Raw genomic sequence first — 72,089 nt, forward strand, 5'->3', positions numbered from 1 at the left:
AAAAGCTATAATACGAAGCAGGTGTGTACAAGATAAGTCCACAGCCCTCCCCACACCACGAAACCAGGGATGGGTCTTCTGTCTCTCCCCACACCCCACCTCACTACATGTTCACCCGCAAGAGGGCCAGCACCGGCCTCCAATGCCCTTCGGGTGCATATTAGAAAAGGGAACCCATCTCCAGAAGGCCCAGTACCTTGTCAGGGAACATAGCCTAGAGATCAGAACACAGGCTGAATTTCAGCCCCCACTGGTTCCCTCTGCTGGGGGTCCTTTCTTCGGGGGTGGGAGGGTCAACCGCACAACTGTATGGAAGACTCAGCCCTCAAGCTGCCCTTCTGGGACCTGCCTTCCCCTTGCAGGCCTCCCTTGGGACTCAGATGTAGACACCTGGGGGCCAGAGCTGTAGGATCCCCAGCTCTGCCATGTCTAGCCTGGGTGATTGGGGGCCCATCAGTTCATCTTTCCTGGTTACTTTCCCTTTTATAAAGTGGGAATTAGGTTGCTTCCTTCATAGGACTTTTGTGAGGGAAATGTGATTCCCACTGAGCCATGATCTGGAGAGTGTAGGCCCACCCTTCATGTTTTTAATGACAACCCTATTTTACAAGATTGAGAATTCAGAGATAATTCTGGACCTTGCATTGGAAGGGGCTTTAAGAGTAAGGGATGACCGGACGACACGGAGTCAGGCCTAGGACTGTGGGACTTCTGCATGTACCCAACAGTGCCCTGGTGTTGCCTTGGATCTTTCTGCTGCAGGCTTCCTTGCTACGTCTGCCCCTTAGCTGGCCTCTACCGAGGCCAGTGGCCTCCACTGAAAGCCTCCAAAGCAAGGCCAGGGGCTCGTTCCTCCCAGATTTCCCAACACTCAACACTCTACATGGGCTTGTCACCAAGCAAGCCCCTCAGTAAAGTCTGCTGTGCTGGGCTGAGCTGCACTGGGTCTGTGGCAGTTGCCAATGTTCCTTCGTTCCATTGCAGATCCTGCTGTCAGCTTGGCCAATTTCCCAGAAGATTTATTATGGTGCCTCTTCTTTGACTCCCATGAGTTGTGTGAACAGGGTGACCCTCCTCATGTTTGTCCAGCCCATCCCTCCTGGACCATGATGTGTACATCCAAGAAGACAGTGATCCAGGAGAAGGCGCCAAGGCACACTCAGTTCTGGCAAATTCTTGGACACGCTGAAACTCTCACTTAGCATTCCAACAAGAATGGGGAAAAGATCTGGGATCCGGAAAGGAGTCAAGGGAATGGTTTCATGTGTGATTTGAGGACACAGGCATCTGGGCGGGTGGCCTGGGAGAGTCTTCATGAGCCCCGTTGTGAGGAGTGTCCCAGGGCCACGTCTTCAGCCTTGGCTTTCCAAGGCACCGAGTTCCCCCCCACCCTCCCCAGAAAAGCAAGTTTGTAGAGTAGAACGTTCGAGATGCGGGATTTCCAGTGAGGCTGACTTGGGTTAGCCAGACTGAGGGTAATGCTACCCTGTGCAAGAAAGCAAACACCTCTGACCCTCCATTCTTCCTATAGTCACTTGCCTCCAAAGTCCCAAGAGTACCACAAAAATACCTGTTTTGCCCAGATGATAATAAGACTGAGTGTTTACATAATACTTAACATTCCCCAAAAGACATTTTTAGGTCGTCACACTATCAGAAAGGTTTGCTTTGTTTGTGCCTGTTCCACAGACCTCTCTGCATGGTAAATATCAATAAATCAATACATAAATACTTCTCAAGTCTAAAATAAATAGGTGTAAGTTACCTGGTTTTTCTGTGCTCCATGGATGGCCATCTAGACTCATCAGGGTCACACTTATGAACTCAGATCAGGACCCATGAAGTCGGAGAGCCTGTAGTCTTGATTTCTAAACTACCTTGTTGGGTCAAAGATTTCAAGACATTTATCCGTTTTTGTTTTCTGTCACAGCCCCCTGATATTTTAAACATCTTCCACCAGGGGGCAGGAATCACAAAGACCAAACAAAAGAACTTCCTAAGGAGGAGGCCAGTCTGTGGTTTGGGTCTCCGAGAAGAAAATCAGGAAATCTGAGTATACCTCCTATTTGACCACTGATTCTTTACATGGAAATGGCACATTTTGTACACCAGGGCAAACTTTTTCTGAGAAGGACCAGTTCATAAGTATTTTAGGATGTACAGTCCGTGTCTCAGCTTCTCCACTCCGTTGGTGCAGCGTAAAGGCAGCCATAGAAAATACTGTAGCAATTGGGCACAGCTCTGTTCCAATACAACTGTTTACCAAAACAGTCAGGAGGCCAGATGTGGCCCCTGCTCTATACCATCTGTGACTCTGAGTACAAAATATGGGCTACTAAAATCTTCCTTAGCTGAGGTTGGCTACCACTAAACGGCCACTCTAGTGCCTGCCCAACCCTAAGGTCATGTCTTAGAAAGAGACCTAGGAGGTCGAGGGACAAAGAATGAGACCAAATCAGGCCAAACCCCAGGGTGAGGCTGGGGGTAGGTGGGACCAGTGTGGCTCACTTCCAGCACAATGCCTGGGGCACACAACTGGCACTTTATTTATTTTCTGAATAAACAATGCTTTAATTCTTCAATTACTTCCGGGAATTTGAGTTTGTTATTTCGTTGTCCCAGAGTCTTTGGTCTCCCCGTCAGCCACCAGCTTCACCCTCCTATCCTGCAATCAGCCTTCTTGCCAAAGTCAATAGCGAGAGCGATGATCTGGGGCCATTAAACTGATCATTTCAACCAGCAAACACAAACTACTTTGGGGACCAATGTGCCCCAAACACACACTGAATTCCTCATTTCCCTGCGGTGATTCTGTCCTTTCAGCAGCCCTCCCCCCTCCCCTGGGGCCAGCTGCGTTTGGGGAATTAGAGGCCACGTGATGCTGATGGTTTCGAAGACAGATGGAGGGCCTGCCTGCCCCTGAGCATCTTAGAACATCTTGTTTTAGTTGCCTCCACTGGTCAGTCCTGTTGTAGCTGTACTCGTGGTGCCTGAGCCAGGTTTGGAACTGAGCAGAAAAGGCCCCTGAACAAAAGAAAGAGGCACTTCACCGTCTTCCATGACCCCTTTATCACCTTCGTCTGAAAGGCAAGTCTAGCTCAAGGGCCAGTGGGGCAGACAGACTTCCGGCCCTGCCACATATTTCCAACATTACTTACTGCCATGACTTACCATCTGCAATTTGACATGTTCTACACACATGGGCATGTTGTACACATTAGGACATGTTTCCGGCATTAGGAGACTTTCCCCTGGATCGAGGCTATTTTCCTGGTGCAGGACTGAAGACTGGATTGAGGTATTTCAGATTGACCTCAGCATCCATGGGTCTAGACTAGGTTTGGAATGTTTTCTTCCCTGTAGGGGTCCACCCCTGTTCTAAAGAGCAGCGGGATTGACACTGAGGGCTCAATCCAGCCTGGGACACGCTACAAGGACAGCTTGCTGTCTCCCCAGCGGATGCTTGCTGACTCCCTGATCAGCGCTGGCCTCAAGCCTGCCCTCCTCCTTCCCCTCCCACATGGGCAGAGGCTGTGGGCTGTAGCTGGCCGCTCACCTGGAACGCCTCTGGCTGCTGAAGGGCTGGATGGAGGCTCCGAGACAACCTGATGGATCATCTCATAAACAGAGCCCGCAGGAAGGAAAAGAAAATTATGCCAGCAGAATGCACTTATGAGAAATAGATATGTGCGGTGCAGGGAGAAATGCTTTGATATTAAAATTTTTGTAACTTAAAAAGGCATGAAAAATGATACCGACCACTAACTAATCAACATTCCTTTGCGAATGCAGCTTCAGTTCCTAACCAAAAACACATCCCTGCTATTGTCTTGTCTGGATCCAGATGCAAACATGATTAATTAAGTTTCGGGCGAGGAGTGGAAGGGGGCTGGTCAGGACGGATGGCTTGCCGAGGATCATTTTTATGCACAGGCCCTGGGAGAACCCCCAAGGCTGGGTGCTTTACCCCATATGGCGAGGGTGCAGTGAGAAGGTTGCATTCAGCCCTGCAGGGACTCCTTAGAGCCAGAGAAGCTCTATAGTCAGTAAGGATCCATTGCCACTGCCCAGCACAGCGTGACAGAGTAACAAAACTACATGGGGTGTCTTGTGCCCCATGTGCCCCATTTTGAAATGAAGGGTTGAACGTTCCTTAAAGTCTCTACCTCTCTACCTTTTCTGGCTTTGGATCTGGTGCCCGAGGTCCCTCACTCATAGCGGGTGTTTATCAGTTGGTCACCGTAGGGCAAAATAGCCTGCTGATGGGGGGGGGGGGCTGGGAAGCATCCTCGGTGGGGGTTCTGGTGCAGATGGCTGGCCTGAAGAGACCCAAGCTGCATGGCAGAGGCCAGCAGACTTGCTTTCTGATCACTGCTCTACCAAGCAGAGCCTGGGGATAACGAGTGAGACACCTGATTGCCCTGCATCTCCATACCCCCTTAGAAAAAAGAAACACCGGGCCCTATTTTCCCTGATGTGTCACGAGGCTGAGTGGTGCTCCATGGTCTGAGTATGATGACACGGTGCACAGCTGTGCCTTCTGCAGGAGAGAGCTGTGCCTTCTATAGGTCGATGTGCACTGTAACTGAGTGATTAAGGGGGCAAGATCTAGAAGGAGACCTTCTACATCCAGACAACCTCCCCCAGCATCCTAACCATTAGGCAAATTACAAACCTCCTTTGGGCCGTATTGACCTCATCTAGAAAAGTGGGAAGAGTGATCCTAGAACATACCTCCTAGGATGGTCGTGAATATGAAGTGAGTTAAAACGTATAAAATGCTTATAACCATAACTGCTGCATTCAGCAAGCACTAAGTAAGTGTTAATATTGTTATTGAGGGCTCCTGCCCAGCTTTGGGAAGCCATCAAAGGTCCCTTTAGTATGCACTCTGTTGTGTCATCTCTCGGGGGATAGTAAGTGGATCTGCCCTAACCTTCAGTTGTATAGAGCTGGCACACTCATTCATTCATTCATTCATTCATAGCACTGAGTACCCAAGATGCATCAGACCCTTTAGCTAGACTTGAGGAGACTACATTATGTGGAGCGCCCAGCTTGGCTGAGCCCTGGGCTGACCAGCAGAGCACACAGTGGGTGCATTCCCTGCATGGTGAGCGGGAGCTGTCCTGTGAATGGGGGGAGAGGGTTATGTTGGCCCCCAAGGTGATGCTGCTGCCAAATGTAACAGCAAAAACTTTTCATCAGACTTTAAAGCCCTACTATGGGGATTTGAGCACGAGCCAAGGCTAGGGTGTAGTGAGCTTTTTACTGGGGGCTTTACTGCCTCCTTCCAAGGCCAACTGATTCCACTAGTATTTACCCCTTCTTTGTTTTTTTAAGGTTTTTTTTAATGTTTATTTTTGAGAGAGAGAGAGAGAGAGAGAGAGAGAGAGAGAGAGCATGAGCGGGGGAGGGGCGGAGAGAGAGGGAGACAGAATCCAAAGCGGGCTCCAGGCTCCAAGCTGTCAGCACAGAGCCTGATGCTGGGCTCGAACTCACCAACCTCGAAATCATGACCTGAGCCAAAGCCAGATGCTTAACCGACCGAGCCCCTACCCGTTCTTGATGTTAGCTGGGAATGATCAGTTTGTTAGATTACTAGCCACACCCTCTCAAACATTAGAACAATGAATTGCTCATTTCAAGTTCTACAATTCTTCTCGATTACAGGGGAAAGGAAGTGGCTTTCCCCTGTGTGTGATTTTGTTCCCCGGACCATCGATGAAATATGCAGCATTCTCCTACCTGGCTGAGAACTCGCTTTGAAAATACCGTCTCTAATCCGTCTTCATGTTTTCCAGCGGGAATTTTTTTATTCCCATTTCCCAGATGGACTAACTGAGAGCAGAGTCCGGAGAGAGCTTGCTCAGGGACCGGAACTATAGGCATTGGTGGTGGGGCTGAGGATGAATTCTCATTTCCTGCCTCACAATCCCTGGTAACCCGGGAATGACCTTCCTGGGCAATGTTAGAAACACGAACGTATGAAATGGAGAAGTTAGACTGCAGTCCCCTGGACCGCATCCAGGACACTGAAATGATTGTCCTGCTCCTATGAAATGCATTAGGAAAATTATCTGCTGTTCTGAATGTAATTCGAGGTGAAGCAGGTCTTCCGTGGAGGGTCCGAGAGAATCCCAGCCCCCTGGACCGTGACTTTCAGTCAATGTCAACAAAGTTTCAATCACTGCAATGCGCAGGGATGGAAGCTGTATAAAAGAACCAAGATGAGACGAAATTTCACTTGGAGGAACAGCATGGGGATGGCTCCAGAGATAAAATTTCAGCCCCCAACCTGGCGTGAAGCAGCCCGTGTGCATGTCCCACATTCCAGCTGGCATCTCAGGAAGCCCGAGAGCTGTCCAGTCACCTGCGGCAGCTACGGGAGCCTCCCTGCCTCGTTCTGGAGCTGCTCCCACCCCTCCCCAATTTCAAATGGCTCCTCCTTTCAGGCTGCTTCTTCTGCCCTGGGACCTGGGGTTGGTGTGTGTGGTGTGGTTTCCCTGCTTTTTGTTCTCAAGGATTTGGGTATGGGCTCAACCCCAGGCACATGCATGCTCTCTCTCTGTCTCTCTCTGTCCCTCTCTCTCTCAGGAATCTGCTTCTTCATTTCCCTCTTTCATGACCATGCCCCAGCACTGAGTCCCTTGCCTGGGTGCCTGAGGCATGTGTGGAGCAGGAGAGGGACAAGGGACTCCCAAGCTCTTGGGTGAGTGCAGCGTCCTGGTAAGATGGTGGGTGACTCCCTCCTGGACTCAAGAGGCTCTGTAGAAGTGGCTCCAGCCCTCTAGCTGACCTCTTACTTATCTCCCTGACTCAAGGTCCCACTAGTCCTTGAACATCCCTGAGCCCCCTCAGTGCTCCCCTGGGGGTGGCTGTGCTCCCACCAAGTCCAGATCTGGGCCTGCACAGGCTCTCAGAGCCTCCCAGCCCCAGGCGGAGCCCTGTTCCCTCTCACCAACTATACCGCCTGAGGGTAGATGCGTAACTTTTCTGGGATTGCATTTTGGGGGTGGTAGATCAGCAATCCCTTCTACATGTGGGTGTACTGAGAATCCAGCCATGTGCTGAAGCCTTTCCCACATTCTCTTTCACACTCACGCGAAGCCTGTGTGCTGGGCCCATTTCCTACTTGCTGAATGAGAAAACTGGGTGGCTCATGGAGGTTATGGAAAACTGCACTCATGTAACTAAGTGATGGACTAGCAACTGAGAGACTAGGATGAAAATCCAGAGAAGCTGCAAATCCAGAGGGCGCCGGGGGTGGGGGGGCTCAGTGGGTTGAGTATCTGACTTCAGTTCAGGTCATGATCTCATGGTTCATGAGTTCGAGCCCCGCATCAGGCTCTGGGTTGACAGCTTGGAGCCTGGAGCCTGCTTGGGATTCTGGGTCTCCCTCTCTCTGCCCCTCCCCAGCTCATGCTCTGTCTCTCCCTGTCTCTCAATAATAAATAAATGTTAAAAAAAAATAGAAGCTGCATATCATTCATTCAAAAACAAGGATGATGTTGTTGTCATTTTCAAAGAATTTATGATTTACCAGAGAGGGTGAGAGAACTGATTGGGTTTCTCCAAAAAAGGAGAAAGAAGGAAGAAAGAAAGAAAGAAAGAAAGAAAGAAAGAAAGAAAGAAAGAAAGAAGGAAGGAAGGAAGGAAGGGGGAAGAAAAGAAAAAGAAAAAAACCTCTTTATCATATGCATACTAGAAAATGCAGAAGCTTGCACACGTTCTTTCTATAAAAGACTGTATTGGTTGAAGGTGGATGTAAAGTTGTGGTAAGTTTTGATGGATTTTAGTTCCATGGTGGAGGAAATGAAAATGTATATAGATGAGAATAAATGTTTGCTTGCCTTTCTAATGTAGCAGACAGAAAGCTCTATAAACAGGCTTCGCCTAGGGCAGATGGGAGGGAACCAACCGTGGAGAAACAGAGGATTTATAAGGATATTTGTATTAGTCAGTTCAGGTTGCTATAACAAAATACCACAGACGGGGTGGCTTAAACCACAGAAATTTATTTTCTCACAGTTCTAGAGTCTGGAAGTCTGAGATCGACGTGCCAGCCTGGTCAGTTTCTGGTGAGATCTCTCTTCCTGGCTTATAGATGGCTGCCTTCTCACTGTATCCTCACAAGAGGGAGAGAGAAAGAGAGAGAGAGATTGATTGATTGTAGATGACCTCATCTACACCTAATTGTCTCCCAAAGGCCCCCATCTCCAAATACTATAACACTGAGGGTTAGGGCTTCAACATATGAATTTCGGCAGGATGCAATTAGGTCCATAGCAAGTATATAAAATTATTTTGTCAAATATCAGATCACAGCTAAGTTTCTCCAACTTTGCCTAAGGGTCTGCTATTTGTTATTGAAATCTCATTTGATATAGCTTTACACCCCAGAAACGCACAGGACTATTCTCCTTGTGAATTGCCTATTTATGTTGGCTTCATTACCAGCCATTGTTTCAGTGTCTATAATCACTTGAGAAATCTCATCAGGATGTCTGGAAGGACAGTTAACTTTTCTCTTCCCACTTCATTTGCGTGACCTTCAATAGTAAGATAATTTAACTGTGTGGAGGACTGGGGGGAAATGATAGTTGAGATTTTAATGGGCTTTCCAGATACTAAACCACTTTCAGAAACATTACCTAACAATTTTTGTCACAACCTTGAGAGGGAAGTATTAGGGTCCTGTTCTCTTTTGAAATGGGAAACCTTGGCGCAAAGGGATTAAGTGCTCAAGATCACCTAACAATGAAGAGGCAGTGTCTGGACTCCACCCAGGTCATCTCAGGTCAAAACCAATGCTCTTCTCCTTAATCCACAGTTGCCTTTTAGAGCCAACAAAACTCTTCAGGACTACTGAACAGCATGCTCCCCATTAGAACAAACATCAACCAGACACACGGGCAGTGACAGGAAACTGAGTGTGGGATGGCACGTCTAGTACTAATGGACGTGTTCTCCCATGCATATCCTCCTATACATTGTTCATTTGTACCCTCAGTAGCTTCCATAATCCAAACACTGCGGGAACAGGGAGCAAGGACACCAGACCCCTTGGCTTCAGAGAGAATTATCCAGGCATAAGACAGAAAATATATGAAAGAAGCTGTGAGCAGGCAGCACCCATTTCTTCCACTTCTGAGCCAACAGAGGAGCCTCTAAGCTGAGTAGAAAGAGGAGAGCTGATGACAAAATAGGAGGGCAGGTGCAGCATAGAAGTTGTGCATCCTTCCAATCTGTCCACTCCCATAGCCAAATCACAGGTGTGGCTGTGTCTGGTAGGGACACACAAAAAACCCTTTCTAAATCAGGGATCTGAGAATGGAGAAGACCCGTGTCTTGCTAGCTGCATGAAGTCTAGGGAGACTACAAGCATGATCCATTGTTACGTAGCCAACGGTGGAGTAGAAGTGGTGGCCAAGTACAATGGAGACAAATGCTAACCCTGAGTTTTTTTGTATCCCCAAAGGGCTGTGGAAGGCCATCTGAAAATACCCAAGGCTCCTGTGTGAGACACGAAAGATGGGAGACAACAAGCCTGTGGAGACTTGGGACCAGAGCAAGAGAACACATGAGAAGTGAGCAGCCCATGTACAGGACCGCTGGAGTTCTGGAAGGATGCAGCTGTATCTCAGAGGATGGCTGGTGTGGGGGAGAGTATCTTGGGTGGATACAGGAGAGAGCTCATCTGAAGCAGCAGGTCATAAGGGCGCCAGAGCAAACCACTGAGAATACATAGGTTACCCAGCCCACAACACCAAGTTGGCAAGTGTAACAGTGGCCAGTCAGTGTGACAGCCTTCTCCCTACTGGAACAAAGACCAACCAGGGACAAGAAGAAAGAGGGAGAAGGAACTCTTGACTGTGACTCGCTTATAGCGGATGATAGCTGGGAGATCACTGAATTTAACTGTGTTTACCCCCCAAAATAATTACATTAACTTTTCTGTATCTTTTTGAATGAGGACTCAAGATAGGAAGTCAGGCTAGAAACAGGAAAAGTAAAGAAAGGAATTTTTTTGTCCACCCGAGTCTGTGTTTTATGAAATGAACAGGCGTTAGTTACATTAGCTTTTATTTGTGATTATTGAGTATTAATATTATGCCAACTACTTTACACATATCATCTCATTTAATCGTAACAGCTCTGTGATGTTTGGAATTGGAGGGAAGAATTTATCCAGGATAACATTTGTACCTTTGAATTTTAAGCCCTGTGACTATATTGATACCTATGTAACAATAAATATAATTAAAATAATAAAAACTGAAATTCACATGTTTTTTTCTGACACAACTTTCCAGTCTCTATGTCTTTCCTGCACAAAAGTACACTGATGTTCACCAATCATTGAATTCCTTTCACAGCTCTTTGTTATAATTGTCCATAAGGCACTGACCCCTGAGAACCAGACTCCAGCTGGGCAGAGCTGTCCTTTCCCTTTTCAAACAGGGGTGAGCCGGCAGTGTGGGCTGGGATGGCCTCATGCCCTGGTGAGCAAACAAGACCATTAAACTTTGGATACACGGACCCCATCAAAGGTCTGATGGGCTTGAAATTTTTCCTTGCTGGTTAAAAATGTTGCTCATTAACCTATGTGACCCCAGACTTTGGACAGGGTGGGGCATGGAAGAGGTACCCCGGAAGACCCCATGCACTGGGGAAGGGAGGGCGGTGCAGGCAGAAGAATATCCTTTCCTATCCTTTTCTCCTCTAGACACATAGCCAGCCAGCATCACCGGGTTCCTGTCAGCTTGCTCATGGCCTTGTAGAAAGAACAGAGTCTTCATTTGAACAAGGAGCAGGAAACAAAACCATTGCCCTATTTGAACGAAGACTTCAGGGCTAGATTTTTCATTACATATTTGACTGTGGGCTATCCAGGAGATTATCCTAAAACTGATTTTAGGAAGGGGAGGGAACACAATGATACTTCTAATTTCTCTCATCCACAACACTGATCATTTTCCAAATAGGAATCATGACCCTTTCCTCAATATCTGTAACTATCTATAAACTTTGGAAAATTAGGAAGAAAATAAGAAAGTGCAGGGAGGAAGAGGAGAATGGCAGATGGATAAGGCAGATCCATGTGTGAGTGGTTTTCTTTTGTACATGAAATTATCTGCATCATCAACTCAGTGTACATTCATGGCCATATCTCTATTAATTTTCCAGAAGGTTGCATATTGTGTTACCGGGGAGCCCAGAATATTATTTTTCAATCCTTCCCCCAATAGCTCACCCACAAGAGTTCCAGGTGCTCACACAGTTGCAAAAAGGTTTGTAATTATTTTCTGGGATGAGAACCTGGCATCCACCACAATCACTGGTGGCTCTTCATGACTTGACAGCTACTTGTCCTCTATGTAAAGATTACAACTCTTTTGAGCTCACATTGCCTTGTTCATCCATCAGTCTCCAGATCACAAACATTGGTGCCAGAGCACTGTGTCTGGAGGTGCTCCCAGTATGAACCTTACCAGGATGTGCCCAAATCACCCCCCAACATGGATAGACAGCATCATTGGTCCCAAGTCTCCACCTCTCCCTACATTCATATTCATGTCCTTTGCCATGTATCTTGGGAGTTTTCCTCACTAAAGGGCAGAGTCTATTAAATTTTCCTCTTAAATTTGGATTTGTCCATGTGACTTGCCTTGGCCAATAAATAAAGAGCAAGTGATAGTGTACCAATTCTGAGACTAAGCCATAAGAAACCTCATGCGTTTATGTTTTTGTGGAACTGAGTTGAGCCACGTCATCCAAGACCAGTCTAGGTTAGCTGAGCTCCAACAAACCAGTATATATTTGAACAAGCCTACTGGGGATCAGCAGAACCACACAGCTGAGCCCAGTATAGATCATTAGCCCCTAATCAACCAGCAGACTCCTGACCTAAATGGGGCTTATTGGTTTTTCCACCAATATTTTGTGGTTGTTAGATAGAATTAGTCTTGTCCTTGTTTACTGACCCATGGATCACTGGCTTTATGTTGAGTTCAGGCAATCAACCTCATTCCTCCTTTCCTCAATATAGTTTCATTTTGAGGGACTTCACAGACCTTCCCTATCCCTGGCTCTGGTTATGGCTAATTGGTCCACCTCTGGTAGATCACTATAACTTTGATCCTTGGGACACAGGGTTGAGATCTCAGGCCTTGTTTTCTCAGAAGGCCCCTGAGATCCTTTTGCAAATAATTCTAGACCCTTGCCAGAGTTTCCATTTCCAAGGAGATAGGCAGTTTTATGAAGGCTCAAAAGAGGTCCAATTATATCCTCTCAGAAAATGATAACCTGATCAGCCATCTGTTATGTAACTAACAGAGACATTCCTCAGGATCTGCCTGTACAGAGCCCTGGAAGCTTCTCTGGCTGGAAAAAAAGTCTCTTATTATATAAACATAAGCCTTGGAGTGGCATCCAATTACACATATAATTATGAGGTCATGATTTTATGAGCTGGTTTCACATTCAATAAGACTGAAGCATTGTAAGGTTATAGATCTGCCCAATTTCAAACATGTAAGGAAAGACAGAGCCAGGATCAGAACTAAATGTTCAAGTTCTCATTCATGTTTCTGGACATTTAAGCCATGCTGGGGTATCTGAGGGAGCCCAATATAGAGCACCCTCTTTTCTGTCCATGCTCTGTACAGATTAACTGGCAAATGGAGATAAAAATACCCTTTGTTTCTAATAGGGTCCAGGTCTGCAGGATGTGGCAGATCAAATGGATCTGCCAACACCGGACCCAGTGAGGAAATTAATCCCTCCCCTAGAAGAGCAGAATAAAATGCTTCCTCTGTGTGAACAACTCAGTCCAAGAGGAACATGGGTGGCACTGAGCTGAGCCTGCCCAGATATATCAGGCAGTTAAGAGACTCCATCCCCCCTGGGGGAAGTATGAGTAATGAACTGAAAGAACCCAGGAGTTACACTAAATGATCTCCCTTTAACAAACGGAAACACCATGAGCTGAGCAAAAATGTTCCTCTACATCAGATTTATCTGATATCAGTCTAAGTTAGGTTTCATTAGCAGGGCCCATATCTTACCCCACATCCATAAAGCCAGAATGATATGCCCTCTGTCTCTATGTTAACAAAGACAGTAGTAATATTTCAAACCTAGAACAAACCCTGAGGTATGGTAGAGTGGGGTAAGATGGAGTATCTACTGAACCATCCTGAAATCCCACCACTATATTCAACCATCAGTTCTGCTTCCGTGTAAAGTAGACCTGGCTAACTCTGTCTGACACAGGAAAACCTTCTGTGTTTCATCAATTTGTTAGCTAACAAGACACTATTTTAACTCTAGTAAAGTTGTCACTTTCCGTCCCAACCCCACCTTCAAATGTAGTAATGTTTTGTTTTTAGTTAGCCAACATAGAGTTGGCAATATTGGTTTCAGGAGTAGAAGATGGGTGATGAGTAGTAGCGTTCTTTTAGGCCCAAACTGGTTCATCTTCTTCTAGAAAAACCATCCGTGAGAAGAATCTGGATCTTAAATAACTTGCCATCTCTGCATATTCACAGTACATTACCTATTCTGGCTGCTTATTAGCTCCTTGCATCCAATTCATAATGCACAATGAATGTTGAAAGAATAAGAATTGAGAGATGGATTCCCCAAACCATGGCAGCAAAGATTACCAATTGCCAAAGGCTTTTATAAAGTAGGTGAAGAGCAGGGATGGTTCTCATCATATCCTGTCTCCACCATCTTGATTCATCTGCAGTGAAAAAGGAGGAGGGTATGGTGTGGAAATGTGTGTGTGTGTGTGTGTGTGTGTGTGTGTGTGTGTGAGGGGGGGGAGAGAGAGAGAGGGAAAGAGAGAGAGAGAGAGAAAGAAAGGGATTCAAATTGCATTTTTTGGCTACATCTTGAATAAGATGATTAAAGAACTTTAGCTCTTTGCAACCATCCCAGCCAAAAGTTTGACTATGCTTTGCTTTACAAATATGGTTCTCATTTGCTTTCAACCTCACTCATTTCTTATTTGTCTTTTAGAGAAAAAGCCAGCAAGAAAAATTAACCTTGAGCTTCGTTAATTAAGGCTTGCATTCTTGCTAGTGTATTTCAGAAAAACAATCGGTTCCTTTTGTCCCCACTCTCTGGAGAACCTTATAATGTGGTTCTATTCATTTATCAGGGCTCCGTACAGCTCTGGGGCCTGTCCAGGTTTGGTGGTCCCTAAATTCATTTTCATGTGGAGTTGTAGGCATTGTATCAGTTTGTAAAATTAGTATTTCTCTCTGCAGCACTCCAGCAAACAAACCCTAGGATAACCTCATAAATCTTCATTGGGAAGAAGCAGAAACAAGGATTTTTATCTGACTGTGTGATTTCCATAATTAAGAAAAAGAAGAACGGTATTAGCGCTTTCACTCCCTACCCCTAGCTGGTCCAAATACCAAGCATTCTAGTTCTGATTCCCTGTTTACTTGTTATATGAGGTCCTGGTTCATTGCAAGCTCGGTCTCATTTAAAAAAAATTTTTTTAATGTTTATTTTTGAGAGAGAGAGTGTGAGTGGAATTGGGGCAGAGAGAGAAGGAGACACAGAATCTGAAGCAGGCTCCAGCCTCTGAGCTGTCAGCACAGAGCCTGATGTGGGGCTTGAACTCACGAACCATGAGATCATGACCTGACCTGAAGTTGGACGCTTAACCGACTGAGCCACCCAGGTGCCCCACTCAGTCTCATTTTACATGATAAACAAACCCCCAAAAAGGCAGGGAACTTTGGGGGTATCTTCCAGAATGTGGAACCAGACAGAGTCAGGGAGAGAAGCCATATGTCTACATTCTCAAATCTCTTTTCTCTTCACATTAATGCTTTCTGGAAAGAAGGCTGATGTGGTTCAGTCATTTTACCCAAGCCCCTTTGTCATTTACACCAGAATAAAACTTTCAGCCTGGATTCAGACTAAAGATAAAAATGGGTCCTTAAAGAAAGTTCTGTCTGTTTAATCAACAGACACTATTCTGCTCAAGACAGTGGTATGAGTATTACGGGGAATCAGAGATGAACTCACTGTGCATACTAAGGGGTCCATAAAAAGGACAGATATGGAACAGAGAAAGGAGAAGTCAAAGGGATGAGGGGGAGGGCAGGTGAAACACGCCCCCTTGTGAACTTGAATCTCACTGTCCTTGGTTTAGTTGACTCTGCACACATCATCATAATTCTAAACTGCTTCTCCTCTAGTTCAGAATTCTTCTACACTGCCTCATTGCTTCCTAGGAACAGGGAAGCAAAATCAGCAAGAAAAAAAAAATCACAAACCCAACTGGCTGAAAACAAATGAGCCAAGAAAATCAGTTTTGTAAAATCATTAATTTGTTAAAAGATCAATTTACCAAACTAGTAATTACCAAAAGATGTTTTTATTTTCCATTAGCTTCTCAGAGAGTTTATTGCAATTCACATTGCTTCAACAGGCTTCGTGGACTTTTCCTAAATTTGCTTTCTCAGAGACTTTTCCACAGCCAAGGCCACTAGGTATCATAGAAGATTTCTACATATATGAGAGCTTTGTACATGTGTACCCTTGATGAAGGAGTGGTCCCCCACTTTCTGGGGTGTTTGAGTGCACAGCTGCAAGAAGGATGCCTAGGAAGCAATGAGGGGTGGCCATGTAGCCAAGTAGCAAAGCCAAACCAGCCAGGATCATGCTTCTAGGGACAGATGTGGTGGCCCTCACCGGCAAGTCTGGGCTGGACATGAAGAATCCTAAATGTCAAGTGAGTAAGTGTGAAATTCCCAGGAGGCTCTGATGGATGTCTGAGTACTAGAATGACAAGAATGTAGATGACACCTACAAAACTACAGGCCACACAAAGGCACTCAGGATGCACCTGTTGAATGAACAGCTCACCTTAAGATACTCCATTTTCCTTTGCTTCAGCTTGAGCAACGAGGCTATAAGCAACCCCCTCTTTAAAACAAAAGCCAATGGTACTGGGGCGCCTGGGTGGCTAAGTCAGTTAAGCCTCTGACTTTGTCTCAGGTCATGATCTCACAGCCCGTGAATTCAAGCCCCACATGGGGCTCTGTGCTGACAGCTCAGAGCCCAGAACCTACTTCAAATTCTGTGTCTCCCTCTCTCTCAGCCCCTCCCCTGCTTTCAGTCTGTCTCTGTCTCTCTCTCTCTCAAAAATAAACAAACATTTAAAAAAAAAGCCAGTTGCACTGATAATAGTTCTGCTTTGGTTAGGTAGGGGCATAGCTGTATCTTTCTCATTGGAATATGGGACTGTCAATGGTTGTGATATTGTAATTTAATTAACATCATCATTATCATTTGATAAATAGCCACGCTGTAGAATGGAGCATGGAAGGTGCTGGGCCCATGACTCAGAGGATGACTGCTCAAACTATTCCCTACTACTACTATTTAAAACCTAGGGGGAGGGGAGGGTTCAAGATGGCAATGTAGAAGGATCCTGAACTTACCTCATCCCAAGAACACAACAAATCTAGAGGTACATATGCGACAGTTCCCTCAGAAAAGGACCTGAAATAAAGCTGAACAGTGTCTCCACAACAAAGGATAAAAGGGCTACAATGAGACAGGTAGAAGAGGTGGAGACACGGTTTTGCAAGAAACTCCACCCCAGGAATGGCCACCCTCAGTTGGGAGGGATCTCATAACAAAGAGTTCATCTCTGAGGAGTGAGTGTTTTGTGTCCCACGTGAGGCACCCCAACCCTTGGGAGCCACACGGGAGAGATAAGCCCCCAAAGTGTCTGGCCTTGAAAGCCAGTGGAGCTTACTTTCAGGAGTATAGGAAACAGGAAATCTGCTCTTAAAGGGCTCATGAACAGACTCATTCACCCCAGAAGCTCAGTGCAAAAGAAAGAGTTTGAAAGGCAACTACACCATATGCAAAGGACACTCATTTGCTCATCTGAAAGCATCTGCAAGACAGACAGTAACCTACTGGGACTTTCTCCAAGGACTTAGGCACTGATGGGTGCCAATTTTGCATTCACCTCTGCCTTTTTGATGCTGGCGCTGGTAGGTACCATTTTCATACTCCTCACATGGACCCAGCCTGCCAGCTCCAGTGGTAGTGCCTAGCCCCCCATGCATCACAGCCACTGCTGGTCCCACCGCAGGGACCAGCTGAGATCCCCTCCCCCATGCTGCCACAGCCAGCAAGCACACACAGCCCACCATAAGTCTGGTGGCCAGGGGGATTGCATTTCTGGGCCCCAGGGGTCTGAAACAATCAGAGAGACAATTTTTGGCAGGCTACCGTGCCCTAAGCACTGCACAAACAGCAGACTGAAATACACCCTCATTCTTCATGTGAAAAAGGCCTATTCCTTGTCTTAGTGCTCAGCCTGAGGGGCAGTTTCAGGTTTGCCTTCAGACTACAGAGGTGCTCCCAGGGAATGTAACTAGAAAGACACCATATTAGCACCCTCCCCTGGCCTCACAACAGCTCGCCGATACTTCCCAAAAGGAGCTTAGACATATGTGTAAAGCCATGATTTTTGCAACTGTCACCCAGGGGACACCTTCAGTTATCCTGGTCTGGAGGTCAGCACAGTGTTTAATTGCCAGCCCACAGGGCATACATACTTTAAAAGCTTCTGCCTGAGGATCTGGTTTATGATTAACCTGAAACTAGGCACTGTCTGTGATCCTTCCCTTTGGAACACTGACAGATCTTGGCACATTTTCAACAACTGCAACCTCTCAAGGACAAATAAGGTGACTTAGATAATCACAAAAGTTCAAGAAACAAACAAAAGCTAGGAAATGGTTGAATGGTAAGTTTCATCTCCGACACAAGGCCACTCCTTCAAGACTAGAAGAGACAATTGTTTTGCCTGATATGTGGAAACATAGAGTCAAGCAAAATGAGTAAACAGAAAAATATGTTCCAAATTAAAACAAGACAAAATCTCAGAAAAAAGACAGAAAATAAGAAACAGAAATAAGTAATCTACCTGATAGAGATCAAAGTAATGGTCATAACAATGCTCACTGAACTCAGGGAAAGAAAGAATGAACATAGAACATCAACAAAGAAATAGAAAACATTAAACAAGTACCAAACAGAAATCACAGAACTGAAAACTGTTCTACAGCAGATTGTTGTTGGATGAAGTAGAAGAATGGATAAGTGACCTGGAAAACAGGGCAGTGGAAATCAGCCAAAACAGGACAGCAAAAATAAAAAAGAATTTTAAAAAGTGAAGACACTTAAGGGACCTGTGGGACAATGTCAAGCAGTGTAACATCTGCATTATAAGGGTCCCAAAGGAGAAGAAAGAAAAGGGGTAAGAAACTTATTTGAAGAAATAATGGCTAAGAACTTCCCTAACTTGGGCAAGAAAACAGACATTTTACTCTAGGAAGCACAGAAAGTTCCAAATAAGATGAACCCAAAAGATCTACACCAAGACACATTATAATTAAAATGTCAAAAGTTAAAGAGAGGATACTAAAAGCCCCCCCCCCCCCCCACACACACACAAGACTACCAGTTCATTTTTCAGCAGAAACGTTGCAGGCCAGAAGGTATTGGCCTGACATATTCAAAGGACTGAAAGGAAAAAACTTCCAACTAAGAATATTCTACCTGGTAAGGTCATTCAGAATGATCTCACAGTTTGTGGGATCGAGCCCCATGTTGGGCTCTGGGCTGACAGAGCCTGCTTAGGATTCTTTCCTTCTCTCTCTGCCCCTCCCCCCAAAATAAATAAATAAGCTTTAAAAAAAAACTATTGTATAAGAGTTTTCCAAACAAGAAAAACTAAAGTTATTCATCACTACACCAAACCAGCTTTAGAAATGTTAAAAGGACTTGTTTAAGCTTAAAATACAAGGTACTAACTAATAACAAGAAAACATATGAAAGTAAAAATCTCACTGGTAAAGGTGAATATATAATAAAGGTAGTGGATTAACCACTACAAAGTGACTAAGAAGATTAAAAACAAAAGTGATAAAATTAACTATATTTAAAAGATAAACAAAATAAAACAATGTAAAATATGACATCAAAAATAAAACAAGGGGTGAGGAGAGTAAAAAAAATTTGGAATGCATTCAAACTTAAGGTGCTATCAACTTAAAATGGATACATATATAATATTATATAATGTTATATGTGAACCTCATGGTAACCACAAAACAAAAACCCATAGTAGATACACAAAAGACAATGAGAATGAAATATAAACATAACACTAAAGGAAATCACCAAACCACAAGGGAAGAGAACAAAAGAAGGGAACAGAGAGGAACTACAATAACAACCAGAAAACAAACAAATGACCATAAGTATATATCTATCAAAAATTACTTTAAAATGTAAATGAACTAAATTCTCCAACCAAAAGACATAAAAGTGGCTAAATGGATAAAAACAAACAAACAGGGGCGCCTGCGTGGCTTGGTTGGTCGGTTGGGCATCCAACTTCAGCTCAGGTCATGATCTTGCTCGTGTGTTCGAGCCCTGTGTCAGGTTCTATGCTGATGGTTCAGAGGCTGGAGCCTGCTTCAGATTCTATGTCTCCCTCTCTCTCTGCCCCTCCCCTCCTCACACTCTGTCTCTCTCTGTCTCAAAATACATAAACATTAAAAAAACTTTTTAAAAAACAAACAAACAAAACAAAAAAACAAGACTGATCTATATGTTGCCTGCAAGAGACTCACTTCAGACCCAAGGACACACACAGACTGAAAGAAAAGGGATGAAAAAAGATACTCCATGCAAATGGAAGTGAAAAGAAAGCTACAATTATATCAAACAAAATAAACTTCAAAATAAAGACTGTAAGAATAAATTAAGGACATTATATAATGATAAAACTGTCAATCCAAAAAGTGTATATAACACTTGTAAATATTTATGTACCCAACGTAAAAGCACCTAAATATATAAAGTGAATATTAACAGACCTAAAGGAAGAAACTGAGAGCAATACAGTAATAGTAGGGGACCTTAATACCCTCCTTTCATCAATAGATGGATCATACAGAGAGAAAATCAATAATTAAACATCAGCCATCTGACACATTATACCAGATGGACCTGATAGATATATACAGAAAATCTAATCCCAAAGCAGCAGACTACACATTCTTTTCAAGCTCACATAGAACATTCTCCAGGATAGATCACGTTAGGTCATAAAACACAACTCAATAAATTCAAGAAGATTAAAATCATATCAAGCATCAATTACAGAAAGAAAAACTGGAAAAAATGACAAATATGTGAAGATTAAAGACTATGCTATTGAACAACCATTAGGTCAACAAAAAAAATCAAAGGAGAATTTTTTAAAATATTTATTTTATTTTTGAGTGAGAGACAGAGACAGAGTGCGAGCAGGGAGGGGCAGAGAGAGGGAGACACAGAATCTGAAGCAGGCTCCAAGCTTTGAGCTATTAGCACAGAGACTCATGTGGGGCTCAAACCCATGAACCACAAGATCATGATCTGATCATGATCATGATCATCTAATCATGCTCAACTGACTAAGCCACCCAGGCACCCCTCAAAGGAGATATTTTTAAAACACTCAGAGACAAATGAAAATGGAAATTTAGCAGTACAAAGTTTATCAGATACAGCAAAAGCAGTTTTAAGAGGGAAGTTTATAGCAATATGAGTCTACCTCAAGAAACAGGAAAAATCTCAAATAAACAATCTAACTCTATGCCTAAAGGAACTAAAAAGAGAAGAAAAAACGAAGTCCAAAATTAATAGGAGAAAGAAAATAATAAAGATCAGAGTAGAGATAAATGAAATAGAGACTAAAAGAAAGCGAAACTAAGAGCTGGTTCTCTGAAAAGATAAAGCTTTTCTCTGGAAAGCAAAATTGACCAACTTTTAGCTACACTCACTAAGCAAAAAAGAGAGAGGATTCAAATAAAGAAAATCAGAAATGAAAGAGGAGAAGTTACAATACCAAAGAAATACAAAGGCTACTACAAACAATTATATACCAACAAATTGGACAACTAGAAGAAATGGATACATTCCTAAAAACATACAATCGCCAAGACCGAATCAGAAAGAAATAGAAAATCTGAATAGACTGATTACTAGTAAGGAGATTGAATCAGTAATCAAAAACATCCCAAAAAACCAAAGTCAAGGACCAGATGGCTTCACCGGTGAATTCTAACAAACATTCAAAGAAGATTTAATATCTATCTTTCTCAAGCTCTTCCAAAAATTTAAAGAGGAGGGAATGCTTCCAAAACTCAGTTTACAAGGCCAGCATTACCCTGATATCAAAACCGGACAAGGAGAGCAAAAAAAAAAAAAAATTACAGGCCAATATCCCTGATGAATATAGACTGAAAAATCCTCAACAACAACAAAATACCCCCCACAACATTAAAAAGATATGCCATTATCAAGTGACATTTATTCCAGAAAGGTAAGGATGGTTCAACGCCCACAAACTGATCAACATGATACACCACATTAACAAAATGAAGGATAAAAATCAAATGGTCATCTCAATAGATGCAGAAAATGCATTTGACAAAACTCAACATCCATTCATGATAAAAACTCTCAACAAAGTGCGTATAAAGGGAAATGTTCCTTAATATAATAAAGGCCATATATGACAAACCCACAACTAACATCGTACTCAATGGTGAAAAGCTGAAAGCTTTTCCTCTAAGATCAGGAACAGGACAAGAATGCCCACTCTCACCATTTTTTATTTAACATTTATATTTAAACATATTTAAATATTTAAACATAAATATTTATTTAGTATTGAAGTCCTATCCATAGCAATTAGGCAAGAAAAATAATAAAAGTCATCTAAATCAGAAAAGAAGAAGTAGGGGCGCCTGGGTGGCGCAGTCGGTTAAGCGTCGGACTTCAGCCAGGTCGCGATCTCGCGGTCCGTGAGTTCGAGCCCCGCGTCGGGCTCTGGGCTGATGGCTCAGAGCCTGGAGCCTGTTTCCGATTCTGTGTCTCCCTCTCTCTCTGCCCCTCGCCCGTTCATGCTCTTTCTCTCTCTGTCCCAAAAATACATAAAAAAACGTTGAAAAAAAAATTAAAAAAAAAAAAAGAAAAGAAGTAAAATTGTCACTATTTGCAGATGACATGATACTATACATAGAAAATCTTAAAGACTCCACCAAAAAATGATTAGAACTAGTCAATGAATTCAGTAAAGTTGCAGGATACAAAATCAATATACAGAAATTTGTTGCATTTCTATACACTAATAATGAACTATCAGAAAGAGAAATTAAGAAAATAATCCCATTTACAATTCCATCAAAAAGAATAAAATACCTTGGAACAAATTTAACCAAAGAGGTAAAAGACCTGTCCATTGAAAACTATAAAGCATTGATGAAATTGAAGAAGACATAAATAAGTGGAAAGAGCTCCCATGTTCATGGATTAAAAGAATTAACATTGTTAAAATGTCTGTCCTACCCAAAGCAATCTACATATTCAATGCAACTCCAATCAATATCCCAATGGCATTTTTCAAAAAATTAGAAGAAATAACTCTAAAATTTCTATGGAACAACAGAAGACCCCAAATAGCCAAATCAATCTTAAGAAAGAACAAAGCTAGAAGTATTATGCTCCCAAATTTCCAACATACTATGAAGCTATAGTAATCAAAGCACTGGCACTGGCATAGAAACAGACACATAGATCATGGGAACAGAATAGTGGTCCCAGAAACAAACTCACACAAATACTGTAAATTAATTTACCGAGCCAAGTACTTGCAATGGGGAAAGAACAATCTCTTCAGTAAATGATGTTGAGAAAACTGGACAGCTACATGCAAAAGAATTAAAACAAACCACTACCTATACACCATACATAAAAATTAACTCAAAATGGATTAAAGAGTTGAAGGTAAGACCTCAAACTATAAAAATTGTAGAAGAAAACATAAGTAGTAAGCTCCTTGTCATTGGTCTGAGCAATGTTTTTTGTTTTTTGTTTTTTGGTTTTTTTTTGGATCTGACCCCAAAGACAAAGGAAACAAAAGCAAAAAATTTTTAAATAAGACTATAAAAAAATTTAAAAGCTTCTGCACAGTGAAGGAAAATATCAACAAAACAAAAGGCAGCCTACTGAAAGAAGATATTTGCAAATTATATATCTAATTAGGGGATAGTATCCAAAATATATAAATAACTCATATAGCTCAGTAACAAAAACAAACAACCTGATCTTAAAATGGGTAGAGGATCTGAAGAGACATGTTTCCAAAGAAGACATACAGATGGCCCACAGGCACATGAAAAGATGTTCAACATCACTATCAGGGAAATGTGAATTGAAACTACAATGAGATATTGCCTCAATTTGTTAAAAGGACTATCATCAAAAAGACAAGAAATAAGTGTTGGAGGGGACGTGGACAAAAGGGAACCCTTAGATACCTTTGGTGGGAATGTAAATTGGTACAGCCACCATGGAAAACAGTACAGAGATTCCTCAAAAAATTAGGAATAGGAATACCATATGATCTAATTATCTCACCTCTGGGTATTTATCTGAAGAATATGAAAACATTAATTAAAAAAATATATGCACCCCCATATTCATTGCTGCATTATTTACAATAGCCAAGATATGGAAACAACCTAAGTGTCCCTCAATGGATGAATGGATAAAGAAGTTATGGTATATATACAATGGAATACTACTCAGCCATAAAAAAGAAAGAAATCTTGCCATTTGCAACACTATAGATGTACCTTGAGAGTTTTATGCTAAGCAAAATAAGTCAGAAAGACAAATACTGTATGATTTCACTTATATGTGGAATCTAAAAAACAAAACAAATGAACAAACAAAACAAAACAAAGATAAACTCACAGAGAATAGATTGGTGGTTAGCAGAGGGGAAGGGGATTGAGGGGGAGTGAAACTGGTGAAGGGGCTCAATTATATAGTGACGGATGGTAACTACATTTACGGTGATCACTTGGTAGTGTATACATATATCAAATCATATTTTTGAACACCTGAAACTTATGTTATATACCAACTTTATTTCAATAAAAGTAATTTAAATATAAAACAAAACCTAGGGGGAAAAACTATTTGATATCTAAAAGTTACTCAAGGGGGTTGTAAAAAACAACGTCTATAAACATTGTATGTCAATTACACCTCGATAAACAAACAAAAGAAAAAAAAACCCAATGTCTATAAGATCTTAATTTCATATTCTTCTCCAATCATGTGACTATTTGTTTATTATAAGCAAGAATGTGCAAATGTTTAGAATGTGTTTAATTCCACTGAATGTGAACACTAGACACAAAATACTAAGATCTTGGTATAAAACTGAGGTCTGCTTCTTCCTAGTTGCATGCTCTTGAGTAAGCTTATCTTTTCCGAGCTTCAGTTTCCTCAGCTGTGAAACCCATAACACCCACTACAGAATGTTGTTCTGGAGATCCAATGGCACAATCCATGTGACTTTTGAATGAGGTGCTTCTTCTCTGACCTCACCGATGGATTCCCTCCCAGAGTACCCTGTATATTACTTGGAATCGGTATGGTCCGACTGCCTTTCTTACTCTCCTAATAAGAATTATAAGGAACTTACATGGGAGATGTATTAAACCAGTAGATTTCAATGGTCTTTGAAAATTCCTCTTGCTGCCCAGTTCTGCATGCCTTGAGTCTCACTCAGGTGCTGAAGGAGTGAACACGCAAGCAGCAGCTTCCACTGATGTCTGTCCCAGCTGCCCCCACGGCACCCACCTTCCCACCAGAAGGAGGGCTTCCTTCTTTTTCCTTTCCTGGACTGCCTGCCCCAGCTCTTTTTGCTGTATTTTTGCCCCTCCACTTATCCCTGAAATCCACCATCCTTACGGAGAGGAGGGGCCTTGATAACCTCAGTTGTCTTTCTTTGGTCACCTCCTTTTGTTCCTTCTCTGGCACTTACATCCTGACTTCTCTCTTTCTGGTGGGGAGGGACTCCTTTCAATCTCTGTGTCTTAAGAAACTCCTGGCCCCAACCAGTTGGCTCATCATATTCTTTACGGCAGATTCTCCTTCCCTCGTTGTCAGCCTATCCATTCCCAATGACATTGTGACTTCTAGTTCCAGGTCCAACTTCAACCACCTCTCTGAGGGTCGGGTTCTCACTTACATATATTTAAATTACATGCAAATCACACATATGCGAGTTACGTATGTATTATATAAAATACATACACATAGGCATCTACACATCCAGTATAGCATTTGACACTGTGGAGTCCTGTGATTTTTGCCTTTATCTCATATCTACATGCTCAATACAGTAGCCACCAGTCACAGATGGCTATTTAAATTTTAATTAGTTAATATTGAGTAAAACATAAAATTCAGTTCTCAGTCACACGAGCTACCCTTCAGGTGCCCACTCACCACCTATGGCCGGTGGCTCCTATAGGAGCATCACTAAAGTTCTCTCAGACAGCACTCCTCCATATCATTTGTCCGTGTCCTTCTGGGTCTCTGGGTCATATTATCATCACATCCTTAGGAACCCAGAGGGAGGTATTCTTACTTCTAGAAAGTATTCATCCTTTTTTGATTCCATTCAGCAAAACCCAAGGCCAAGATGGGTCTCGGAACAGACAGAGAGCCTCATCCCAACTTCTGGTTGGGGTCAGGATGCAGAGGACTGCTTTCTAACCATTAGAAGGAACTGCAGGATCACCCTTTCCCCTCGCCGAGCTCCAGCCCTGGCTTGTGCGTGGCGCTCTTGATACTCTGAGTGAATGGCAGTGACGACATGTTTAATGAAAGGTAAATATTTATGGTCAGTCTCCAGCAGATGTACTCTGTGGGTGGGTGAGGGAGCAGGTGGGTCAGCAAGGCCATCGGCATAGACGCTGGGATCCCGTCGGTGGTTACCCTCTGGGTCCCACTTGATGTGTTGCTGTGTGCCTAAGCTTGACCCTGTTGTTCCGGAACCGGAGCAGGTAGGGAACTGGGCAATCGAGATGCTATGAGCAGCCAGCCAGCCAGAGCAACTTTCCTTGTGCTGTTTTGGAAACTCCCAGAGCCTTACGGCACAGCCATCCAGTCTCCTGGGGTGCTGCTGGCATCTAGTGGAAGACCAGGAAGTGGCCGGCATGCAGAAATACTTGGGGCTCACGCAGGGTCCCAACCAGACCTCACCCTGTGCTGTGGGGCTCACATCGGACACCCCTACTCTAACCAGAGCAGTTACCAGAAGCCATAGGCATGGAAAGATATTGCTCCATTTCACCCAGACAACACCCACAGCACTGGTTCTCAACACTGTCAGAACCAATGCCCCCTTTTTGTAATATAGATTTGGTTTTTGCCCCCTTTTCCCATCCCATAATTAACTCCACAGGTAATATACCTACCTGTGCACATTATTATAAAAATCAATATGATGTCCTGACTTTAACGTAACGATGAAAACATGATAGCATGTGACCTGTAAAACTGTGTTTCGATATGTGTGTATCCACAGGCAAACAAACTAGAACACATCATTGGGTCACATGCGTGCACCTACGTAAAGTGATTGTGAATTTAAGAGAAGTAAGAATATCAGAAGCCACTCTCTACAAGAAGGGCAGGAAAATACAAGAGCAAAAATACAGGTGCACGCTGGAATAAAACCTTGTATTCAGATAAATAACAGCAGACCAACCTGGTTATTTGCATGTAATAAGATAGGAGGAAATAACTTTCACGGAAGACAAAAGGAGACGGTAAAATCCCTGCTGGGATCAGTGAAGAATGAAAGTGGGACAGTGTCAGGAGGGGAGACACAAGTGAAGTCTGAGAATTCAGCAGAAGCCACCGAAGAACCTAAGAACCGAAGAACTCGGGAAGAACCAGAAGGAAACGGAAAGGTGCTGAGAACCCACGGAAGCTGAGAGGGGAGGGATGAGAACTCCCCACTCACGGAGATGGGAGCCAAGAGCAAGTTTATCTGCTATTTGAGTTGGAAAGAGGGTGGCGGCATGTGACTCGGGTTACATCACACCCCAGGCACTGTGGCTGTCACCTTGCGAGCCTTCTCAGCAGGACATCGTGCCTAGTTGGACAGTGAGTTGTTGGCTGAGTGGCTGTGCCGTTTGAGAAAGCTGCCTTTTGGTTGAGGGCGCCCGTAGGCGGCTAAATAGGTGCTTTCCATACATCACCTGATTCTTGTAACTACCTTGCCAGGTAGTCACTTGTTATCTTCACTTTACAGAGATTAAAACCCAAATTTGGGAAGTTAAATAAGGAACACAGTCAAGGTTTGGTAGGATGTGGCCACGTCAGGGTTTGAATGCAGCTGTATCTTATTTGAACCTCACACCTGTCCTAGCAGGAAGGTGGGTAGAAATAGGAATCACCGTTCCCACTTTGGTTTTGGGGGACCTGACGCCAGAAGAGACATGACGTGCTAAATGCCATGCAGCTGGCATGCGATGCGTCTCTATCCTGACTGCAAAGTCTGTACCTTCCATTTACCTATCACCTTGTGATCTTTACCCAACATCTTGTTTTAGGCATGTCAGAAATCAGCCGCAAATTAAAGCGACCCTCCAGGCAGGATATGAGCACGGTAAATTATCCACTGTTTCATAACAGACTAGAAATGTAAATGTCATTTAGGGCATTTCGTTAAGATCCGTGCTCAGTATGGGAACAATTAGCTAACGAACTGCAAATAAATTTCTCTGATTACCCAGGAATGGGATAGTGACTTGTTGCAAAGCCACTCTTGAATCTGAGGGTGATCTGGCTTGAACACCTGTCATCAAATTGCTTGTTGGGTTTGATCCTGCATGGTGGGCTAAGCTGTATTGCCTTCCTCCTTTATTGCCCCTTGGATACCCTTCCTAATTTTGCATGCTGCTTCTAAGGTCCAAGAGAGTGGCAAATCCTTTTCCTAACAAGTATGAAGCATCTCTTGGGGACAGAACACTCTGAAATCTGTTTATAAGAACCAATGTTACGGTTCTTTGAACAGTTCCAAGTGGTAACTGTGCACTAGCAGAACAAAGCCTATATGAAGCCGAAGAACTAAAAATTTCATACTGTGGGGTTGGGAATGTGAAATGGTATAACCACTTGGAAGAAGTTTCTGTAACAAAGTCAAAAATATGCCTACTCTGTGATTCAGCAACTTTACTTTTGGGCATCTATGTAAGAGAAGTAAAAACATGTTCACAAAAAGAATTGTATGGGGGGGTGAGGGGGCGCCTGGGTGGCTCAGTCGGTTGAGCATCTGACTTTGGCTCAGGTCATGATCTCACAGCTCTTGAGTTCGAGCCCCGTGTCGGGCTGTGTGCTGACAGCTCAGAGCCTGGAGCCTGCTTTGGATTCTTGTCTCCCTCTCTCTCTGCCCCTCCCTCCCTCCCTCTCTCTCTCTCTGTCTCAAAAATAAACATTAAAAAAACTAAAAAAGAATTGTATAGGTATGTTCATAGCACTTCCATTCATAATAAACCCCCAAACTGGTCACAAACCAAATGCCCACCTACAGGGTCATGGACAGCATATGTGCGGTATGCTAATACAACAGAACAACACTAAGCAACAACACAAAAATAAACTACTCATACAAGCAACAACAGAGGCGAATCTCCAAAGCATTTTGTTGAGTGAAAGAAGCTAAACATACATAAATACTCGTTTCAGGGATTCCAAAAGATTAAAGTTCTAGAACAGGCAAAACTCTCAACCAAAGTGATAGAAATCAGAGCACAGCTCACTGCTGTGGCTGGGAGGGCACTGACTGGGAAGAAATAGGACATCTTCTGTGGTGACAAAAATATCCAACATCTTGAGTGTGTCAGTGGTTACACCAGTTTTGTCGAAACGCACCCAACTGCATGCTTCAAATGAGTTTGTCTTATTATGTGCAAATTATATTAGAGTGTTTAAAAATGAAACCTAAGACTGTTTCAGCAACTGGGAGACCATAGCTGCGTCTACCTCTGCTCCTGCTTCCTCTGGCACTTTTCTCATGCCTCAGGCTTTAAGGGACCAAGAATCACAGTCAATCCTTAGTGGAAATCGTTGGGGTGGGGGCCTGGGGCATTGGGGTACAACTGCAGCTTAATGTTTAAAACGATAACCAACCCATGATTCTACGAAGCAGATCCAGCTTGTGGACCAAAGAGGTTCAAAGCCCAACAAACGTTTGCTGTCACCCCCCCAGCAGAACAGCCAGGTGGCACATTCATGGAGCCTGAATTCCCCTACTTCACAGAGGGAGCCGCGAGCAGGCACAGAACACTTTCAGGGAAAGAGCACTTGCAAATTCAGTGTCGCAGGGTGGAAGCCGAAGGGCAGTCTCAGGCAGCCGCTTTCCAGAGGCACCAAAGACTCCTCTTACCCATAGTGGCGTGGCAGGCCTAATGCGGCTCATTCAGCGTCACCGTGGTGGGCTCCAGTGGGAGTCAGTGGTGCGGTGGTATGTGAGCGAGGGGCCAGGGGGCCGATCAGAACCTTAGGACTTAATAAAGCGACCTCCCAGGAAACTGATTGCATCAACAAAACCTGGTGCGCTCACTTGGAATTTGGCCCCTGGATCTGCCGAGGTTATTGCAAGTTCAGGAATGTGAACATCAGTCAGCAGTCCAGGAGCCAAAGATATCCTGACCTTTGCATTAAACTGGCCACACTCCTCCAGTGGGACCCGTGGTAGAAAGGAGGAAGAGGAGGGCGAAGCGGGTAGGAATGGGCACGAATGATGCTGACTGACTGCATTCTTTGCCTGCGTCTTTGAGAATTCAGGTTGTAATATCTGTTCCCCAATCCTACAACACATAATCGTCATGTGCCTACCGTGTGCCAGGCTCTGTGCTGGGCATTGGGATCCAAGAATGAATACAACATGGTTTCTGGCCTCAAGGGACTCAAAATCTTGCAAATGCCACCACTATAGTGGGCCAACTGGAGTGCAGTGTGATGAGTTGCTCACACACACACACACACACACACACACGCGCGCGCGCGCGCGCACATGCACGCAGCCAGCTCTGCCTGGAAGCACTGGGGAAGGCTTCATGGATAGGTAGGCACATCAATTCAGTCTTTGTTTTTTAATGTTCATTTACTTTTGAGAGAGAGAATGAGAGCGGGAGAGGGGCAGGGAGAGAGAGAGAGACAGGGGATCCAAAGCAGGCTCCAGGCTCTGCGCTGACAGCAGCGAGCCCGATGCAGGGCTGGAACTCACGAACCATGAGATCATGACCTGAGCTGAAGTCGGAGGCTTAACTGACTGAGCCACCCAGGCGCCCCCACCGATTCAGTCTTAAGGACAAATGGGAGTAATGGGAATATTCCAGGAAGAAGGAATAGCAGAGGCGTGTAAACAATGTGTTTTCGTGCAAGTAGAGGCAAACGTTAGCCAGTGAGGCATGACCGTTTTCCTGGTACCGCGGCCAGTCTCTAAGAGGCCCTCACTAGTGGGGACAGCATGAAGCCTGCTTGGGATTCTCTCTCTCTCTGCTCCCCTCCCCCCACTCTCTTTCTCTCTCTCAAAATAAGTAAAAAATGTAAAAAATAAAATAAAATTAAAAATAAAGGGCCAGCTGAAACTCCTGTTTATTCAGATCACTCACTTCCTTGGTCACCCCAGCCAGAACCTCTCTCTTTCTCTTCCGGTCTCTTCTCAGCTACTGTCTTTGGATTAATTAATAGCCAAATAGTTACCAGCGTGAACTCTGAGCCCAGATTGCCTAGCTTTGGATCCTGGTGCTGCTGCTTGTTAGCTATGTGATCTTGGACAACTTATTTTACCTCTATGTGCCTCAGTTTTCTCATCCGTAAAATGGGGATAAAGATGATCCCTACCTCGTGAGTTAATACCTTAGAACACTGTCAGACATATAGCCAATACTCTGTAAATGTTTTATTACTATTATTGGCAATAATACCAACTACCATTTATTGGGCACTTACTAGTACTAAGCACAGTGCCAGGCCCTTTGCACACTGTATCACAGGTCAGCTATGAGGCCCTCTGGTGGTCTCAGCAGGAGGATGTCACAGTACGAGGTGACCGTAGGGAGGATATTGTTGCTTTCTCAATAGAAGAAACTTCCCAGCTCCAACCATCCCTCCCCTGCCACCTAACTCATATGTAAGTTATGGTTGGTCCTTGATCAACATAAACCTTCCCAAGGATGCAAACCCTCTTCAAGATGCCAATGGCTCTCCCCTCAGTGCTCTGCTGGTAGAATCCTGCATCATCTCACATGTGGCCCTCGAGCCCTCCACTGAGATTGATGCTCTTAGGCTAAAGCAGTGAAAGCTGACATGACCATGTGTCACTTTGGAAAAGAGGAGGCTCCTTAGCTCAGTGATCAAATTCAAAATGTCCCCCAAACCCTGTTTTAGGTTCAAACTTGAAAAATCCACTTTCAACTAGACTCAAACTACAAATCTAGTTATGAGACCTATATGTTGTATCTATTAACAGACCCTGAAAAGCAGTAACCCACTTACTTCTTAGTAAAGTGTGGGAGATGTTACGAGGAAACTGAAACACAGAGAAATGAAGGAAGGGATCACCGATTTGAGCTTGGGTATTATTCTCCGGTGTCTGTGTTCTGACCACTACGCTAGTGTCTCCTGGAAGTTAAGGACGTGATTCAAGATTGGAAAACCGCAATGGAAAGTCCGGCTCAGGGGACAATGAGCAGGCCAGGTGTTGGAAGAGCTGACTGTGGGCATGGCCTAGAGGCTGACTGTGGGGGAGTAAAAATTGCTATGGAATTTCCAGATCCCAGGGTATGGGCTCTTTGAAAAGCATTTCTGAGGTAACACTGCCATCTGGTGGTAAGACAACTGATAGCAATTCCTCTCCAAGCAAATCTAGTGTGGAAGAGCCGGTGGGCAAGGTATAGCAAATCAGCAGGGAAGTTATTTTTTTTGCTCTAAAAGAGGTCTAAAAGAGGTCTAAAAGACACTAGAAGACAGACAAATCCCACTGCCCTGGTCCACAGAATTGCCTGCAATTTCCACGTGTCACTGAACAGTGGCTGCAGGCTAGAGTCAAATCCCAACTCTGCTCACTATGGATAACAGGGCAAGTTAAATAGCCTCATTTTCTCTTCTGAAAAAATGGGGAAAAAAACATCTGCCCGTATGACTGTGGTGAGGATCAAGTGAAATAATGCAGGCAACACGTCAAGCAACATTGTAAGCACTTAAATGTTCATTGTTGTTACGGTACTAAGGAGATGGGGACTGGCCCAAAGGGAAGGACCTGGACAATTATTAATTGGACTTAATTACTGACCTTCAGTAAACTTCCCCAACCAGGCCTTTCCTTTACAACACAGAGGCTTTTGTAATTCTCTACCTGAAATCACCTGCTCCCTTTTCTGAACCATCTTTGATGAATTGGGAACATACATGGCTTGGGAGCAAATAGGCAACTATTTTATTTTGCAGTCTAATTTTGTAATGAACTCACTTAAATTGGAAGTGACCTTGCAACGCCCCCAGAGTTCATTTCAAAATTAACCTTGGTCTGGCCTAGTTGCTCATTTACTTCCAAGCTGGAAGATTAACTTGTAGCCTTGAACTCTTAGAGTTATAGGTAGTGACCTACTGCTCCCTACCACATCCAGCAGCAAGCCAGGCTCCCACCAGCTTCCTCTGGACACCACTCTTCCCAAGGACTGGAAGACGCTAATCTCAGGTTTGTTACTGGGTGTCTTCTGTGTGCTTGCAACAGGAGAAGGAGACGAAGTCGCAGGAGATCTAGGAGAGAGGTCAGAGACTATGTGAGCATCATAGGTGCTGACTGTGAGTTTCCAAGGTGAATGATCCAGCAAAAAGGGGCTGTGTAGAGACAGGTAGGTAGAGGGACTCCAGGGAACTATCAAAGGAAGGCTTTGCTTCAAAGACACTACAGAGAAGGATATGTTTAGCAAAGTTAAGTCTTAACTCAATGGAATATTTATGGGTGTCCTTAAGAGGGAAAAGTCTCAGCCCTTGGGCATGTACTTTGTAACTTGACCATTGCTTCCTGACCACCAGCAGAGGAAACCAGTGACATGGCTATCACTTCTAAAAGGCAAAGAAGTTACCTTCTCAAACAACTGGACCAGGGTAGTTTCTTTGAAAAATAAGCTTGCATGGAACTAGATACCAATTCCCTCCAATGCAGAGCCTTCTGGGAGTGTGATTGGGTCAGACGGAATCTATAGATCAATCTGGAGGGAACTGCCCAAGAACAGTGATTAAATCAGCATGGTATTGGTAGAAAGATGGACCAATGGATCAGTGGAACAAATTAGAGAGTCTAGAAATAGCATCAGAGGAGAAATAGCTTTTTGTGATCTTCTACATCCAAACAGGAAGCAAAACTCCCAAAACTTGACTCTTAATCACTAGGCTATTCTGCATTTTATAAGATCCTTTTAGTCATACAAGATCTCTATTACGATAGTCATATCCTCATTTTATGGATAGCCAAGAATTGGAGCTTGTCTAAACTAAATGGTAGTAGAACATCAGCTGTGAGACATTGAGAAATATTATTGAGAAAAAAATGGGAATATTCCTAAATCCCCGGATAGTTACCCTTCCCCCAGAAAAGGACTCCTGTTACCCTCTATGCCATAGCAACTAACTGAGAATGAGCTACTGAAATCTGTCTCCTTCAACTGTAAGCTTCTTGAGAGCAGAGATTGACATCATGTAAGTTTTTCAATCTCTATTGTTCAGCACAACACCTGGATATATTAGGTAGGTTTGTTGTGCTGTCATAGAGAATAAACCCTGAAATCTTAGTGGGTTAGCACATAAATATTTATGTCTTGCTCATATAAAATCAACTGATCTACAGGGATACTCCTGTCCAAATGGTGCTTCAGAGACCCAAGCTGCCTTTATTTTATAGCTATGTCTTCTGGGGAACAGGGCCTCCACATTGTTGTAGCAGAAGAAGAGAAAGATGAAGGGGCACACATCGGTTCTTAAATTCCTGGCCCAAGATTTGACACATGTCACTTCCACCCCAACCCACTGGCCAGAATTAGTCATATAGCCCTGTCTCTCTTTTAGCAACTGGGAAGGAAATGTCAGAGAACATATGATGAGTAGTAAACATCCCTGCCTTCCTGGCTGACAGTGTGTACTCAGTGAATCTTGTTGGATAAACTGATAAGTAAACATGACACAGGGTTTAAATGATGCTGTCACAGAACTGAAGCAACTTTCACCTCCAGAGCCTCAGATGAGAATGCACATGCCGTCAACATGAAGAGTAATGCACTTGGATCTACCATTTATTAATGACTACTCTACGCAAGGCACTTGTGACGGCACAAGAACTTGACACGGACTGTGGTGTTTAGTCCTCATATGGGCCCTATGGGATAGGCCTTAATATTCTTCTTTCACAAATAACTTTGTCATGGAACCACGGTGAGCAAGTAGCAGAGCTGAGGCTTGAGCCCCCGTGGGCCAAGTTTCAAAGCTTATGAGAGTCTATCTTCTCGACTCCATGGACTCCTTCCACTATGAATGCCTTTCGGAACATCATGAGCAACTGAAAGCAATGGCCTTCAGAATTCCAGTCCAGAGTCATTGCCCCAGTGAGAGTGCTAGGAGGAAGGCAAAGAGAGACAGGGCCATTCCATAGCTGGTTTTCCCCATTTCCAATGGCCTTGTCCTTTCTCATCTCTCTCCTGCTGCCTCCTCCCAGGGACTACCACCATCAGACAGAAATGTGCCTCTGACACTTCAAGTCCATGGTGAAAAGAGTAGAGGTCAGAGCTCATTGTAATCATTTGTGTAGTTTCTGAGATCTGTCTGTTTTGCACCCTCCATCCTGTTTGAACAAATGAAAAGGTGAGAGCAGTGATCTCCATCCGGGACACGTTTCCCGATAGCCTAGATTGTGTGGGAACTGTGGCCAAGCCCACTTTATGCACCTCTCCCAACCCTGCAAGACAGAGACCTGAATGTCTCCTAAGGCACCACTAACACTCCACAGCAGCACCACTATAGCCACGGCAAGTCAAAAGGATTCCTGGTCAGACTTTGTTCTTCTCATTGTGTGAGCATAGGTAATTCACCTGGATCCTCTGGGTTTTAACTTTTTCATCTATAAAATGGGATTGTTGTACATCTACTCTCTGATCATGATCTCACTGGGTTATGGTGAGCATCCAATGGAATAGTATATGTAAGAGTGCATTTAGATTGGTAAGACTGCTTAACTGCTTAACTCGTTATTGTTTATGACCAGCTAAATAATGAAATTTTCTTTTCTTTTCTTTTCTTTTTGGAATTTTCTTACTTGAATTGCATCTTGTTGAGGGAAGGGAGCAAAGCTACATATACCCATGGCATTTAAATGCCAACTCTCTCACTCTATAAACCACACTTGGCTGTACACATTTGCTTCTCTTCATGATGTTTAAGCTCCAGGCTATGGAAGTCAGAACATTACCACATGAGTGATGTTGGGCAAAGTATTAACTAAGTAATCTCTCTAAGCTTCTGGTCTCTCATCAATGAAATGGGAATAACAACATTTGTGTTAGGGAATTATCGTAAGGGGTGAAATACTAACGCACATAAAACAATCTATATAGTGCATGACATCATGAAGCACGCGATAAACAGTTGCAATTTGATCGACATTTTATTATCAAGGAGCCATCATGCTGTCTCCAAGGGTCTTTGTGTAATCAAATGATCCCACTGCTTAACAGAATTAGAAAATCCCCAACCTTTCAAAACACTGTATGAGCACTTGGATCAATGTCTCCCCGTGTGCTCTCAACAGTCTCCAACACCCCATAGAAAGCACACAACTTACAACGTGGCTGTGCTCCAAAACTCTACTTGGAAGTCATTTGTTTGGGACTCAACACATATTTTCCCACAGAAAGAATGCTATTAAAATAGTGGTTGGATTCCCAGGTCACTGGAAATACCCACTTGATTTGCAAAGTAGCAGAAAATGGGCATATTTGCAATGCAAATGAGTATAAAGCAATGCTGTTGCATTGCTAGTCATTGGCCAAAACCGAAAACTAAGAATATTATGTAATAGATAGTTTCTTTTATTTTTCATAAATGATGGCAATAAGGAAAGCAAGCTTACTTAGAGAAAGAAGAGGGTGTTTTCAAAGGCTTTGAAGGCTCTTTATTTGGTCTAATGTGACTTCAAAAATTTTAAACTTTTTAAAAAATTTTTTAAATGTTTATTTTTTGAAAGAGAAAGAGACAGAGATTGAGTGAGGGAGGGGCAGAGAGAGAGAGGGAGACACAGAATCCAAAGTAGGCTCTGGGCTGTCAGCACAGAGCCTGACGTGGGGCTTGAACTCACGAACCGTGAGATCATGACCTGAGCCAAAGTTCGATGCTTAACTGACTAAGCCATCCAGGTGCCCCAAACTGTTTTGTTCATGATCCAAGGGACTATGTAGCACTAATCTTATTGACCACGATGGAGTTATTTTTGGTTTGCAAACAGAAAAGGTCAAGGAAATGGGAAAGATCAGGGAAAGGGAAGAAGTGAGAATGATTCCCTGGGGAAAAAAAATCAGCCAATGGTTTGGAAACACTGAGGAAGGAGGAAGAGGTATACATATGGAGTAAGATAGATATTACTAAATAGCTATGATAGCTATTTAGAAGAACAGCTTCTAAAAAGAGAGGCATCAAGGCTGAGAGGCAAGAGGGAAGGAAGGCTGTGAGTACCCAGCTACTTGGTGTTAGGAAACAAGCCTAATGATGGGCTCATTCCATCCTGTACTTCACTGCTATGAAGTACATGGTGAACTAGAATGTTAACAGCCACATCTAAACCAGGTCTTTGCATGTAAGGGCCAGGGAAGCACAGGATGTGAAAACCCCAAGGACCTCAGCCCAACCTTTAATTTCTGGTGCCTTCAAAGCTGGTAGAGATTAAATGGGAACATATGAAAACCTACAGCTTTCAAATGAGGAACTGAGGCCCAGGGAGAGGAAGTAACTTGCCGGCGATCATATCACTAGTAAGTGTCAGTAACCTCCCCAAAGCAGGCCGCGTCTCAGTCTGCTGCAGCCACTACACTAGTTCCCTGACCTGGCCACTAGTCTGATTTGTGCTACACCTCGAACTTCAGCTCTTTCGGGCTGCAGTGGGCTAACCAAGCCGGGGCAGAAGGAGTACAGGAGGAACTGGAACGATCCAGGGTAGATCAGTCTCTGGAAGGCTTAGGTCTAGGCTGAGAAGCTAGTTGTCAAATAAGAAGTGAATTCCAGGTACCACTGCCAGACTTACCCGGAAGGGACTGCGAGGGCACTGAGCGCGGAGATAGGAGACCTAGGTTGTTTTTCAATTCTGCTCTGGTATGAGCTTGCTCACATTTCTTCCTCCCTCTGAAGTCCCTCTCCGCTCTGATTGTCTACTAATCCTCACCAGGCAGGATCTGTGGTCCTTGTGGCCTGGGGAGGTGGGCCAGTGAGTCACTAATGACCTAATTAGGTCACAATAGCTCAGACCCCTTCCAGGTCATGGTGGCCATTTTTTATTTTGCTCTGTTCCGTTTTTTGCAATAATCATCTCTCTTCTTCAGCCCACCACCCCGCAACCACTCCTATTAGCTGGTTTTCCTTTTCAGTGATTAAACTTCTCCTGGCCTGTAGTCATGTTCCACCATGGGGAGTAGGATGTTTGGGCCACCGTGGCCTGGAAGGGGTCCTGCGTCCTCACTCATACTGTGTGAGGGCTCAGGGGAAAGGCCAGAACTGATCCCAGGCTGACAGAAACAACTAGGCTGGCCCTGTGTCCCCTCACTCCTACGCAGATGTAAGTCTTGGTTCCTTAGGCCACTCCAGGGGTAGGGACACTCTGATATCTGGCCAGATATTTCTAGAATTCCAACTCCTATACCCTGACCTTTCTGCCCCATTTGGAGGACTCCCTGGGGATTCATGTGCCTCAGTTACTGGCATTGTCGTCACTGTGGCCCCAGCCCTGCGCTCCCCTCCCAGGGCTGCCGTTGCTATGGTGATGGCTGTAGGCTTTGCAGCCACTCTCCTTGAGGCTGTCACTTCATATACAGTGATTAAAGCACTTTCAGCCAACCTTGACTGGTGTAATCTCTCAGGCAAGGTCCCCAAAGTGTAGCCTTGATGCTATCTCTACCATTCCAATGAAAAACTTGGCTTAAGTTCTGGCTTGAGGACCAAGCCAGAGGGTCTTGAAGGACACCACCTTTCAGCATCAAGCACTTGCACCTGGAGCTGGGCCCTCAGAGGCAGACTTGGCTTCCCTTATATCTCAATGACCTGCCCTGTGAGTTCCGCCCCGAGATCTCTTAAAGAACGCCTAGGGGTTTCTCACACAAATAGAAGCTCTGATATCCCAGAATCCTCAAGTGACATCAACATGTATTATGAATCATTTAAAATCTTCAAAGAAAGACAACTTGTTTATCTAACCTAACTGCGTTAGATCAAATGGCAATTATCTGCCTTGAAACGCCTACTGGTTATAGTCTATGTCATTCTTTCTTCCCCTGTCAGGGAAAGCTGTTTGAACTTCAAGTCATTAGCAACGGGTACCACTGAATGTCCTTGCTTTTATATTTGTGCTTTCTTATCACTCATATGCTAGTTGTACTTCACGATTTTCTACCAAGAGACAAAAAGCCTGAAGAAGGAGCTAAGGTTCTTGGTCAGTGCACCAAAGACTTTTACCCTCTTTATGCTTCCTCTGCTTTCTCTTCCTCTTGGGCAGTTGGGATAGAGGAGAAAAGAAGAAAAGATAATGCAGCAGAGTTCAAATAAAAAGGGGATACAAGAAAACCATTAGATAACCTGGATCCTCGCTTGAATTCCTGGTGGCTTTAAGTCTGGTATTGATCAAACGGAGATACATAAAAACATGGAGTGCTAAGTCTTTCTTCCAACTTTGGGGAAAGCTTTGAACAATGAAGTTGTCCTTCTGTTCAACTACAGGCCTTATATCGGACCTCTAATAAAAATAATGGGCTCAGTACTTTACTAAGCTGTAAAAAATTTCACCCTACAAAATTATTGTAAATTCAATAAAACAAGTAATTTATGTGAACCAACTATTTTGCCCGGCACCATGAAAGCAAAAAAGGAGAATGTCTATCTTTAGGGGCTACCGGAAGGCATGACTCTGACCCTTCCCTTGTCATAATTTACTGCCTGATCTTTCAGAATTTATTCCATATCCTAGGCCTCATTCTCTTCAAATGCAAAATGAAGACACTAATACCTTCTCTGTCTACTTCACAGGGAAGTAGAAAGAAAATAGTAGAAAAAGAAACAGCAAACAGAAATGTGATAACAAAGTGTTTGGTATCTATAAAGATGCTGCCTTATTTCTTTCTTTCCAAGCAGCTTCCAGATGCTTTAATTCCCACTATTCCAGGCAAGTAATTCTGAGTGAGTCTAAGCCATTTCTCCTGGATTAGACTCAAGTGTTGTTGGGGTTTTATGCTAGAAAGCTGCAGAAGAGCATTTCTGTGAGTGTGTAATATATAGAATATGGGGGATTTGTTGAGACATCAGGAGTAGAAACCTGGTGGAGAATTCTCATCCAACAAGGCAGAGAAAGGACAGACAGGAGAATGTTAAATTCAAGTAATGAACATTCATGAACAGCAACTCACTGTCACATACTATCCTAATGCCTGGGGATTCAAAGCATGTTGGCGGGGGGAGGGGGCCCCAATCCAGTGATTCGCTAGGAAGACTCAGAGGACATAACATGTAGTTGAAGCTATGATTAATTACAGAGAAGGAATGAGAAGCAAAATTAGCAAAAGGAAAAGGCTCATGGGGCAAAATCTAGAGGGAAACAGGTGTAAGCTTGCAAGAGTCTGCTCTCAGTGGCATTACACAGGATGCACTTAATTCCTCCAGCCGTGAGTTGTGACAACATGCGTGAAGCATTGACCACCAGGGAGGCTCATTTTAGAGACTCATTGCCCGAGGCTTTTTGTTGGGGGCTGGTCATATTGACATTCTCTGCCAAACTCATGCCAAAACTCTAGACTCTCAGAGAGAAAGCAGATGTTCAGCATAAACCATGTTGTTTGTACAGTTTAGACACAGTGAGCCATGCCATTCTTATCAGGGAGTACTGGGAACCTTCTTGAAATCCAAGTTCCCAGACTCCAACCAAGGTCTAACTTTGCAAGCAGGCTTTTCGAGGGATAGCATTCTGGAGCCTGTTATGTTAACTCTTTTGTGCACAGAGAGGTTTAAATCAGTGATCACAATACAGATGGATAAATACAATGATTAATTCATTTGGCCAAAGTCACTGAGACTTTGAAGGGCCGGACAGGGATGAGATAAATTAGATATGGTTCCTGTGCTTTGTCAAACTCAACTCAGCACCTCAACAACTCCCTGCCCACCCACTGACAAAGTGTGTTGCTTATAAAAAGCTCTATGGCTGTGCTCCAAATTCCTGCTGCTATCCTCCCCATCCAGAACCCACTGCACATCCCAGGGGCTTTGTTTTCTGCCTGCCATAACTTCTTTCTGCTTAGCCCCTTGGGCAGATGTTTGGGGCTACTTCTCTGTTTGACTTGACTAGATTCTGGTGTGGCCCTGGATGCCTTCCAGCCAGTTCTGCCCCATCCCTGCCCCCACCAAGATCTCCAACACTCCATATTTCATCTGGCCTCCTTGGCCCCTTGTCCACTAGAGGAACCACTCCATTCATGTTTGAAGCCCTAGGTCCTGGGGGCAATCCCTATCCCTCAGTCAATGATTTAAAAGTCATTCCATTTCTACTCACAGACTTTTTTGGTTAATTTTTACCCCACTGCCAGCTGCCAAGGAGATGCCCAGGACTATGAAGTACAGATTTCTCAGCCTTTCCTACTGGAATCCTCTTATGAAGGAGCTCCACATGCTGTCTCTGACTGCAACCAGGGCCTTTAGCATCTCTGCAGCTAGAGTTACCCCTGTCCTTGCCCCTACTAGAGGGATTTACCCTCAAACCCTACCTTCTTTCCTCTTTTAGGGGAGTGAGGGGTTTATCAGAAGCACCGGGTTCCAGGTCTGCTGCCGATTGGGGGTCACATAGGTTGAATGCAGGTCACATAGTTGTTTTCTTGGTCTCAAAGCGAACATGTTCGGTGACCCAGCCAAGGAGTCAAAAACAGTCAGCTTTCTCCCTGATGTCAAGCAGAGCCCCAAGCAATTAGTTCACCCAGAGATGCCTGGGAACTCCCAGGTGATAGTTATCAGTTCAGCCCCAATTTCCCCAGGCTGATGGATCTCCTCCCCCAAAGGCACAGAGGTAGGAAAGAGCCCTTGGGCAAGTTCAGGAAATGCTCATAGTGACTCAAATGACAAGGAAAAGCCACATAGAGATGAAGTTGGTGAGACGGTTAGGAGCTGGTCCAAGAAAGCTGTGAACACCATCATAGGGGCACTTGATCAGACTCATGTTTCAGAAAGATCCCAGAAGCTGGAGGGAGACAAGATAGACAGTGAATCTGGAGGCTAGGAGACAAAGATAAGAAGCTTTTGTAATAATCTTACAAGAAATGGCAAGGCCTCAGCTGGACCTGAGGTGGCGGATGTAGAGACGAGGGGACAGACGTGAGGGATATTTAGAAAGCCAGACAATTAGCAGCTGGGAATGGGGGTGGGAGAATAGAAGCAGGGGGATCGGCATCTTTGGCAGTTACCCTCATTGAAAGAAGGAATCCAAGGGAGTTAATGTTGAATCCAAATAGCACCAGGCCATACAGAGCCCCCCACATTCACCCTGTCCTCTATTTCTGAAATATTCTGACTGGGTCTTTGTTTGGTTTTGGATTTTCTTCTGAAGGTCCAGAAATGCCTTTGGCATGTTTGACAGACTTTCAGGCTTTTGCCCGGGAGCGTCTGCCCAAGTCAACTTGGGATTTTATTGAAGGCGGAGCAGATGACAGCTTCACGCGGGATGACAACATCGCAGCCTTTAAAAGGTCTGGTCTTCTGTATCCTTTCTATTGTTAAGTTCATGTGCACCAGTTGAGAGGTCCTTGGAGCATAGCAGCCCTGCTTTTTGCCTGCAGAGGACACAAAGTAGTCAAGATATATTCATTTTGGGCTTTGCCAGAGGCTAATTTTTTTTTTTTTTTTTTTTTTTTTTGGTGGGGAGCAGGCAGGTGGTTGGGAAGAGGATGGATGGAGAGAAAACTTATCTTAGTGGCTCTGCAGAACTAGCGTGAGTCACCCTCCCTCTATATCCCAGCAACTCTGCCACCTGACAAGATAGGACAAGAGTCCAGGGTACCCAGTTACCTGGGCCCGGAGGAGAAGCTGGTTGGGTAAGCCTAAATCTCCTGAGTTCCTAAACTTCTGGCTGGAAGGAGAGACTGTACATCGAGAAATATGTCCATGGGACATATGGAGACCCAAAGAGTCTTAGGGGTGGAAGGAGGTTGATTTCAAGGGAAAAGAACTGGGCTGGAACAGCAGCAGGTAGAACACGGGGCAGCAACGAGCCCACAGGCCACATTGGGCCCACCACCTAATTTTGGATGGTCCACAAGCTAAGAGTTTTTGTTTCCCATCTTTAAATGGTTGAAAAAAATCGAAAGAAGAATGATAATTTGTGACATGTAAAAATTATATGAAATTCAAATTTCAGTGTTTATAAAGTTTTATTAGAACCAACCATTTAAATTACATTTGTCATCGACGTATTGGCTACAGCTGCTTTTGCATCACAACAGCAGAGCTGAATAACTGTGACAGATGCATGGTCCACAAAACCCAAAATACTTACTATCTGGCCCTTTACAGAAAAAGTTTGCTGACCCCTGTAGTAGAGAGGTAAGGAGAAAACTGAAAAATGGGATACAAGGTGAACACGATGTTCTGTATTTTCATACTTGTTTAGTACTACCTTTAGGCCCCTTCCTTGCTTTATCTCATTTTGCTTCCGTGAGACAATGATGAAATTTGGATTACTACTTCCATTTCACGAAGTAACACAAGTTTGTACAACCAGTATTTCTAGCAAACCTTTCTACATTTGTGTATGATATTTTGTGAAAAACAAGCATTTTTGGACCCTGAGGCTAAGTATCTATTGGACTTAAAAGTGTGTTTTATGTATTTATGCTTTATGAATTTCCCCGCCTTCTTCTAAAGAAGTAGTCAAGTCAAATCTTCAAATGAATTAGCCTCTAGCAAAAAACAAAAACAAACAAAACAAAACAAAACCTCCGCCATGATCGTGCTCTGGGATTTGTCCTCCTTCGGTGACCTTTTCTTACTTTATAGAGGCTTGTTTGTAACCCATGAGGGAAGATCCTCGAACTCCTTCCTGCTTATTCTTTTCCTTTCTAATTCTTGCTAGGTATGGTAAATCAACCAAAGCATCCAAGTGCTGAGAGTCTGCTCAGACAGACAAAACTCAAAGACACAGACCTGTGCCAGAGCAAGGTCAGAGGCAATATGAACCATAGGTGCACTGGGGGTTTAGAGAAAGTGGGGTTAAGGTGGGCCAGGGTGTTGGGAAAGGCTTTCTGAAGGAAAGTTGGTCTATGTAGCCTAATGAGCCCACAGATCCCCCACCCCCAGAGGTTTCTTGGGTCCCAGTCTGGTGTATTCCTGCATGGGAATCTGGAGGCCCGACACTAGGCAGCACCTGCATATAACCCCACCAACAGAAAACTCTTTGTTGCTGAGCACAGAATCCGCCTCCGTCCCCGGTACCTGAAAAATGTGGTAAACGTGGACACCCGGACCACAATCCAAGGGGAGGAAATCACTGCCCCCATTTGCATCTCACCCACGGGTTTCCACTGCCTCGTCTGGCCGGATGGAGAAATGAGCACAGCCAGAGGTATGAACCAACCACACCTTGAGGCTCCCTTCCCTGGGGGCCCCGAAGCACGCAAGTGTCCTTCAGAGCAGTAGCAGGATTTCTCCTAGAAGGAGTTCAGGGACAGCAATCTGGCCACAATTAAGGAGTGTGTGGGAAAAAGGATGCTTAACGCTATGTTTGTATAACATTTCACCTAAGAGTGAGAAAACATCCATTTCCATAACATTGGGTGCTTAGAGAGGGGGCTAAGGATAAATGGATGTGGAAATCGAGCAAGCCATCCTTCAAAGGAGGGGTGCAGGCCACCGTAGTCTGTAGGGAAAGGGGTTCTCAGTGTGACTTCAAAGACAGGGCTCTCTTTGACCTCTCGTGGGTCAGGGCTGGAGCTGAATGGTCTCTGGATTTCGGATGAGGAGGGATTCATGGCATGATGTCCTAACAAAGGCCCTGACAGGTGTTCCTGCCCCAATGTTTTGCTTCCCTTCTCATTGACTGATTTCATCATCTTATATGACAAAAAGGCTTTTATTGGGTGTGTCTTCTTCTTAGGAGCCCCTTATTCTCTTCTCTCATCCCTCTCTGCCAAAGAGAGAGAGAAAGAGAGAGAAGAGAAGGAAGAAGGGAGGTGAGAGGCTAAAAATAATCTTATGACTCCCTTTATAATCTTTACTATAGGCCAAATCTAGGAAATAATTTATTTGCAGGTTGCCCAGGGCCTCTCTGGGATCTTTTCCTTTGACTCTGTGATAGAGGAAGTAATGAATCCAAGGATTCTAGAGTCGCAAATGACATCTGTCTGGTTAGGAACCCAGTCTGGTCAGGCTGAAATACGAATGTCCCACAGGACAATGACTACTTTCCCAAAAGTTCATGCTTGAACGTGTGGTGTTGTTGTTAGAGTGGGGCAAAAGAATGGGGTATCTCCTGTTGACATTAGGGATTGAAAATATTAAACCTTTTTTATAAAGTTATTTATTTATTTATTTACTCACTCATCTATTTTGAGGGGAAGAGAGGGACAGAGAGAAGGAAAGAGAATCCCAAGCAGGCTTCGAGTCGTTAGCACAAAGTCCAACGTGGGGCTCGAACTCACCAACCGTGAGATCGTGACCTGAGCTGAAATCAAGAGTTGGCCGCTGAACCGACTTGAGCCACCCAGGTGCCCCAAAATATTAAATCTTGATTAGGCCAGATTCTCTGCCCTTGGGCTGCTGAATGGTAGTGACATTAACCTGCTGGAGAATCCTACTGAAAACAATGATTAAAGTAGGAAATGAGAAATATGCCGCAGTGTCAACATCACTGTCACCACCACCCTTGCCAACCTCATTATCACTAACATATATACAGCACATCACTTAGTAATTTTAAAAATGCTTCTATGTCTAGTATCTTGTTTAATATCCCAACAACTCTGTAGGAGAGGTAGTAGTAGCCCCCTCACCCCCATTTTACAGACAAAGAAAATGAGACCCAAGGCCACACAACTAAGAAGGGGAGGAGTCGACATTTTTCTAACTCAGATAGCATGCTTTTCCCAGGACAAAGCTCAGCCTTCTCCACTGGAATTACATTTCCTCACCCTTGGTTCCCTTCCGTTTCCTTAACAAGTTCACGAGCAGCCCGTTCTCCCATCTGAAAGCTGTAGCAGGTCCAACATGGTTCTGGGGACTAAGTGACACCTCCAACTGGAAACACCGACCATGGACAACAGGGTTTGGAAGACAGGTTATACAGCAGGGGACCCAGACAGGATTGGGCCTCCCAGCCTGATCTAAGGCCCCCTCCCCCTCCTGCCCTAGCGGGAAGCAGAATGAAGTCAAGCTTTACCTTCACTGTCAGGGCAAGCTGGTCAGAGCGGCACAGACTCGGAGGGCTTCTCAGCCCCTTCCAGAATCCTGCCCTCCCACCTGAGCTGTACTGTTTGCTTTGCAGCAGCCCAAGCAGCCGGGGTCTGCTACATCACCAGCACATTTGCCACCTGTGCCCTGGAGGACATTGCTGCCACTGCCCCCAGGGGCCTCCGGTGGTTCCAACTCTACGTGCATCCAGACCGGCAGCTCAGCAAACAGCTGGTCCAGAGGGTGGAATCCCTGGGTTTCAAAGCTCTGGTCATCACTGTGGATGTGCCCAAACTGGGCAACAGGCGACATGACATCCGAAACCAACTGGACTTAAAGCTGAACTTACTGCTCAAAGACCTTCACTCGCCTAAGGAGGTAGGAAAGATACCAGGTAGAAAAGCAGGCATTACAGGAGGCAGATTTCCTCTTCTCCTTCCTCCCTTCTCTCTTTCCACGAAAGTGCATGGAATGCCTGCTCTTGCCAGACGCTGCAGATGCCACGTTTCCTGCTGTCCAGGGCTTCCAGGAGAACAGAACGTAACACACAATGTCCTCACTGCTGACGCTATCCACTTGTCACCAGAAAGAAGTGTTCAGGCCAGGGCTGGGCGCTAAGAAATAGGAAAGCATCGGAAAGGATTTCTTCATGGCATAGGAGAGTAAATTAAATAAGTTCTTCCTACATTTTCTACTTTATGGGACACTTAGAAAATGATAATTTGGGGGACGCCTGGGTGGCTCAGTTAGTTGAGTGTCTGATTTTGGCTCAGGTCATGATCTCGGGGTCCATGAGTTGGAGCCCCGAATAGGACTCTGTGCCGACAGCTCAGAGCCTGGAGCCTGGGGCCTGCTTCGGATTCTGTGTCTCTCTCTCGCTCTCTGTCCCTCTCCCTCTCACACTCCGTCTCTCTCTCTCTCTCTCAAAAATAAATAAACATTAACAATTAAAAAAAAGAAAATGATAATTTTGGATGACACATTTAAGTTAACTAACCCCCTGAAGAGGCTGCTCGTAGACAGGGTGACTGGCCCATGGAGTGTAGTCAGCCCAGGCCCCACCCTGCTGCCTTAAGAACTAAGGGTCAGAATCTCTCTACACCTGGAACTCATTCCTGGAGCTGCAAAAGCACACTTGTTTGGAATCTCTGAAATAGGTGACTGCAAAGGCCACTTCCCCATTAAAACCCTACAGTCAGGGGGACCTGGGTGGCTCAGTCAATTAAGCATCCGATTTTTGGTTTCAACTCAGATCATGACCTCATGGTTCGTGGGTTCAAGCCCCATGTTTGGCTGTGTACTGACAGTGTGGAGCCTGCTTGGGATTCTCTCTCTCTCTCTCTCTCTCTCTCTTTCTCAAGAATAAACATTTTTTAAAAAATCCTAGTCAGATGCAACGGAGTGCCCCAGAGACAGAAAATCATGGGAACATTGGAATGCCTTGGCTGCATCAGCAATAATGATACCGGGCTTTTCAGCTAGTGAATGGCTGTGATACAGAGCCAAGTGAGTTAACAGTTCTACTCATTCACCACAAATTAGCCTTGGATTTTCTGGAATCCTTATATCAGATCCCAGAGACACATTGGGATTGATGGATATTTTATTCACATGGTAAGCCAAGGTTAAATATGAGGTAGTATCTGACTTAGGATTATTGAAGTATTTCTTAGTGCTTATAACCTTGTGCCTATCTCAAACATAACATGTTACACAGGCCTAGACGTGCCTTTGCTTATCCACCTCATTACTATATTCTAAGTTCTTTTAAAGTAGGGATTATGTCTTATTTGCCTTTGTATCTGCAGATTCCGGCATAGTTATTGATCAGGGACACAATTAAGGGTTAATGAATAAGCAGTTGAAATAGCAGTTCTTTTGCACAAAGTTTGTTAGGAAAAGGAGCCGGCAGTGTTGTTGATTCTGTGGCTCCTCTTTTAAGGCTAATGAAAGGTGGCTATCTGTCTCATTTTGGAATGGATCAAATAATCTTAAAGGAGCTCAGGTCTAAGTTCTCTTTTCTTGGGGCGCTTGGGTGGCCCAGTTGGTTGAGCGTCCGACTTCGGCTCAGGTCATGATCTCATGGTTCGTGAGTTTGAGCCCCACGTCAGGCTCTGTGCTGACAGCTCAGAGCCTGGAGCCTGCTTAGGATTCTGTGTCTCCCTCTTTCTGCCCCTCCCCCATGCTTGCTCGCTCTCTCTCCCTTTCTCTCTCAAAAAAAAAAAAAAAAAATTAAAAAAACCAAAGCTCTCATTTCTTCCCCACAGAGAACTTCAATGCCTTATTTCCAGATGTCCCCCATTGACTCATCCATCTGCTGGAATGACCTCTCCTGGCTTCAGAGCATAACTCGATTGCCCATTATCCTTAAAGGGATCTTGACAAAAGAGGACGCAGAGTTAGCCATGAAGCACAACGTCCATGGCATCATTGTTTCCAACCATGGTGGGAGGCAGCTAGATGACGTTCTTGCTTCTGTAAGTAGGGTAACTTCAGAGGCGTGTGTGTGTGTGTGTGTGTGTGTGTGTGTGTGTGTGTGCATGCGTGCCCACAGGAAGGTACCCTGTGGAGTTTGGCCTACGCTCTCGTCTCCCTTACTAGGTATCCGCATATACCTGTGAATTGCAAGGACTTTTCATCATTAACAGCCTACTGTGTACCAGGTTCTTTTTCCAAACTTCACATAAGACATCTCTAAATCTCACAATGGTCCTACAAGAATAGGATCATTATCACTCTTTTACAGATGGGGATCCTGCAGCTTAAGGATGTTGAGTAACTTATCCAAGATCACACAGTTAATTAGTGGTTAAATGTCAATAGGAGAGACGTTCCAAAGGCTCTGAGGTTTCCTACCTTCTGGAAGAAGTGTTCAGTCAAAGACTGCCTGTGTGCATGGAGTATAAGGACATATTTTCTCATGTCACACATCCTGGGAAGGAACACTGCCTCACTTAAACTAATAAATAACCATCTTTCACAGTAAAACTAAAAAATGCCATACGAACCCTCTTCTAAAAATCTGTGACAGTCTGTAATTCCCCCCCATCTTTTGAATGTACGCCCATTACGGAGGAAAAGGAGGCAGGCAGAGAAAGTATCTTTAAATGGGAATGAATTGTTGATTTACTTTCATGGACATATATCACTTATATTTTTCAAGAGATTCTTCTATTCCTACTTGATTTATTTTAAGAAAGGGAAGTGGGTTTTTTTCTCTCTTTCAGGCCTTTTTATTATGTAAATAAAACATGTTCACTGCAGCTAAATTATAAAATATACATATGCAAAAAGAAGAAGATAAAAATCACCCCTAATTTCATCACTCTCATTAGCGACAATATTTTGGTAATGGTTTTAATCTACTTCTTAAGGCAAGATGACATCTTGGGTTTAAAAAGCTACATACGGTTTTGTAATTTTTCTCTTTTCACTTACCGATGTGTTAAGAGCATCACTTCAGTTCAATATATATGTTTCTCTCATTTTTAATGGTATAGAGTAGGAATGGGCAATTTATACAACCAACAGCCTATCGTCGAACATCCAATGACTTCCAAGCTTTCACTGTTTTAAACAATAGCATCAAACACTGTCCTTAAATCTTTAGCACTCTCTCAGTCTTGAAGATGAATTCTGGGAGATGTAGAAGGTTCATTAGCCAATCCGTACGTTTCAAGGCTTGTGAAGCTTGGAGGTTTCAGGTGCCAATCACTTACCCCTTCTTCCTTTCCAAGGGAGAACCCTCCAGGTTCTCGCTGAGAGAGAACAGACACAGAATGGCAGGCCCACATGGAGAGCAAGGGGCACCGTGTGCCGTGCCTCTCCGTAAGAGCTGATTGAAGGGAATAGTCGGGCCTCCTACTTCTCATCCCAAATCTTGACCTATGACCCTTGGAGAAAGTAGATCTGCAGAGCACATGCTAGCTCTCTCACCCAATTCCTGTGAGAATGCCCACAGGTTTCCTCCCACACACCCAGGAACTGGCAGAACAGGCTGCAAAAGATTATAGCAGGTCCTGGGCAGTCACAATCGTGTCTATAGATAGGAACAGAAAGCAAGAAAGAGCCCATCACCAACAAGCAGCAAATAGAGTCGAACGTTCACCCTTGAAATAACTCTAATAAAATACGACGCCGTAGGCTCTCTCTCATGAATCATTTAGCCACTCTTGCTTCCTTGGGGAAGACTGAGTAATACGTGGTGATAGAGGCTACATTTCTCACTGCACTTCCTCAAGAGAGAATGCCTGTTGGTAAAGGCAGGAGCCAGAGAGAGAATTTCTCCTTTCCCATCATGCTGATCCACATGTCCTTCTCCCAAGACATCTGACTGAACAACCAAAACCAAGGTCATCGGGGGCCAGTGCCGAGATTAGTGTGAAGCTAGTGAAGTACCCACTTCTGGCTCAAAATTTGAAAGGGTGCCAGAAAAGCTTAGTAAGATAAATAATAGTTTAATGCACTATTTAAAAAATTTAAATTAATGCCCAATAATCCATGGTGAATAAAATATCAACATTTTTTTGATGTTTATTTTTGAGAGAGAGAGATAGAGACAGAGACAGAGAGTGAGCAGGGGAGGGGCAAGAGAGAGAGGGAGACACAGAATCTGAAGCAGGCTCCAGGCTCCGAGCTGTCAGCACAGAGCCCAACATGGGGCTCGAATCCATGCACCATGAGACCATGACCTGAGCCGAGGTCGGACACTCAACCGACTGAGCCACCCAGGTGTCCCTAAAATATCAACATTTTAAATAAAGATAGGATCTGTCTTTGTATTTGCATAACCCACCTCCACTCATCTCACCACTGGCCTGGCCCCAGATCCAGTAAATGTTATTTACAAAAACAAGCACACACACGCGCGCGCGCACACACACACACACACACACACACACACCCGCTGCCCTTCAGCTCACAGGTCAAAGTTTGCCATTTGATTTTTTAAATATTGCATTCAAATGTTATTTATCGGAGTGTTTGGGCACACTTAAGTTTTGTGCCTGAGGCCAGTGCCTCACTGTGAGGGGTATGACTCTTTGAAGTTCCCATTTCTAGAAGGTTCCATATCTAACACTCCTTGTATTTCTTCCTGAGACCTGGGAAAAGGGTAAGCTAGCTGTAGCCAGAAGGCTCTAATGAATGTCCTATCATGACCTATTGAAAGTAACTCTAAAGCAATACTGTATCCGAGGCTCAAATTCACTCCTTTGTTCTCAAATTCCTTCAGCTCCATTGTCCAATACGGCTCATTGGAAGAGTTTGCACAGATTTATCTCTTTTTCACAACATCATAGGAATATTCTAAATAATACCACACTGGGGCTATAAAAATACCCCTTATTTGGACATGCATTCTTGCCAGTTAGCACATGTAAGTCTAAAATGTATTCAGTTCAGGGCACCTGGGTGGCTCAGTCAGTTAAGCGTCCAACTTTGGCTCAGGTCATGATCTCACAGTCCATGAGTTCAAGCCCCGTGTTGGGCTCTGTGCTGACAGCTCAGAGCCTGGAGCCTGCTTCAGATTCTGTGTCTCCCTCTCTCTCTGCCCCTCCCCTGCTCATGCTCTGTCTCTCTCTGTCTCAAAAATAAATAAAAACATTAAATAAATTTTTTAAAAAATAAAATGTATTCAGTTCTTCTCCACTTGTAAACTAGAGTACAAAGTCCTTTCCTCCCTGATTTCATATTCTGTTCAGTCTAGGCCAAAGGATCTCATAGAGGTAGAATTCCCATGGATTCCTTTGGCAGCAGAAGTCCCCCGAGCGTCCAGTTTCTCCTCCTCTCCAGTTGTCCCTTCAAGAGGCACAGAACAGGAGCCCAGAGGCAGTTCCAGAACGCTGTCCTCAAGGACCCTCCTCCCAGACTCTCCCATCACCCCTCCTCTTAGACGTAGAGGCGCTGAGGGGCACAGCCCGGTCTGGGGCACCATGGGTCGGTGAGGCCGGGGACTGAGGAGGCAAGGTGGGAGACAAAGTCTGGGGAGAAGCCAGGCCAAGTGATAAGCTGCTTTAGTTTTGCCTTTCTGTACTTCTACAGTACTGCTGCTTTTCCATCCCCACCCCCCATGTCTCCGATAACCCACATGGGAGCCAGGAATAAGTTGTTCATGTGTGGTGTGCAGGGAACAAGGTGTAGCCCAGTTACACAAGACAGCCTGGGGTCCGGACACTTGGGCCAAGGCTGGTCACATTCTCTTGCCAACGACACCCACTGCCTCAGTGATGGAGAACACTCCTGCCTGTGCCGCCCTAGAAACAGAGAAGGTAGAAGAAAATCAAAAGTCAAAACGTCCTTTAGAAACAAGAACAGGAAAGGGACGCCTGGGTGGCTCAGTCGTTTAAACGTCTGACTTCGACTCAGGTCATGATCTCACGGTTCATGGGTTTGAGCTCTGCGAGGGGCTCGCTACCGGTGGTACAGAGCCTGCTTTGGATCCTCTGTCCCTCTCTCTCTGCCCCTCCTCTGCCTCACACATACTCTCTCTCTCAAAATAAGTAAACATCAAAAAAAAAAATAATATTAAACTGAACACCATAAATGGAAATGTCTCCTTTAGGATGTGAAGAGGAACCAAGAGTTTCTTCCAAGCTACAGAAAGCTGAACGAGTCAGAGAGGAGCTGTGCTCTGTCAGGGCAGAAAATGGCAAGAAGGAGAGCCTGTAGGAAGTCCCTGAGGCTTGGGGACACAGCTGCACTGCTCTGGGAGGGGAGGGGAAGCACAGCTGGGGCATGGGAAGGGAAGACACTGGTAGACCTCACCCACACTTGGACTTCCTGTTCCTAAGCCACGGTGAGGGGCCATCTCTGTCCCATGACCCCCAAGAGTGAAAATGGAACTCCCTCCAGCCCTGCGTGTCTCTTTTTCAGATTGACGCCTTGGCAGAAGTGGTGGCTGCTGTGAAAGGGACAATGGAAGTGTACCTGGATGGTGGGATCCGAACTGGCAACGATGTGCTCAAGGCTCTGGCCCTTGGGGCTAAGTGTGTGTTTCTGGGGAGACCAATCCTGTGGGGTCTTGCCTACAAGGTGAGAATGGCAAAGTGAGACCCAGCCAGAAGATACTGGGCTTCTTGTTTGTTTCCACACTTTCCTGTGGTCTGCCCTCCAAGCTTAGCCGTTTCTCAAGGTGCCACAGATTTCTGAGGGCCAGTCCCCCCTTGCCCGGATCCCCACGCCTCCTCTGCCACAGGGTACACATTCTCAGGCGCTCTCACCCCATCTTTTCCTCTTTGCTGCCCCGTATTCCCAGCATAGTTCCAATTCCGCAGACATCCCTGTTCTGCAACACCCCCCCCAGCTGTGAGCACACCCAGACCTGATACTCAGCCCATGGTCAGAATGTTCCTTCACGCTTCTTTTTGTGTCCCCCTCCTCCCCCACCCTTATTCTTGGGAGCAGGGTGAAGATGGTGTTAAGGAACTTTTGAACATTATAAAAAACGAGTTCCACACTTCCATGGCCCTCACAGGTAAGTTTTTTACAATTATTTTTGTTGTTGTTATTGTTGTTTATTTATTTATTTTCAACTTACACCCAAATTAGTTAGCATATAGGGCTACTGTAATGATGTCAGGAGTAGATTCCAGTGATTCATCCCCTGTGTAAAACACCCAGTGCTCACCCCCACAAGTGTCCTCCCTAATGCCCCTTGCCCATTTACCCCATCCTCCCACCCACATCCCCTCCAACAACCCTCAGTTTGTTCTCTGTATTTAAGAGTCTCTTCTGCTTTGTCCCCCTCCCTGTTTTTACATTATTTTTGCTTCTCTTCCTTATGTTCATCTGTTTTGTATCTTAAATTTCACATATGAGTGAAGTCATATGATATTTGTCTTTCTGACTGACTTATTTCACTTAGCGTAATACCCTCTAGCTTCATCCACGTTGTTGCAAACAGCAATCATTCTTTTTGATTGCCGAGTAATGCTCCATTGTGTGTGTGTGTGTATATATATATATATATATATATATATATATATACCACATCTTCTTTATCCGTTCATCCGTCAATGGACATTTGGGCTCTTTCCATACTTTGGCTATTGTTGATAGTGCTGCTATAAACATGGGGGTGCATGTGTCCCTTTGAAACAGCATACCCATATCCTTTGGATAAATACCTTGTAGTGCAATTTCTGGGTCGTAGGGTAGTTCTATTTTTAGCTTTTTGAGAAACCTCCATACTGTTTTCCAGAGTGGCTGCACCAGTTTGCATTCCCACCAGCAGTGCAAAAGAGATCCTCTTTCTCCGCATCCTCGCCAACATCTGTTGTTGTCTGAGTTGTTAATGTTAGCCATGCTGATAGGTGTGAGGTGGTATCTCATTATGGTTTTGATTTGTATTTCTCTGATGGTGAGTGATGTTGACTCTGTTTTTATGTGTCTCTTAGCCATCTGGATGTCTTCTTTGAAGAAGCGTCTATTTGTGTCTTTTGCCCATTTCTTCACCGGATTATTTGTTTTTTGGGTGTTGAGTTGATAAGTTCTTTATAGATTTTGGATACCAACCCTTTATCTGATATGCCATTTGCAAATATCTTCTCCCATTCTGTTGGTTGCCTTTTAGTTTTGCTGATGGTTTCCTTCTCTGTGCAGAAGCTTTTTATTTTCATGAGGTCCCAATAGTTCATTTTTGCTTTTTTCTTGCCTCTGGAGACATGTTGAGTAAGAAGTTGCTGCGGCCAAGGTCAAAGAGGTTTTTGCTTTCTTTCTCCTCTAGGATTTTGATGGCTTCCTGTCTTACGTTTTGGTCTTTCATTCATTGTGAGTTTATTTTTGTGTATGGTGTAAGAAAGTGGTCCAGGTTCATTTTTCCGCATGTTGCTGTCCAGTTTTCCCAGGACCACTTGCTGAAGAGACTGTCTTTATTCCATCAGATATTCTTTCCTACTTTGTCAAAGATCAGTTGGCCATAGGTTTGTGGGTCTATTTCTGAGTTCTCTAGTCTGTTCCATGATCTAAGTGTCTGTTTTTGTGCCCACACTTTTACAATTCTTTTCCTGATTTGGAGCAGAAGGCATGAGGGCTATTGAACAGGCACCTTCTGGCTTAGCTTTCCCCAGCCCGGTGGCCACCCAAAAGAGAGAGAAGGGAAGAGATATTCCAAAGATGGAACACAAACGCAGAACGTGATACCTTTGCTACAAAAGCAGATGCAATTTAGGTTATGGGAAAGAGGGTCCCATTATACTCTAGCCTGTTCAGGTCACATCAGGCTTGTTGGGTGTGTTTCTGTGAATCATCTTTTAAGCAATATTCATGGACTGTGAGGAGTTGAGAAATTATGTCCAGGAGGAGTCATGGAGGAACTGGGGAGATAGATACAACAGGAGGAGAGAAGGGGGAGAGGGAGAAGTGTCATCCTGTGTGACCACAGCTGGACAAACGTGAACGTCTCGAAGCTACATGCGGGTGGATTTCACTCAAAAACGAAGTTATTGTAAAGCAGCGCTCATAGGAATGTACAAGTTTTTAGCAGAGCCTGGGATCCCAGTGACCTATAAAATAGTAGTTTTTAAACTAAGATGATGTCTGCTGTCTTCAGAAAGATTTGGTTTGGAGTTTTTAGTTTCTTTCTTTCTAGTCGGCACAAGATGGCAAGGTGGGTATTGCAGGTAGTTAGTGCTGGGGGACTAGAGGTGCTAAATGTCCTAAAATGCCTGGAACAGTCTCACAGAAGAGAACCACCTACCCAGTGCCAACGGCCAATGGCTGTGTCTTTGATTATCTTTGTCTGCTAAGGAAACAATCAATCAAGAGCTCTGATGTGAAATCAAGACCATTTTCTTTCATTAACTTGTTACCATAAATGTTATAGAGCGTCTGTTGTGTGCCAGGCACAAGGCAAGGCATCCAGGTTCTTCTCAAGTCTGGCTTTGGTCTGATATTTAGACAAGTGTCTTGCCCTCGAGCAAGACAAGTTGTGTTAGTAGTGCCCATTTGGGCTGCGGACTCAACCTTTTGGGCTTGAATAATACAAATTAGAAAACTTAGATCAGCATTAACGCCAGCACCAGCCTCCTTTCCGCTGAGCAGATTAATTCAAGAAAAAAAAATTCAGCTTTGAACTGGAACCATACTATTCAAAGCCTATGAAGATAAGTCAGTAAATGACATGGGGTCACCAAGATCCCTCCTCATGGGCATGAGCCCATGAGGCACGAGTGTGAATAGATATCATATTGGTGTGTTTTGCCCCTGGGATGGAAGGAGGTGAAAGATGGGAAGACCCATGAGCTTCTACAGATTCCGGGAGGTTGAAATGACTTCCACTGCTCCCCCAAATTTTTTTTCCATCCCTGCCAATGATGCCTGATCTTCTTTTAACAGAAAGAAGCCTGTTGGGGGGGATTCACAATAACAAACCTCTTCTATTCTGCCCCAAGTTTACACTTCACAATCACTGGGCTAGAAATGGTGCCTGGAAAATCTTCTGAAATGGAGTGGAGAGCACCCTTTTTTAAAGGGGGCAAAGAAAGTCACCAAACTGTGAGCACGTTTATGGCAGACAGTTTATACTCCCCTCCTAACTGTTCCACAATGAGAATGTATGGTTTTAAGTGTAGATACAGAAAAATTAGTAATCGCAACCAAATGTGGCACAGGGAAGAAGGAAGAAGAGAAAGAATAAGAAACTGAGGCAGAAGGGCTTCCATTGGCATCCTCTGCATAAGAGTCCCTCCCCCAGAGAAGACCCCCAGACTAGTCCCCGGGGTGAAGGGATCTTGGGCAGGGATTTTGGTAGAACTCACTAAAATGCAAAATCACAGCGTGAACCCCCTTAGATTCTGTCACCCCCTAGCCCTTCCGCACACAATGTGCGTTGAGACACCTGACACAAAACCGGCACTCAGGAGGGATCAGTTAATATGATTTCTCTCTCCCAATTCCCCTGGAGATGTGCGATATTTTCCCTTATGACCCTGTAACATACAGTCTCGGAAGGAGAACCCTATACTGATAGCAAAATAAGTTTAAGAGTCACGCTTTTTTGGGGTGCCTGGGTGGCTCAGTCAGCTAGGCGTCCAACTTCGGCTCAGGTCACGATCTCACGTTTCGTGAGTTTGAGTCCCGCCTGGGGCTCTGTGCTGACAGCTCAGAGCCTGGAGCCTTTTTCAGATTCTGTGTCTCCCTCTCTCTCTCTGCCACTCTCCCCCTTGCTCTCTCTCTCTCTCTCTCTCTCAAAAATAAATAACTATAAAAAAATTTTTTTAGGTCATGTTTTTCTCACCGTGAGACCAATTGCTGAAATTATCTTACAGAAAGGTTAGAACCAGGACCGGTCTTGGAAAATGTCCACATATAAATCACACCAACACGAGGCTGCACAGACCTCACTAAGGCCTCGTCCTTCATAAGGGGACGGGCTGAATTAAAAAGTCTATGAACCTTCTTGAGGTTTATTGTTTGTCATTACCCACTCCGGGTTAAAGTAGCCAGAAACATTTTAGTGTAAATAGCCTCCTAATTTGCAGTAATGAAAAAGCAGGAAAAAGTTATAAATATGCATTCTCTCCCCACCTTTCATGGAGTCTCTGCCAAGTGCAGGGCGGTGCCCTTGGTACTGCATGAGACCCAGAACCCAATCTGAGGAGAGTCGAATAAGTACAGAAGCATTACCAAAGCTTGTGTGTCCAACTGTCCCAAAATGCAATCGCAGCATAACTCTGAGGCAACTATGGAGACATTTTTACATCGTTTGCATATGATTTTTATTACAATACGTACTGGTGATTCTGTTTTGGCATCTCTGTGCTCCTTGAGTAGGTCTGCCTGCTGTGGACACCCACTATCCACTGCTCTGGGGAAACCCAAAGCTCTTAAGACCACTGTCCATCCTCAGGAGAGCCGCCTCTGGCACCGAGGTCCTGCTTCTGCTGTATGAGTTCAGTTTGTGGGCTATTTATGTATCCCATGCCTGACACGTCTGTCCACTACAATCAACCCAGGTGTGAAACCCAACTTTTTCCTATGTTTCCTTTTTTAGGGGGAAAAAAGCCTTTCATGGGTGATATTTTGGTGAGTGATACATTATGCTAAAGCTGTGTCTTGAGAGGTGAGGGTACACACATCACCCATGTGGAAACAGCTTAAATTAATCATTACACAACCCGGCCTTCAAGTCCTTCTGCTTCATCATCACCAGAGATTTCCCTTCTACTCAAGGCCACAACTCCCCGGTCTGTACCAACATGCTACCCTGTCTTCCTCCCCGCTCCTCGTGCTTCTTGTCTGATGTCACTGTCTTCACTCACTCCCTGTGTCTAATCTCATCTACAGTTCTAATTTTGCATTTTAATGAAGCTCTTCCACTAAGGAAGTACGTTTCATCTTGCAGAGCTTTCCCTTGGAAGGCAACTGCTGTATGAAATATTCATCCCATCTCTTATTTCTGACTCATACTCTTCCCTGAAAGATACTTCCTATATCCATGAGCCTTATCAGCACTCAGATAAAGGTCAAGTGTATTTATGGCCCATATGAATTGATGTTTTAAATACTAAAATGGTGTTTACATATTTTTACTGTGCCATTTTGACATGGCTGTGTTGAAAGAGGACACGGGCACAGGCTCACAAAATAATTCTCAAGGCAATCAGAATAACATTACTCATCCAGTATCTTCATCTACCTTCTTTTTTTTATTTTTATTTTTTTTATTTTACAGAGGGAGAGAGAGCGTGAGCAGGGGAGAGAGCAAGAATCTTAAGCAGATGCCATGCTCAGCGTGGAGCCCCACACGGGGCTCGATCCCACAACCCTGGGATCACGATCTGAGTCGAAACCAAGAGTCGGATGCTCACCCGACTGAGCCACCCAGGTGCCCCACAGAGAAATAAGCTTTTTAACTGCTTTGTTCTTTTAGGTTGCCAGTCAGTTGCAGAGATCAATCAGGACATGATCCAGTTCTCCAGGCTGTAAAGGAAGAAGGCCAATGAGCAGACTGCTGAGGTTGCCCACAGAGAGAAGACAAACTCACAGCATGGTGTGCAATGCCTTCCTGCCTTGCCCCTATCCTACCCAGAGGCTCATCCCCTGCACCTTCAACCACTCCATCCCTTGTACTTCAGGCCCCAGACCCCCTCCTCTTCCTCAAAGGTGACACGCTCTCCTTTACCTCACTGTTTGTTATATGCTCTTGCCTGAACTCCTCCTCTGAAAGAAAAAAAACCCTTAAAAACATGGGCCAATAACGACTGAAATGGCTAGCAGATTTCTTTTTTTTGAGTATCCTGTATAACTCCGTAAACCAACTATGTAAATTGACACTCTGTACAGAAGAGCTATATGTATAAACTGTTCTCCCACAAAAATCCTCCTCCTGTGTGTAGATAATAGGGAAACCATACAGGTAAAAACCTAGGCTTTGGAGCCACACAGGCCTGGATTTAACAGTCAGGACTGGTACTGACCAGCTCTGCAATGGGAAAGTTTTTTCAATCTCTCTACCTAGCCGGCGAGGTCGAGAGAAAGAAATGAGATAATGTGTGTCAACCTTACAGCGCAATGCTTAGCACCCAGTAGAAGTTTAGGAAATGGTAGCTTTTATTGTTTGGCAAATTTCTATTCATCTTTCAAGACCTTGCACAAATGTCACCTATCCTTACTATGGGCTACTTTCTAGGTATTTCTTCCTATTGTACTTCGCACATTCCGCTATTACAACACCTATTATAATACGATATGTTTGTGTATTTATTTAGTTAGTTGCATGTCTTTTTCCACAAGTAGATTGTACATGGCTCCAGGCAAGAAGCTGTACACTTGATACTGGGTTTGGCATTTGGCAGAATCTTGATGAATACCTGTAAGATAGATGGATGGATGGATGGATGGATGGATGGATATGTGGGTAGACGGATGGGTGGACAGACTAAAGATAAATGGATGAAAGGAGAGATGAAAAAAATGAATAGATACCCTCGCAGGGTAACTCCTCACACCAGTAGTCAGCTAAAATAGCCTCCTAAAGCAGGGGCACCTCACTAAGATCTGACATTGTAGACTTCAAGAAAGTTAGGGATGGAAATCAACATTGTAAATAAATAGCCCCCAGACTCATTTCTCTGTGGTCTCACTTGCTCCTTTTTTACATTCTGTTCTCTATCCAACAACCAAAGAGATTGTTTTTCAAGTACAAGGAAATCCTCTGTCTCATTTGTTCAAAGCCTTTCTGTGGCTTCCCATTTCATTTAGTGGAAATGCAAACTGATCCCCAGCTCTTCCCTGGGCACTGCATGTCTGGTTCTTGCAGACCCTTCCAGCACTCTACCCTTTGCCCACCATGCCCCAGCCATACTGTCTCCCTCTTATTCCTTAAACAAGCAAAACTCTTCCCTGCTTCTGGACTTTCACACTTACTCTTCCCTCTGCATAAAATATCCTTCCCCATTCTCTTCCCATGGCTGTATCTTTCTTGACATTTAGATCTCAGCTTAAATATCACCCCTCCCCCATGAGGTGAGACTTCCATGACTATCCTATCTAGAGCAAGCTCCATTTGACCCATGCCACCCTGGCTTCCCCTTCTCAGCACTCACTGCAATCTGCCATTAACTTATTTTTTGTTTGTGTGTTTACTGTTCATCTGTAACAGCACAGGGACCTGGATCCATCTTGCTCACCACGACATTCCCAGAGCCCCAACCATGCCCAACGCCATAGCAGGCTTTGAGGACATATTTTTTTTAAATAATTCATTCAGAGAGGAGAAGCTGGATCAAACTGCATTGTCACATCTGGAGAACGATGGCACTCCCCAAGGAAGACAGTGTATTAGGACAGAACCAAGCTGAATGGGTCACTACCTAATCCGGAAGACACGGAAAGTTTCCCTTCATTTCTGGGCTGGACACATTTCTGCAAGAACTCATGCCATAGTACAGTCCCACTTTTGCCCAACTTCTCCCACGTACCCAAGGGCCCAGTCAAGGGAGGATTAGATGGCAGGGAACACACTGAAAGAGAGAGTGGTCCCATAGCAACCTCCCTGATCATAACTCCTAATGCTATAGCTGTTGCTTAACCCAGATATATGAGACATGTGCCACCTACATATTTAGAAAGGAAATAAACTATGTGTTAATAGACAGTCCTGCACTGGGCTGTATTCAGAACCCAGAGTCAAGGGACATGAACACCCAGACTCCCATATCACCAACCCCTTTGATTCTTCTCAGAATAAAAGATCTTAAAAGCAGATCAATATAATATGCTAGGTATTCAAAATAATCTGCTAGTTATTTCAGTTATTGAAATTACTAGCAGATGTTTTGCACACTGTCTATACCTCTATGAGATAACTATGAAATTTTGCACTCTCGACAGAAGAGCTATCCCTAGAAAAGATTCCCTCAACAAAAATCATACTGTCTGTCAAACAGGGCAAGACAGGCCAACCAGATGAAAGAAGGAAAGTAAAGCAAGTGTGGGGTGCCTGAGTGGCTCAGTCAATTAAGCTTCTGACTTCGGCTCAGGTCATGATCTCGTGGTTCGTGGGTTCGAGCCCAACATCGGGACCACTGCTGCCAGTGCAGAAACCGCTTTGGATCCTCTGTCTCCCTCTCTCTCTGTCCCTCTCCCACATGCACTATCTCTCTCTCTCAAAAATAAATAAAAACTTAAAAAAAAAAAAAGAAACTAAAGCAAATGTAGTTAGAATACTTAGAAGAATACTAGGTACGCTACAGAATTGTGGTCTTTGAAAAGAGGCTTGAGCGGCTGATTTGAATGTCATTAATGGAAAGAAAAAGGGTAATTGACCATGATCCTAACTTTTTATTCAGTTAAAATTTTGAACTGGCCCCTGCACTGGCGTGCTGATGGTCAGTTTGAGGCCAAAGAGCAGTCCTAATTTGCAGCAAGGATGGGGTGCTTGTGCTGAAAGTTTAGGGACACGCTAAGGAAGTGGCACGTCTGGGGGCAACTGCCTGGCAGTCGCAGTTTCACTATGGGACAAGAAGCCAAGATTACCCTCAACGCACGGATCAGAGTAGCACCGTGTGCCTTGGAAAAGATGGAAGTTTCACAATATCGAACAGGGATATAGGTCAGGGGTGATCCTGGTGTAGCCCAACCCATTTACTGCTACCAGCGGTCTCGGGAAACTCTTTTACTTTAGTTCACAGAGCCAAGGCCAGAGACATGAGAGAACAGAGGAGCAAAAAAAGCCTAAAATATTTGTGTTCATGACCTACGATACTACAGGATCTTCCAACCCATAAAATAATGTCTTTCTGGGCAGTGCACTGACCTCCAGGAGAAGCAGCATAAAGAGAGTTTTGACACAAGAGATTTGAGGACTCTGGAAACAAATTTTAAAAGACCATAGAAGTCCTTTGCCAGTAAACGAGAGAGATCTTTACTTCAGTCATATTATATAATCCTACTGGGCAGATGTAGGCTTTTTCAATAAAGTACCAAAGAGCTAAACCACCTGAAGAGATTAAAGTCTGAGAAAGATTCTATTACTCAAGGGTTCCCAAGAACATGGACTGGGAGCCTATGTTCTCCCAGCCTATGGTGGGCAGGCTGTAGGCAGACTCATGAGAGAAGTGTATAACCCATGTTATACATGGTTATAACCCACTTCATGTAGCATGTGATCTCACCCAGATAGATTTTGCTCCTCTCTGGCCTATTCCTCAGCCCTCACACCCCTGTCACCCATTAGGACTCAGCATCAGATACAGTGGCACTTGGTGCTGATGACCAGATCATCTCTTTAACCCTGAAATCACCTGCTGGGGGCTTGGCTGTGTCATCCCAGATTGGTTTGGGAGAAGAGCGAAACAAATCACAATGGCATATGGCACTCGGGCAATTTGGTCTGCAGAAAATGGAGGTAGCTTCCTTTTCAAGAGAATCTAGTACAAGTTCTCCCTGTATATCCATCTTGGTGACAACTGCACAGACACGTGTGTGCTATTTTTTAGGTTGTTTTTCCTTCTGGATTCAGAGAGCTAGATCCAAGATTCTATGGGCAATGAGCAAGATAGTAGAAAGACAGTACCAAAAGGCTGTTCTCATTGCCTCAGAAGCGTGGACAGAGGAATGTCTATAGTCATCTGAAGAGATGCATATTCAGTCTCACAAGGGACTCCTTGACTCCCAAAAATGTTCTACATCAAAACGGATGGGTAAGGAAGGCAAATAAACCTTCTCCAATGGAAAGCTTTGAACAATTGAACAGAATACTGGGTATCTAAGAGATAAGCACTGTGTCCTGATAAAGAGAATCAGTTTCAGGGTCATCCCAGGGCCAGGCTGCTTGGACTCAGACTCTGGCTCCACTGTCCTCAAGATGTTTGGTAAGACTCAAAATGTCTTTGTCTTTACTTATTAAATAATACTAATCTTCTTGGATTCTCACTGTGAAAATAAATGATATGGGGGGTTCTGATTCTCAGTCCAGGGTGTAAGGAGCTTGGAAGTCACCACTCCATTTTAGCCAAGTAAAAAGCTGAACAAACTGAAAAATCAACAATTCCCCTAGATAACTTAGAAGAGTGAGGTCATAGGGAAAACCACTGTCCCCAAAGTGGAGACACAGGCAAATACAGAGAAGCACAACTTAGTTGAGCAGAAACCTCCATGAAAATCAGTACTGGGGGCGGAACACCTGAACTGTAATTGATGAAATGCTGGAGGCTCTGTGGGCAATTCCAACAATTCCAAGAGTTAAAAAAGGTCCCTTCCCTCATACTTTTGTTCTACCTGTAGGAACGCTACCAGATTCTCACAGTAACATCCGAGAAAAATCCCCTAGGGTTTCTAGCAGGTGGAGGGAAAAAGCAACCATTTTGCAATATACCAGAACATTATGTTCTCAACAAGCCTACCCCCACGAGAAACCATTTTCCCACATCCTAACCTACCAGGGTTTATCAGAACTTAACTAACCTGGAAGGTGCGAAATACCCAACTCTATCCTCCTCCAGCCACCCTGCCCCACATTAAGGGGAAAGTAGGAGACTGAACAACACTAGTAAAAGTCACAGTCCAGGGGCACAAGCCCACCAAAAGATTGAGACCAGTCACAGAACTATAGAACACTCCCCCACGCATACACATACCTTACCACCGCATCACTATAGGCCTATTTACCAGAGGTCCTTTTACCTATCACATCCATCATTACATCATATCTGGCTTTAATCAAAAAAAATTTCTGGGGCCCCAGGGTGGCTCAGTTGGTTAAGTGTCCAACTTCAGCTAAGGTCATGATCTCACAGTTTGTGAGTTTGAGCCCTGCATCGGGCTCTGTGCTGATAGCTCAGAGCCTATAGCCTGCTTTGGATTATGTATCTCCCTCTCTCTCTACCCCTCCCCCCGCTCACGCTCTGTATCTCTCTGTCTCTCAAAAATTAAAAAAATTTTGAACAAAAAAATTTCCAGGCATACTGAAGGCAAAAGATACTATCTGAAGAGGCAGAACCAGACTCAGATATAGCAGGGATGTTGGAACTATCAGACCAGGAATTTAAAATAACTATGGTTAATATGCTAGGGACTCTAATGGCAAAGTGGACAACATGCAAGAACAGATGGGTTATATAAGCAGAGAAATGAAAATTCTAAGAAAGAACCAAAAAGAAATGCTAGAGCTCAGAGACACTAACGAATGTGGAGAGTATCTTTGACGGGCTCATTAATAGACTAGACATGGCTGAGGACAGAATCTCTGTGCTTGAAGATATGTCAACAGTAACTTCCAAAACCAAAAAAACAAAGAGAAATAAATGTTGAAAAAAGAACCCAGAGCAGAATATCCAAAAACTGTGAGACAGCTGTAAAGGGTGTACTGTATGAGTAATGGGACTACCAGAAAAAAGAAGAAAGAGAAAAAGGAAGAAAGAAATATTTGAAGCCATGCTAAGGATTTCTTCCCAATTAATGTCAGACACAAAACCACAGATCCAAGAAGCTCAGAGGACAACAAGCAGGCACACTATCTTCCGGTTTCTGAAAATCAAAGATTAAAAGGAAAAATCTTGAAAGAAGCCAGGGTGGGGGCACATAATAGTAGCTCTAGAGGAACAAAGATAAGAATTCCATCCAACTTGTCCTCAAAAACCACACAAACAAACAAACAAACAAACAAAAAAACATACAAACAAAAAGAGGGTGGAGTAAAATATTTAAAATGTTGAGAGAAAAAATAAAGCACTGACATAGAATTCTATGCCCTGTGAAATTATCTTTTCTAAGTAAAAAAGAAATAAAGGCTTTCTCAGACAAACAAAAATTGAGGAATTTGTTACCAGGAGCCTCACCCTGGAAAAAAATGTTTTAAAAGGAGCGCTTGGGTAGCTCAGTCAGTTAAGCATTTGGATCTTGGTTTCCGCTCAGGTCACAATCTCACAGTTCGTGAGTTCGAGCTCCACGTCAGGCTCTGCGCTGATAGCACTGAGCCTGCTTGAGATTCTCTCTCTCCTTCTTTCTCTGCCCCTTCCCCGCTTGTGCTCTCTCTCTCTCTCAAAATAAATAAATGAACTTTAAAAAGTGTTTTTAAAAAAGTTCCTCAGGGGTGCCTGCCTGGCTCAGTTGGTAGACTTCATCTCAAGGCCATGAGTTCGAGCCCCATGTTGGGTATAGAGATTACTTTTTTAAAAAGTTCTTCAGAGAGAAGGAAAATAATATAGGTCAGAAACTCAGACCTACACAAAGGAAAAAAGAGCATTAGAGAAGGAATAAGTGAATGTAAAATAAAAACTTTCATTTTTCTTATTCTTAATAAATCTAATAGATAAGAGCTTGCTCAAAATAACAATAGTAACAATGTGTCCCATTGTTTTAATATATATGCTTGTGTACAAGTGAAACGAATGACAGAAATGACAAAAAAGACAGGAGGGAGGAATTGGAAATATTTTGTTATCGTGAAGTACTCACACTACCCATGAAATGGTATGGGGTTATTTGAAAGTAGAGTTGGATTAGTTGTAAGTTAATGTATATTACAAACATTAGGGCAACCACTAAAACAAGAAATATAATTGATATGCTGAGGAAATGGAATAATATGGATGCTCAATTAAAACCACAAAAGGCAGGAAAAGAGTGGAAGACAAAAATAAGAACAAAGAACAGAGGCAATAAATACGGTATGTGTGTACATGTAGACACGCACCCACACACATACACACATATACTGGACTGTTGAGTAGGAATGGAATGACAATTTGCCTAGGGCAACAGGATGATTACAACTAAGTTTTTTGTGTTAAACAGATATTCCATAGTCACTTGAAATGACACAGACCACCATGGGCTCCTTACTATTTAACAGATTTTCTGTTAGAGGACTGTACATTTGCGGGGAACTAAAGGCAATTGGACAGAGCCTGAAATTTTGAGAGCTTTGTTTATCAAGTGTCGGGGTAGAGAAGGCTTTTCTGAGTTTCAAAAAACAATTTTCTCCCTGGCTCATTATTATTTCAAAGAGCGCTTAATTTAATAATCTGTTTTTTAAAGTAAAAGCCTTGGCTATTCAAACACACAAAAATAAGTACTCCGAGAGCAACATTTGGCCTACTTTTTGGACTTCAAGAAGAAGCCACAATCCCATCTCCACCTGTTATTAGTACTAAATGGACTTTGTATTCAAAGGTTGCCATATGAGTAGTAACCATATGCATGGACATCACGAACTGGGCATAAAAGTTGCCTAACAAAAGACTACTACTCTCTTCAACAAGTTCTGTTTAGAGATAGACCAAGGTCAGCACACTTCTCTCCAGAGGACCAGATGGTAAGTATTTTAGGCTTTGTGGGCCATACAGTCTTGTATCTACTTAACCCTGCTGCTATAGCCTGGAAGCAACCATAGACCTAGCTCGTGAACAAATGGGCGTGGCTGTGTTCCAATAAAACGTTACTCAAAAGACAGATGGTGGGCTGGACTTAGCTTGCAGGTTACACTCTGCAACCCAATTTAGACCAGTAACGAATGATATAAAATATTAAGAACACTCGGCAATCAAAAAGAATGAAATCTTGCCATTTGCAACTACGCAGATGGAACGAGAGGGTATTAGGCTAAGTGAAATTAGCCAGAGAAAGACAAATATCATGTGACTTCACTCACATGAGGAAATTAAGATACAAAACAGATGAACACAAAGGAAGGGAAGCAAAAATAATACAAAAACAGGGAGGGGGACAAAACAGAAGAGACTCTTAAATACAGAGAACAGAGGGTTGCTAGAGGGGTGGTGGGAGGGGGGATGGGGTAAATGGGTAAGGGGCATTAGGGAGAACACTTGTGGGGATGAGCACTGGGTGTTACACACAGGGGATGAATCGCTGGAATCTACTCCTGACTTCATTATAGTAGCACTATATGCTAACTAATTTGGGTGTAAATTGAAAAACAATTAATTAATTAATCAATTAATTAAAATATTAAGCATAATCCACAAAACGTCTGTTTTCATGCTCTTTCTCCTCTTTCCTGTCTGGTGTCCCGCTAATACGAGATAATCCCTGCCACTCTGTCTTTATTATCATTATTTGGAGGACTATCACCCTGGACTTTGTGTTGGGCTGTGGGTGCTGCATTTTAAAAGGTTAATGCCTTCTTTCAAGGACACGGGGCATTTCATGGAACTGTTCCCGGGAAGTTCTGACCGACTGGTCGTCTGTAATAGTCCTGACAAGTGGGAGAGAGTGCTGCAGATCGGGCAGGTGTCTGCCCTTTCCCTCAAACATGCGGCCTGCTGGCCATCAGGGACCCTCACACCACCCACCGTGTGCCAGCTCCAGGGGGCAAAGTATGCGTATTATGACATGTCACAAGCTGTTTTTCTCCTGCCTTTTATGAAATCAGTTGAGCACAGCATGGAATATGGGGTGTGAGTTTGAACCAGAAGGTTCAATGGGCTTTCAGGGGTATCATGACCCAGACAGTGGTGGTAGGACCATGATCTGTGTGCCTGGGATGTGGTCTGGAAAGAGGGCGATGTGATCTTTCCTTTTATCTCTCCTGAGCCCATGATCTTCTCTCCACCTCCATACCGTGACTTTAACGCAGGTTACCAACCTATCTTTTAGACTTCCAAAATTCTTTCTCTGGATTTTCCAATCAAATCGCATCTAATCTGATCTGTTCTCTGTATAGCATCCAGAGTGACCTTTTAAAAATGCAATTCTCCTCATGCCACTGCATGACTTAAATTCCCTCTGGGGCTTCACTCTGCTCTTAGGGAAAAGCCAAAATCATTATGACGAAATTCTCTCAAGTTTGTGCATGCTCTGGCCCCAGCTCACTTCTGCGATCTCATCTAACTCCACTGTCTCCATGCTCTGGCATTTCAGCCACACTTGCATGGTTTAGCTCCTTAGACGAATTCTCCATACTGGCTCCCACCTAGGACCCCGTCATTTCTTTCACCTGCTATTGTACTATTGATCTTCTGTCTATAGTTTTGCTTCCTTAATTCTTTTTTTTTTAACCTGTGGACCCCCTTCACCCATTTCTCCCACCCTTCCCCCCACCTCTGGTACTCACTAATCTGTTCTCTGTATCTATGAGCTTGGCTGTTTTGTTTTTGTTATTTAGATTCCACGTATTAGAGGATTTGAAGTAGTTGTCTCCCTCAGTCTGACTTATTTCATTTAGATAATGCCTTTGAGGTCCATCCATGGTATTACAAATGGCAAGATTCCCTTCTTTTTTTTTTAATGTTTATTTATTTTTTGAGAGAGACAGAGTGTGAATAGGGAAGGGGCAGAGAGAGAGGGAGACACAGAATCGGAAGCAGGCTCCAGGCTCTGAGCTGTCAGCACAAAGCCTGATGTGGGGCTTGAACCCACAAGCTGTGAGATCGTGACCTGAGCTGAAGTCAGATGCTTAACTGACTGAGCCACCCAGGCACCCCAGATTCCCTTCTTTTTTGTGGCTGAACAATGTGTGTGTGTGTGTGTGTGTGTGTGTGTGTGTGTATGTGTGTGTATCACGATGTCTTCATCCATTCATCCACCAGTGGATTCTTAAGATTGTTTCCATATATTGGCTCTGTGAACACGGGACACACATATCTTTTTAAAGTTAGTGTTTTCATTTTCTTTGGATAAATACTCAGAAGTGGAATTGCTGGATCATGTGGTAGTTCTACTTTTAATATTTTGAGGGGTCTCATACTGTTTTCCATAATGGTTGCACCAACATTACGGTCTCACCAGCTGCACCGTTTTCTCCACATTCTTGCCAACACATGTTATTTCTTGTAATATGGTAGACATTAATCCAACTATTATCAACACTCCCCTTAAGCAAAAGTGGTCTAAACAAACTAATTAAAAAAGAGAGATTCTGAGTGAATCAAAAAAGGAGACTCAACAAAATGTTATCTGCTAGAAATCTACAATATTAAAAGGAGGATCCTGAACTCACTTCCTCCCACGGACACACCAAAGCAACAACTATGCGTATTGCAACTCACTCTGAAAACGATCTGAAGACTGGCAGAACAGATCTCCCATAACTGAAGTCATAAAGAGAAGGCCACATTGAGAAGGGTGAAAGAGGCACAGTCAGAAACCGAAGCCCTGGTGCGGTGACCCACGGTGGGAGGGGCATCACAAGCAGCAGGAACAAGGGTATCAAGTCCCACAGTGGGCACCCCAGCTCTGGGGGCCTGCACTGGGAAGATGAGTCCCCATAGAGCCTGGCTTTGAAAATCAGTAAGGCTTGAACTCCTGGAGAGCAGTTGGGCTTTAGGAAACTGAGTCTTCACCCTTAAAAAGCCAGTATGCTTTATCATTCAGCCCAAGACCCAGCACAGAAGCTGCAGTTTGAAAGGTGCTAGCTTGTACACGAAGGGCTATACATACTGACCCATTTTAGGGTATGTGCCAGAGGGTCAAGGACCCGCAGGAGATCTCTCTAGGAACCAAAGTGCTGGGAGGTGCCATTTTCCTTGCCCTCCCTCGCCCAGATACCTAGATACCTAGATACATGTGGGAAGCAGTTTTGACACTCCCATCTACTTGCCAGTACTGCTTGCCCCACCCCAGTGCTCTTTTGTGGACTCACTTCACCCAAACCATCAACCCTTGCAGGTGCCCCTCCAGAGCAGCTCCCATTCTGTCACACCAGGTCAGGTTTAGTCGGGACCAGCATCCCCAGCCCTGAAGTGACTACTGCCCCACCACACCCAGTAGTCAGCTCTGGCCAGGACAGGCACCCTTCCAAAGCAATTCCTGCCCCAAAGGGGGACTGGCTAACTCCACACCTGCATACCAGGGGCAGTCATTACAGACAGCTAGGCTGAAGGCCAGCCCACCCACCAGTGTACCTACAAGGGTCACAGCTCAGCCATAACAGGTGGGCACATGCAGACCACACAGAGGACAGCTGGTTCTGGTGATGAGGAGTATGGCACTATGGCACTACAGGGCACTACAGGGCACCTTTTACATACGACTGTGACTTTCAAGATCAGAAGACATAGCTGATCTACCAAAGACATACACACAAACACAGAGAATCAGACAAAAATGAGAAGACAGATATGTTCCAAGTAATACATTCCAAAAGAACAGAACAAAACCACAGAAAAAGATAAATGAAACAGAGGTAAGCAATCTGCCTGAGAAGGAGTCTGAAGTAATGGTCATAAAGATGTTCACTGAACTTGAGAGAAGAATTGATAAAGTCTGTGAGAACATCAACAAAAAGGTAGAGAATATGAAAAAGCAGCAGTCAGAGCTGAAGAATACAATAATTGAAATTAAAAATACACTAGAGGGAATCGACAACAAATTAGAGGATGCAGAAGAATAGATCAGTGGTCTGGAAGACAGGGTAATAGAAAGCAACCAAGCTGAACAGCAAAATAAAAAAATTAAAAAAAAAAGAGGACAGGCTAAAGGATTTCTGTGACAGCATCAAGCATTATAAAGTTTCCAGAGAAGAAGGCAGAGATAAACAGGCAGAAAATTTATCTGAAGAAATAATAGCGGAAAACTTCCCTAACCTGGAGAAAGAAACAAACTAGGAAGGACAAGGAAGCACAGAAGCAAGATGAGCCCAAAGAGGTCCACACCAAAACACATAATAATTAAAATGTCAAACCTAGAAATAAAGAGAAAATCTTAAAAGCAGCAAGAAAAAGGAAACAGTTATGTACAAGAGAAACCTCATGTGACTATCAGCTGATTTGTTAGCAGCAGCTTTGCAAGCCAGAAGACAGGGGCATTATATATTTGAAATGCTGCAAGGAAAAAAAGCCTACAACCAAGAATACCCTACCTGGCAAGGTTATCATTCAGAATTAAGAGAGATAAAGAGTTTCGAAGACAAAAGTTAAGGAAGCTTATCACAACTAAAGCAGCCTTACAAGAAGTATGAAAGGGACTTCTTGGGGTGCCTGAGTGGCTCAGTCGGTTAAGCATCTGACTCTTGATTTCTTCAGCTCAGGTCATGAGCTCACAGTTTGTGAGTTCGAGCCCCATATCAGGCTCTGCACCGACAGGGTGGAGCCTGCCTGGGATACTCTCCCTCTCCCTCTCTCTCTCTCAGCCCCTTTCCCACTACCCCTCCACTCAAAATAAACACATAAACTTAAAAAAAATAAATAAATAAAGGGACTTCTTTATGTGGAAAATGATGAAGTTTTAGGGTTATTTGGGGTGGGGAGCAGTTCATGGGGTCTGGAGCTGACAACCAAGAAAGAATTCTTAAAGACATCCTTGGTGCAAAAAAAGGTGATTTTATTAAAGCACAGGGACAGGATCCGTGGGCAGGAAGAGCTGGGGAGTCTGGGGAGATAAAGCCAAGAGGGAGTTTCCAAAGAGACTTTCACGTGCCAAAGACTTACTGGAGGCCTAGCTATTGTCAAGCTAATGTTGTCTTTCCCTCTAGCAAAGCGTTAACATTAAAACAGTAGGGAGTTCCTGGACTTTAGGCTATTGAAGGGATTGCCTTTTTCTTGTAAACTGGTAGAGATTTTTTTTTTTTTTTTGTCCTTTCTTGTTTTGGGGCTGTCAGGAGTGTCCAAGGAATATCATATATGTCCCAGCTGGGGGCAGGGCATGGTGTGAATACTAGCTTGTGCTTTGCCCCTCAGCCTGCCTCCAGCTCCTTCATCAGAAAAGAAAAGGCCATAACTAGAACTAAGAAAATTATGAAAGGAAACAATTTAACTAATAAAAGCAAACATACAGAAAAGGTAATAGACCAATCACTGATAAAGCTAGTATGAAGGTTAAAACATGTAGTAAAATCAATTATATCTATAAAAATTAGGTAAGAAACACACAAAATAATAATATGTAAAATATGGCATCATATATATAAAACAGAGAGTGGGGGGTAAAAATGTAGTGCTTTTAGAATGCGTTTGAGAACTTAAACAAACATCAATGTAAAATAAATTGCTATGTTCATAGACGTCATATGTTAACCTCATGGTAACCACAAA

General features: G+C 44.0%; 1 protein-coding gene across 6 annotated transcripts; it reads left to right on the forward strand.

Annotated features, from left to right (window-relative positions):
- The first annotated feature begins 32,549 nt into the window (after positions 1 to 32,549).
- On the forward strand, positions 32,550 to 59,724 carry HAO2 (hydroxyacid oxidase 2). Of its 6 annotated transcripts, none has more exons than XM_053214678.1 (9): positions 32,555 to 32,689; positions 39,265 to 39,400; positions 41,825 to 41,963; positions 43,659 to 43,834; positions 45,752 to 46,035; positions 47,925 to 48,134; positions 52,531 to 52,689; positions 53,062 to 53,131; positions 58,529 to 59,724. In XM_053214678.1, exons 2-9 carry the CDS (start codon positions 39,340 to 39,342, stop codon positions 58,582 to 58,584), a joined length of 1,155 nt encoding a protein of 384 aa, XP_053070653.1. In that variant the 5' UTR covers positions 32,555 to 32,689; positions 39,265 to 39,339; the 3' UTR covers positions 58,585 to 59,724. The 6 variants fall into 6 exon arrangements, with proteins under 6 accessions (XP_014931674.1, XP_053070655.1, XP_053070656.1 ...); XM_053214679.1 differs by having other exon boundaries at positions 32,556 to 32,689; positions 43,683 to 43,834; XM_027058263.2 differs by having other exon boundaries at positions 32,583 to 32,689; positions 39,370 to 39,400.
- The last annotated feature ends 12,365 nt before the right edge of the window (positions 59,725 to 72,089 follow it).

Source organism: Acinonyx jubatus, chromosome C1, assembly GCF_027475565.1.
Source record: "Acinonyx jubatus isolate Ajub_Pintada_27869175 chromosome C1, VMU_Ajub_asm_v1.0, whole genome shotgun sequence".
In the NCBI taxonomy this organism is placed as follows: domain Eukaryota; kingdom Metazoa; phylum Chordata; class Mammalia; order Carnivora; family Felidae; genus Acinonyx; species Acinonyx jubatus.

Coding starts and splice junctions, on each gene's coding strand:
- HAO2 (XM_053214678.1), top strand. CDS start 39,340: ATGCTGCCTTATTTCTTTCTTTCCAAGCAGCTTCCAGATGCTTTAATT. Junction 39,401..41,824: donor TTTAATTCCCACTATTCCAG/GCAAGTAATTCT, acceptor TTTCTTCTGAAG/GTCCAGAAATGCCTTTGGCA. Junction 48,135..52,530: donor TAGATGACGTTCTTGCTTCT/GTAAGTAGGGTA, acceptor TCTCTTTTTCAG/ATTGACGCCTTGGCAGAAGT.